The sequence below is a fragment of the Rattus norvegicus genome, chromosome 7 (genome assembly GCF_021556685.1).
Source record: "Rattus norvegicus strain SHRSP/BbbUtx chromosome 7, alternate assembly SHRSP_T2T, whole genome shotgun sequence".
Classification (NCBI taxonomy): Eukaryota; Metazoa; Chordata; class Mammalia; order Rodentia; family Muridae; genus Rattus; species Rattus norvegicus.
In genome coordinates this window covers 127996981-128069069 of record NC_141540.1, presented here as the reverse complement: position 1 = coordinate 128069069, position 72089 = coordinate 127996981, and the positions used below count along the sequence as shown (strand labels likewise).

Sequence of the window (72089 nt, the reverse complement as noted above, 5' to 3'; positions counted from 1 at the left end):
GCCATCCAAGTGAAAGGAGAAACAAGATGAGGTATGCCATGCTGTCCCCTAGAGTCTGAAACACAAAGCCTAATTCAGTTTCTATTCCTGCCTTCACTGACTCCCAAGAGGAATATGACGCTATTGAAGAACAGAGAAGAAAGTTTATTTGGGGCAGCTCTGCTGGGTGTCTGAATGCTGCCTTAAAAAGCATTTGGGATATTTGTAGTAAGCACCGGGGAACAGCCTGGGGCCAAGGATGCCTTTTTGCTTCTCCTTTAATATTAAGTCACTTTGATGAAGTTACAGGGTCTCTCTGAGCCCTGGCATTTCTAAAGAACAAACTAAGGTTCTTAGCTTAGGACTCTACCTTAAAGGTTGCTTTATTTAATGAATTATTATATTTGAAAGTGATTCTTAAATTGTCAAGCATTAGAAAAATGAGGGTATGAACAATTATATTATGTTTTCAATGGAAGCTCGGTATGTGCATGAGGTGAGGGTTTGGAGGAGGGAGCACAGAGGATGATGGAAACACACCGAGGAGGACTGAAGGGTTGGCTGGGCACCATGGTTCCATAGTATATTTTCTGATGCCTGAGGGATATCTCACTACCCCTGAGCCTGAAACATGAGGTCCAGGAGAGGTGAGGGAAAGACAAGAGTCCGGCGGAGATGGGCCAGTGTGCTGCTGCAGAACCAGTGGGAATCCAGGTGGAGTCACCCATGTGTCAAATCCTAACAAGGGGATGAATGAAGAAGCCAGGCACCTCACACACATGTGGTAATAAGTGCCTTCAGAGCAGACTCTGCCAGAACCACAGCCTTTCACAATGAACACAGGGATGTTCCACAGAAAATACTTTTGCAAAGTCATCCATTCTGAAACCGCCTTGCTACGGAAGGTGGAGTCCAGGGTCACTGTGGCGAAGCTGAAGTCCCCTTCGCTTCGGCTTTCAGTTTTTCCCTCTACTCCACCCACCAATGAAATTACACCAGATAAACACCACTGTTCTTTGAGAGCTTTGTCTCATTGAAGGTCCACATAACACCCTGCCCTGCTCAGGAGAACAGCATGGTCAGGCCCCTGCAACTGCAGGCTTGCTGTTTGGAAAGCATAGGAAGGAGTCTAGACCTCTGCCTCAGGTGCCAGGTTTTAGGGTGAGAGCACGAGAGAAGATGAGGAGTGAAGGCCTGAGGAGTGAAGGCCACTGGGCTGGGATTGGTACCCACACACTCCATAGTCAACTGCTGAAAATCTGGTTCTATGTAGCCCCCACCCTCAGACAGTTCTGCAATGGAACCCAACCCAGAAGCCAGTGTCCGATTACTTCTGCCAATGGTAAGTCAGCCTCAACCTGAACCCTAGTATTCCCCTTACATAGTACTCAATTCTATCTCCAAAGCTGAGCTGTTCTAAGGTCTCTGGGGAAAAAAACATGCCAGTTTGTCTCTAGGTCTTTCCCATGACTTCTCCTAGCTTTTAAAGAGCCCAAGACAGGCATCCCAGGTAATCGCCTCAGCAGGAAACAGGTGGTGAAGTTCTGAGTCCTCCTCCTGGGATGACAAGCGCATTTAGCAGAGCAGTGCTCCTGTGTGGAGGGTGAGCAGTCCGGTGCAGTTGTTACCCACAGAACCAGAGCAGGCAGCTAGGAAGTTTAAGCTGGTTCTGCAGAGGGGTAACACAGGGGCTTCCTGGACTCCGTGTCCCAGTCCTACTGCTTTGCCCCCTACCAGTTTCTTCCCATTGCCACTTCCTGTAACCAGAGATGTTCAGGCATGAAGGCACCTGGGAGCTTCCTGACACATGCACTGGTTTTGCAGAGGACCATGACCCACAGTATGAGGACCAGAAGAGTGGGAGTCAAGCAGAGTGTACACCAATTGTAGCCTAGTCAACTGGGGCAGCAGATGATTCCACACTACTGCTGGGGGCCTGGTAAGGGATGCCAGTGGTCCCTGTGCTGTCTCCTCGGGTCCTGACTTAGGTGAGCTTTTCTTCTACAATGTGATTTATCCTAGTGGCCTCCTTTGCCCTGATCATGGCTTTACAGCTTCCAGATCTATGAGAATTAACTTTCTGATGCTTGTAATCCACTAAGTCTGGTGTCTTGTTATAGTGGCCAAGGACTGAGACAGCATTGGAAGACTCTATGCCTAGCATACTGAGGGGCTGTGCTCAAGTGATTGGAATTAATTGGAATGGAAAAGTAGAGAAAGGACCAGAAGAGCCTGGCTTCCCTCTTCTTGCCTCAGGCTTTCTTCCACTGAGCCATACACACTAGGAACATGTGAGGCTGGCATAGGGTTGGGGTCACTGTTCCAATATGGTGTACTCAAGGATCCATGGAGATACCTGTACAGGACTGAGACTACCTAGCAGCCACGGATGTCAGACAGAAGAGCTCTTTAGCTGAAGGCCAGATTATAGACCTCCAGGGAGGCTTCAAGTCTTAAGACCTCAAGTCCCTCCAAGCAAGTTCTAGCTACCTTCCAAACCCCCCTTTTGCTAACAGATTCAGGACCAGAAGGTTGAACCTGGATCATGGTGCACACAATAGACATGAAGGTGCCTGGGATCCCGAGGTGGTCTCACCGGGTGCCTGGACAGTGCTCTGCACCCAAGCTGTGAGACTGTGTTAGGTCAGGACCCTTTGAGTCAGCTTGAACTTATTACTGAGTCTTTCCATCCCTGAATGTGAGCTATGGTCCTGCAAGGAAGCCTCCCATTGTGATTAGATCCCTGTGGTACTTGGGAAGGAAAGGCCTCCCATGCAATGCTGAGGAAGGGTCTCCAAGGCTTGGAAGTTCAGGGAAGCTAACAAGGAGTGAGCAAGATAGAGAAGCTGTCCCTCATTACCAAACACAGTGGAACTGCGACACTTCTACATGGGGAGCGTACCCCCTCCTCATGGAGAGATAAGACACTGCGATGGGATAAGAGCAGCAGGTACAGTAGCTGGGGGTGCAGCTTCTGTGACCAGCCAGTTGTCCTACTACCTTAGTACCCAGCATGACAAGAATGCCTGTTTCTATCCAATGCCTGGGCAGGCAGGCAAATAAGACTCTGTCTAGTATGGCAGTGAGTATAATCAAGATCTGGGCTGACATAGTGATACCAGGCTGGGTGTCAGACTCCTGTGTACCCAAACCACAGGGACCAATGTGCCCTACAGCTTAGTGTGTTGGAATTCCCAAAGGAAACCTGCTCTTCCAGTTATTCCCAAGCACAGAGGATTCTGTGTTAATCTACAGAGCTTTGGTTCCCAATCATTCACAGTTGCCGTCCCATTCACAGGTGTTGCATATCAGACATGCTGCATATCAGATACTTATATTACAATTTGTAACATCAGCAGAAATTATGGTTATGAAGTAGCAACTAGGTAATGTTATGACTGGGGTCACCACAGCATGGGGGAACTGTATTAAAGAGTCTCGGCATTGGGAAGGTTGAGAACCACTTCTATAGGTGAAAACGTCTCACAGTGAGAGCAGAGCTGTCTCTGATTCTCTTGCTGAATTTTGGGTCCCTTCTACTCCCATTGCATTATCATGTCCAGCTTTAATACAAAGGGAGGCAACTCATCTTACTGTAACTTGATATGCCATGTTTGGTCGAGATCCATGGGACCCATGAAGAAAAATGGAGGAGTAGGGGTGGATCTTAGGAGTTCTAGAGGAGGGACTGGGGGGGAGCGGAAACTGCGGTGGGGACATGAAAGTATAAAATAAAAAAAGAAAACTCAAGGTTTTTCGTCCCATGGGTGGTGAAGCTACACATCCGAGGTCACAGGCACTCTCCCTCCTGGTCCATCCAGTTGAAGTGTGATCCCAACTGATCTTATGACAAACATATCCAGCACACTGTGCCTTCAGTCCACAATGGCGCCTTGCTCCCTACATCCCCTCCCCACCCCACAGCATTCCGCTCCTCTGCCAAAGGATGGCTTCCCACCTTCCTACTAGTTAAGGGGCCCAATTTCCCCGTCTCCTTCATTATCTCTCCTCTGAAATTAAACTGTCATTTAATCCTGGGCTGATTTTATGGTTTAATTTCCAAGGGCAGTTATTTCAAGGTTCAGTCTGTGTCATTGTCGCCTCTGTGAGCTTCAGTGGTATTGATTCTGTAACTGAGACGGGGGTTTGGATGTATTCTGTTCCACCATCCCCACCAGGTAACAGGACCAAGGTCACTCTGGGAGAAAAACATCTAAGGATTTTCTCAGAGGTTTGGGGCATACCTGTAATCCTTCCTTTCAGGAAACTGAGGCAGGAGGATGGGGAGTTTGAAGCCACCTTGGGTCATATAAGAAGACTGTTTTAAAATTAAAACAAAATATAGTATAAAACCACCCCTCCTTGGCAAAGTGTGAATTGGTTTGCATTCTCCACATTCTGACAGGTCTGCACACCACAGGAGTCTAGGGACACTTCACCCCACGGAAGGCAGAGAACTTGTAAAACCTGCGTAATTCTGGAAGTGTCTCTTTAAAATTTTTACTATAAATTTTTGTATGTATGTATGTAAATGTTTGTATTCCCACATGTGCATGTTTGTCTGTTTGCATGTGCACATGCCATGTATATCTGTATGTGGAACAGGGAGGCTGTGTTCTTTGAAGGATATCAAACTCATATTTCAGACAGCATCCTCCACTGGCTCACGGGCTCACTAATTCTGCTAGACTGATCCCCCTGAGTCATCTTGCCTGAATATCCCTAGTTCTGGAATTCCAAGAACCATCCACCATGCCTGGGTCCTGTGGCCCACACTTAGGTCCTCAAGCTATAAGGCAAAGAGTTCCCCAAGAGCTCTTGGAAATGTTTATTCCAGTGTCCCAGCTCCATCAACCATTGGTCACTTAGTTTTATTGTCATTGTAGCTAGATACTTAATGAAACACTTCCAAAGGGAAAGACTTTGGTTCATAGTTCAAGGGGGTTCAGTAGATCATCCTTAGTTCCACCGAGGCAGAGCCTTGTATTGATGGGGGTGTATGACTGCAGCTCCTCACCCCATGCCAGACAGGAAATAGAAAGGAAGGGACCAGGGACCAGGGACCAGGGACCAGGGACCAGGGACCGGAGACCAGGGAATAGGTCTAAAGCTCCTAGAACCAACTGAAAATGACTTTAGTAGCTGGGGACCAAGCTTGTAAGATGAAAGCCATTTGGGGACACTTCCTGCTTTAAGTGCCACTGGCCTCTTCCAGTTCCTTCCTTCCTAAAGCCATGGGGCTGACTGGTACTTCCTCTGAGTTCCATGTCAGGGACATGGTTAAAGCCACACTGTGTCCACATGCTAATTCTCCTATATTTCAAAAATATTTGTGGGCATAGTCCTTCCTCTTCCTCATATGTTTTTCTTGTGCTTAGTTGTTTGTTTGTTTGCTTGCTTTGTTATCTTGGAGTAGGCAGAAGTTTGTCTACTTTATGCAAGGATTCTTTTCATGTCCTCGGAAACGCATCGTCAATGATTTATTGATCTCTCATTTTTAACAATTCTAATTAATTAGTTTGTGTGTTTGGACCTTAATTTACCAGATATAATTCTCTGAGCACTTGACCTGTACAGACAGCCATGCTCTTCATTGGCTGACATTCGTGAATAAAGCAGGGGTAGGCTCTCAGTGGTCATTCAGGCTTCAGGGCATGCTGGTAGTAACACTAGGCTCTAGCAAGGTCTATAGATGGCTTCAGTTGACATCAATTAAGACAGTCAGAGCCCTGAGATAAGAAAGCAGTCCCCAAAGACACCAAGTATGCATGATTTAGAAGGCTTGTGAGTCTGCAGAGATGCTGGTCCTATAGGACCAGGAAAAGGTGCAAATTGCACACATGTGAAGGACACATGAAACTGTGAAGAAATAGGGCAGAGGGTCAGAGTGGGTAGACTGCCAAAAAGAGGTCTAGCATGGAATAGGGCCACATAGTGACCAATACATCTTGCTGTCCTTTATTTCTAGTGTCCTTGAGGCAGGCACAGAGCACTTCGCTCTCCTTTCTATTGGCTTCCCTCCCTCCTTGTCTCTTTTCCACTCCCTTCCTTCCTTTAGTGTCCTTCTTCTCTTTCCCTCCCCTCACTCTTTTCTCTCCCCTCTTTCCCTTTTCCTTCTCTTTCTCCTTACTCCTTCCTGTCTCTCTGTACTCCTTTATGTTCCTCATTCCTCCTCTCTTCTCTCCCTTTTTCTTCCTTCTTCATGAAGAAATTAAGAACGTGCCTCTGTGGACACAGGACAAGCTTTGTCCCAGTGTTGAACAGAAGACTGTACGTTGTGCTTGCTCTTGTTACAAATCCTACTCTGGGCGTTAGGATGAGTTCTACACAAACCTACTTCTGTTTTCGAGAACGCACGGGAATGTACGAGCCACGAAGGAATATACACTCCTGTGCAGTTAATTCACATCTTATTAAAGATGATGCTAAGTCTCTGTCTTCCTCTCTGATGTTTTGCTTCGCGAGTGCATCACTCTAATGGACTAAAGTTGTGCCCCTGCTCTTGACATCCCACTAAGGATTGAGAGGACTTGGGAAGTACAGTAGGAATTTTGTAACACCTAACTCACTTCTTTCATGCTCTAGGACTTTCCAATAATGTTAGATTATTTTCAGACCTGCAGGACGGAGGGTGGTTAGAGCAAAGACATTAGTTACTTGCTATGACACCTTATTCTACTCTGGTCACAAGTGGGGAAACATGGTGCCTGGTGCTAAGTCACTTAATTCCTTCTTGTACAACATTTTATTTGTAGCATTTGTACATTATTTTGTGTTGTTTGTACATGTGACTGTAACTCCAAAAATCTTTGTGGGGCCATACTCCAGGGCTTGGGGATACCATCCTTTGTAAATGTCAGATACAGCCTACTCACACAGAGATTTCCATACAACCCTACTTTTACTAGCTGGCTACAAATTTCAGTGCCCATGGACTCCCTGGCTCTGTTTTCCATCAGTCACTATGACAAAAGTTAAGAAAATATTAAGCTCTACCCCTATTTTTTCATTTTGTAGAGCCAAAGGGCACGAGTTAGACCCAGCAACAGAGAGACAGATGAAGGGTCTTGAAACTCCCAATTTTAGCCCCAAATCCCAACCTGCCACATCTAGAAGCTTCTGTGTCTGTGATTTTGGGGTACACAGTGTGGCCAGGTTGACTAAATAGATGGGCAGAGAGTGGAACTGAGTCTCTGCCAGCACCTCCTTACTGCAGTGGGAAATAGGTTAGATTCAGAGTCCATTGCACAGCTGGTGTTAGAGATGATCCAGAGCCAGCTGCTTAGCACATAGGAGTCAACCAATCGTACAATGTCAGGTATGCTCTACCCACTCTTAGTGATGGACAGTCTAATCACCGGGGAAAGGCCAAGGACTGAGAGATCCCCTTACTCACAAGAAAGATGGAGAAAGGAATATGTTTCTTCTGTGTTGTACAAATAGTCAGAATGTTGGTCTGACTTTGTTTGGGAATGTGAAGCATTTAGTGCTAGGAAGAAGAGTCTAGATTCCACATATACCTGTCTTGTGTGTCCCTTGGCAAGGCTGAGTCTGTCTAGCAGGCAGGGGATGTGAAGTTCTTGTTGTCTCTCTGACTGTGATGTGGAAGGAGTTTCTCTTGCTCAGATATCTAGAATACCAAAAGCTCCCTTCCCAAATCCTGCTCCCAGAACTTGACTTCTATGTCAGACTATTCTCAGTTTGTTGGCTTAGTCTGGAAATTTCCATCTTGACCTTTACATATCATTGCGGTCTGTGATGGTCAGTGAGAATTCTGACCATCAGTCAATCTTGTACATATGTGCAGCAGCAAACATACATGTGTGTGCCTTAGCTAGGGCAAAATGCAGTCCAAGCTGGCTCCTGATTTCCTGTCAGAACAACATTGTGCACAAGTCACTCACTCTTTGTTCCCAGGCAACAATCTCTGGTCCCTCTTAGCTTCCTACAAAGTGGGTCTTTGTACAACCCTGCACACCTTCCTGGATTTCTAAAGTTTTTGTCCAGAGAGCTCAGGGGAAAGGGTATGAACAGCCCCTCAAGCCCCACCCCACCCAATGATTTCTGGAGTTCTTCCCGAAAGGAAGCTAGTCTCCTGGCTGTCTCCCCCCTCACTCCTTGTGCTCTGAAAACCAAGTGTGTTTTGGTAGGAGTCCATCCTTCCCTCCTCTTGGTATGCCTGAGCCATGCTGGAATTTTCCAAAAGAGCATCGCTGAGATCTGAGGGTGAGTGAGAAAGAAAAAAAAACCACAGAGACAGTGCACAGCCCAGAAATAAACCCACTCCCGACAGGCAGATTCTGCTCTCAGCCTGCCAGGGAAGGCACAGGGCGACCTTGGAGACTCTATGTGCTGATCTGCTACATCCCCAGCCCCCAGCCTGGGTTGGTTGCCTGATTCTACTTGACTGCTTGAATTTCAGCTTCAGAGCCTGGCTTTGGGTAAGACAGTGACACTCACTTTTCAGGAAAGTGGGCTCAAATCCCTTTAGGTGATAGTCACCAAGTTACATATCCCCTCCCTTCCCATGAAAGGCCTGTTCTGGCCACTGCTTTCATATCCATTCCATGTTTTGACTTTTCCAAATGCTTGCAACTGTCATGAGCAAAGACCTCCAGGCTCCTTCCCAGATGATTCCTACAGTGTGGGGGATGCTAAGCCGGACACCCAGGGTCCTTGAATGGGAAGCCCAGGCTGCTTGAGCTCTCCTGAACTCGTGGGCATATGTAACCTTGAATAGGCAGCCTTTTTCTGAGATGCTTTGGTCCTTCAGTCTTTCTCTGGGAGCCATCTAGTCTGACACCTGCCATGGAGATGATGAAGGGTCAATTGAAATTCTGTGACAAGTGAAGGGTCCTCATTGGTGGAGTCAAAGGAAGTGCAAGTGGGCAGAAAAGGTCACTCCAGAGATCACTGCTGTCCACCCACCTGCTTAGCATGACAAAGGAACAGGCACTTTGCCAGCCCTCGCTCCCCTGCTGGGAACCGTGCACAGATAACTCCAGATCAGACCAAGACAGTGAATGCCAAGTCTTGGCAGTCTACTGAGGTGGCTTTCAAAACCCATGCATTAGCACTGGAATTCAGAAAAACTGCAAGCATTTTATAGATGGTTGTCCTAAAATAACTTGCCTTTATTCACCCACCCACCTACCTATCCACTTATCCATCTATCCATCTTTCTATCCATTTTTCCACCCACCTACTAGTTCACCCATTTATGCATCCATCTGCCTACATAACTACCTGTCCATCTATCTGTCCATCCATCATCCATTCATTTATACAGTCATCTATCCACCCACCTCCTTATTCACTTACTCATCTACCCATCCTGCCACACACCCACCCTTTTACCTGCTTGTTCATCTACCCACCCGCCTATCCATCTGTCCATATATCCACGCATACATTCACCTACTCACTTATCTATCCACCCATCTGTCCATCCATGCATCCATCACCCACCAATCCTTTTTCTATCCACCTACCCATCCATCCACCCACTCGTCCACTCACAAATCTGTCTACTCATTATCCACGTCTCCATGAATCCTGTCCTCTCTTTCCCTCATATATTCATACTCATACATATTCATATACTCATATGTATAACATGTCCTCATCTGCCACTCTACAGGTCATCATGACCTCCTGTTATGTGACACCTGACATTCTCGTGTTTTGTGGTTATAATTTTTAAGTGCGTGTGCACATGGGAGTTTGTGGTGTATATGTGTGTGTGTGTGCACATGTACACATGAATTAGCATTCCAAGCATACATCTTTGGAGTGTAGAGATCAATATCAGATATTCTCCTTTATTTTTATGTGTTTTATTTACTAGATAAGGTCTCTTATTGGGCCTGGAGCTCACCATTTTAGCTCCAGTGACTGTCCAATAAGACCTAGGCTTCAGCCTGCTCCTCTAGCACTGGGGTTGGGGACATGTGCTACTGTATTTGTCTCTCTGAGTAGATTCTAGTGATCTTAACTCAGATCCTCATATTTGCACAGTAAGCATTCAACCTAATAAGTGACCTCCCCTGCTCTTACAGTAAAAATCTTCAGATTCATAGGCCCTCTTGTTTCAGACTGATTACATTTAAAAGTAAGCCAGCATCTTCTTGGTTCCTAAATAGCTAGTATATACATGCCTACTTTGTCACATAGAAGATGTAGGATGATGTAATTATAAAGGCAAAGGCAGGTACAAGATAGAATGAGGCCTGTCATTGGATGAAAAGGAAGGATGGGATGGAGAAAAGTTTTAGAGAGGGGAGGAGACTGGAGGGAAGGGAGAAGCAGCGATGAGAACATGGAGGCAAATGTTAAGATTCCTCTCTACACATTTACAGGTTGTTATAAATATTTTTAAGGGATGAATGTGTATAGGGCTTTGTATGTCTAGATGAGCAAGTTATATATTATCAATTGGATTGGAGGTTATTGTGTGTGCGTTCTTTCATGTGGCAGTTTAAGTTTAAGAGAGTGTGTGGTGGCTAGACACTCTAGTCCACCATGAAATTGGGATGTGTATGTTTGGCATGGTGGCAACCTGTCTTGAGAATTAGATGGGTAGAGAGACTGTTGCCAGGCTCAGAGAGTGGCCATCAGCAGTGTGAAATGGGATGGAGCAAAGCGGGTGAGAGGCTTTACTGAATGAGACAAAAACATCCAACAGATGTCTTGAGGCACCAAGGTGCCAGACCTAGAGCAGCATAAAAGACAGCATTTTTTCTTTTTCATAATTTTACAGCAACAAGAAGTCACAAGGTAGCTGTTAGTAGTGTGGTCCAGGTAGGATCCTGTCCCTCTCACTCAGAGACACAATTGGTCTCAGTCAACCACATTCATTTCCCTATGTTCTGAGTGGCTGACTCTCTTCCAGCATGCCGACCTTCAGGAAGAATGGAGAGAGGCAGAGACTTTGCCAAAGGCTGCAGAGTCTTCTGATGCCACAAGAAAATAAAGCACGGGTGTGCATTCCTCCCACCTCTCAGCAGGGCCACTCAAAATGCTCTCTGCAGACCTGCTGTCACTGAGAACACAGGGATTGAATGTAGCTGCAGATAGTGGGAAAGGGAACAAAAAGAGCTTGGGATTCTAAGACGGTGGTTTCTCGGCCCTGCACTGCTCCTGGACCACTTATCTGGACCACAGAATAACCCTGTTTAGGATGTTGTATCAGACTTCTGTCATGTCACCCAGACTCGTTCCAAGTGGATACAATTTGAGTGGAAAGACCTACCCGAGGCAGGTATGAGAGGTGCCTATGAGACTAGGACTAATGGGACAGCCATGTAAAACTGGACTGAATGTGGAGGAGACTGACGAGGCAGCCTTTAGAGCTATGTGGAACAAGGTTTTGGTTGTCTGCATGATCCTGGGTAAGCCTAAACTCTGAGTCATGGTCTCTTTACCTCCAAATGACCTCCTCCAGACTCGGCTAACAAAGATGTCCCCCACCTTGTCCTCTGGTCCCTGCAGCAGCTCTCACCTCCTGTGGTTAAGGTCTGGTGGGCAGGCAGAAAGGAGCTGGGAGCTATTTTCAAATGCCAAGGATAGGTCTCCTTTCTTGATGAAGAAACAGATTTGTTCTGTGTGACTGTCTGAAGGGGACAGATGCAGCGATGGCAGATGGAGCTTGAGGACAATGGGTTCTGAGTGTGTAAGACAGGGGGCTGTCACTGTGGGAGCAGCTCACAGGCAAAGGGCTGTGAGTCCCAGGAAGGCTAGGAATCCAACGATTTGTGGGAGGCTTTAGGGGTGGGGCTGGGGTCCATAAGAGGCTTTAAAGTGGCTTCAAATGGAGTTTTAGGGATCCTAGGATTTCATGGAACTGTGGGAAGTCTTGAAGGAAGGAGTTGTCTATATGTTCTTGCCTAGGTAATGTGACTTGACGGTGCTTTCAACTTTGAGATTTGGGACACCTAGAGCAGGGGCTATTAACTAATACTACACCACACTGCTCTCCTTGAACATGCTGTGAGTGAAGCTGGAGGCCAGACCTTGGCCCTCCTTGATGAGATCATGTAGCAGGAGGTAGGAACCCTGTCTTCACTCTCTGCATTGTGGATAGATGTCCAGGACCCACCTGGGAACCTAGGTTTGTCATCTGTCAGCGACTCAGACACTGGGGAATGGGGCTCTTGGAAAGCCTGAGAGAAAGCAGGTGAGTTCTGTTTCCACCTCGGGTCTTTCAATTGATTCACTTTACATCCCACTCACTGCCCTCCTCCTGGTCAGCTCCTCCCACGATCCTTCCCCTCTTCCCCCTTCCCCTTAAGGAAGTTGTTTAGCTACATTGAACCTACACAGCATGTGATCTTAGTTTCTTTTTATTAATAACTGTTTACTTAGCTGTCATAGAAGGTAGACATTTGGGTTTCAACAATCTTAAGAAAATTTCTGCTTCTCCATGAATTTGGAGTTATTCAGAAGGATTTATTACTGGGAGTCATTTTGTGGAGTTTGAGGGAAGAGGGGAGAGGGGAGATGGAAAGGTGGTAATGTGGTCAGACCTGAATTCCCACTGCTCGGATCTTCCTATTAGAGTCTGAGGACAAAAGCCATGGTAGGGACTGAAAGGAGATCAAAGAAGCGGCCAGGGAAAGTCAGCTGGTGTGTGGCTTTGAACTTCAGATCCAGGAAGGCAAATTCTACAAGAAAGGCTGGGTGGGACATCTGTCTTGTCTGCTGCATCCCCAGGAATGAAGATTGGTATCAGTAGGGTAACATGCAGCCCCAGAGGCAGCAGGCTGCATAGGACCTTGGGGTTAAGTCTTCTGTCTTGAATTGTTTGTATCACTGTGGTTTTTGAGATTGATCTGGGCATAGAGGAAAGGCAAGATGGGTCTCAGCTCCCTGGAGCCATGTTGGCTACCCAAGGAAATGTCATGAGTAAGGCTGTGTGACAGCATGGTATTGGAACACCACAAGATCAGAGGACAGCCCCTGTCAAGGGTTGACTACAGAGGCTGCACTTCCTGCACCCCCCCCCACTGTCCTGGGGTTTCACCCTGATACTGCATCCCCCTAGCAGAAGGGAGCATGATGCTCAGAGGCCTAGAACAGAGGATGCCATTGTGGCTAGAGTTCTGCTGGCTGTGCCTGCTGGGCTAACTTTACAAGCTTAAAGCAAAAATGCCTACCAAGTTGACCTGGCAGTCTTCATCTCTCCAATCATTTTAATGTTTTGGAAACAGTGGTTGAAAGAACAGACTAGAGTTAGACCACTGTTAGTGTATGGGGACTTAGGGCTGAGAAGCAGCATGGCCTCTGTGGTAATGACCAGGGATAAGTACATCTTGCCCAGCCTACCCAGCAGTATGCTTGGCAAAGGTAGCCAGGGCCCAGAGTCATCTATAGGTAGTAGGAGAAGAACGTACCATCTAGTGAAGATGATCAGAGACCGATCCTAGTAGGATTCTTGCTGAAAGTGGGGTACACAAGGACAAAGATCAGGATCCAAGAACCCTGACTGATGTTGGACTACAGAGGGAATCTTTATCACCCAACTTCAGCTTGTATAGAAAGTCCTCATCTCTACCTGTGGGTCATCCTGCAATGGCAGAGAGGACCTGGTCTTTCTCTAGACACTAGGGTTTTGAGACCTCTGCATATATTAGCAGAAAGGTCCCCTTCTGAACTCCATTTAGGTAAGGATGCCTTCACATTTTGGTCCCAAGGTACTGTAAGGATGCTCTTGCCACAAACAAATACAAAAAAAAGCCAATTCCCCCAATAAAACAGACAAATAAAAAATACAATACATTTTTTCTTTCTATCCCTTTCTCTGTCATCCTTACTCCTCCCCTACCTATCAACCCAGATATAACTTCTTCACCAGAATCCATTACCCACTGCCTTCTACTTAACATTGATCTTAATAACTTCCAGCCTCTTTGTAGTCTTCATAATTAACATTTAATGGTTGCAAAAGTATTCACCAAGGCCACCAACTAGCAAAAAATGTGAATGTAGATGCCGACCTTACACCTTTCATAAAAATTAACTCAAAGTGGATCACAGACCTGAATGTACTATGCAGAACTGAACCTCCTAGCCGGTGACACAGAGGAAGCTATAAGTGACCTTGGACTCTGCCTCAAGGATTTAGAAAGACTACAAAAGGCATGGTTCATGAAAGAAGAAAGAAAAGAGGAGAATGATAAGCTAGGCCTCATTAAAATTAAAGCTCGCTCAGTGGAACGCTGTTCAGAGGACATAAAAAACAGAATAGAGACTTGAGAAGTGCTTGCAAGGCACACGTCTGACAAATAGCTCATGACTAGAACCCTCAAAACCAACAATAAGAAAACAACTCAGTTAGGAAGCAGGCACTTCCCAAGTGAAGCGGTGTACTATATCCATTCCTCCAAGGCTTGCAAAACTTCAAGCAAGAAGGGACAGGAAGATTGTAGAAGTCAGAGTGGTGGATGATAATAAGGAAACAGTTTCTCTGGACTCAGCAAGGCAACTGCATACAAACTTAGGGATCATGACCCCGTGCATAAGACCTGCTAAAAATCCAGCCAGACAAAACCCCAACATGGCGAACGGGAGAGGGGAACAAAACCCCAATCCCTAGATGAGGGGCTATTGACATGTGATTGATGCTGAGAGAGAGAAAGAGACAGAGACAGAGAGAGACAAAGAGAGATAAAGAGAAGAGAAGAGAAGGGAAGAGAAGAGAAGAGAAGGAGAGAGACTGGGTTTTAAATGCTGATCCTTTGTAGGTAGACCTCATACCAGAACATATCCTGCTCCCAAGACTAGTTGGAAACACAAACTAGGCTTGAGAAGGAGAAATAAAAACCCTCCAAGTTGGGTGTTAGGGTGGGGAGAGAAAAGAGGGTGGGGAGAGTGGATATGGGAGAAATTAGAGGAGTGAGAGTGATCAAAATGCATTGCTGGAAATCCTCAATGAGTTAATAGACTATTGTTGTAAAAAGAAGTGAGCAGGTTTGTAGGTACACCTCACAAAAGGAGCTATGTGGATGCAGAGACATAGTGACACAAGACACTTGCAAGCAATAGAACTAAATGATTATCAGGCAGTTAGTAGAGTTAGGAGACTCTCGTGGCTTGTTCTTGGCTAAGCCTCTTCTGTTTCCCCAGGCACAAGATATTCACATTTCACTTCAGGCACTAGCCTGGAATCCATTAATTTCAGTTGCTCATTTCCTGCTCCAGCACCATGGATAGCCACCAATAGGCAATGCAAACCTACAATCCTTTGCAGAAGAGTCCTAAGGGCCTGTGCTCCCCAGTGATGCTTCAAAGTTGTCCAGAACTCAAAGCTGACCAGCATGCAGCTAGGTAATTTTTTGCCCTGCTCCACACTCCACACTGTGTTGACTCAATCATAGTCTGGAACTCTCTTTACGGTGGAAGTTTTCCACTGGATCCCAACTCCTCTGTCCTGGAGGGAAGCCTAGCGTAGCAGGCGCTCGAGCAAAGAACTGGTCCTGGACGTGTTATGTTGTGGTGGCTCCAGCACACGTTCTTGCAAGTCCTTCCGTCTTTTGAAGGTATGCGCTTCCTTTCTTCAGTATAGTTCCAGCTACCTCTTCTCCAGCAGGGCAGAGAGAGAGGGTGGGAAGAGACTGATGTTGGAGTGGACACAGCAGACACCACACAAGCTACAGGTATACTTCATACTCCCTTCCACGTTTCATCATGTCTTGCCCTAGACCTTGAACCTTCTGTTCACTGTCAGCCTTTGTGTTATAATTCACGATTTGAAACCTAGTGGTCCCGCTTCCTAAGTGTCCCCATCTTCCACTTTCTTATTTTCTTAAGGGCATCAGGCACTCTCAGTTTCTCTCTCCTTTCCTTACTCCGTGTCCATTTCCTTTTCCTCTGACCTGTGTGGGAGTCTCTGCCTGGATCCTGGAAGAGGAAGACAGGATTGTTCCTGAAATCGGGGCTTGGAGAATTGCCCGAATCTATGGTGCAGAAGGGGTGACCAGGACATCCCCCTTCTAGGATTCTGGACTGGGGTCTCTACATAGCTGAGTTCTTATCTAAAAAGCCAGAATCTTACCCTGTTGCTCCCAATAGTCCCCTGCTGCAGTGTGAGAGGCCATATGGACAGAAGAGTTATTTTTGGAAAGTAGGACTGTGTTTAATACGTTCTCTATGTTAGCGCGTTGGAATGCCAGACTGCCTAAAAATACCCCAGTTGAGACGTGCTCTCAATAAATAGAGGAATTAGCTTGCTTTCCATCGAGTTGCTTCCCCCTGGTCACTGGGCTTTCAAGTGTTCTTTGAACTGGCAAGCATACAACTGAACCCTGAGGACACCTAGCAGGGCACCTAAGACTTTGAGCTACAGTGACAAAGTATCTGGGTCCAAGCCCTGTTCTTGAAGTTCATCTGTGTGATTTCAGGCAGGTTCTGAAGTTCTTGACACCTCGGGCTTCTCTCTTGTTTTTGCTTCAACTGCAGGTGTGTGGCTGACTTTGACGTTCTTATTTACATGCTATTTACATATTTACTATGAAGGCCCATGTCCTCAGCCACCTTTTGTGTGTGCATGCACTATTCTGGCAAGAGCATTTAAAATCCTCCCTGTTAAAGAAAATTTCAGCCTACAATAGGATATTAATCACCATAGTCTCATATTGTGCATAAAAGCTGTGCACCCTTTCACCTTCCTTATGAGTGACTTTGTAATGGTGAACGTGTATCTCCACCCATTGTACCCCACTGCTTCTTATTTCTGATTGTTTCTCTGTCTTTTGTCTTTTTCTTTCAGAGTCTGTGTAAAGACAGCTCACGTAGTGCTTTGGACTTTGCATCTAGAATCTCTCGCTTAACATGATATTCTCTAGGTTGATCCATGCTGTCGTGAGTAGCAAGATCCCGTTTAAGAGCTGAACAATAAGGCCCATGTCCTCCCTCCTTTACCTGCCCACCTGTAGATGGATAGCTTGGGGTTTGTGTGTCTCCGTTCTCACACCCAAGGGCTGCAGTAATCATGTAAATATGGGCATCTCCACAAGAGGCTGGCATAATTTCTGTTGAGAGTACCCACAGAATAGGATTGTGGGGCTATATGAAGATTCTCCATTAGAATTCTTGAGGAGCCTCCAAGCTCTCCTTCCTGACAGTGGTGATGACCTCATCCTCTTTATCTGTACTGTGCAGCTGACTCCGTAGCTGCCAGAGGGACCATTTGTCCAGTATCTGAAGCAAAGTTAGCGTTCACCATGCATGTGTTCACAGGTTAAGAGTAATCATCTCTGCAAGTGGAGATTTCTGCTTCTACATGACTATGCTAACTACATGGAGGCAGTCTAGTTACCACTACCCCAACATACACCCAGACCAGCACTGGAATGGACTAGCTGGGAGGGTCACACAGTTTACTTATTGCACTCCTGTATGTATGGTAAACTGTACAGGCATTGTCGTGCCTTCCTGTCCAGCCCAGGTAGATATTGGTGGAGTCTTTTCCCATCTTAATTATTTGCTCCTCAGGTATGCCTGAGGTCACATGAATATTGTATAGAAGGCAGGCTTTCTGGTGTGACTGTCGTCTGGTGTGCAGAAGCCTTGTCTGTTAATGAGGGATGGACTCCTAGGGAGTCTGGAAGAGCCCACACTTGCTTATCACACACCACCTTAGGAGATTAAGACAGTCACACATTGGAAAGACACTCAGTTTAGAGCAAGGAGTTGGGGTGCACGGAGCAAGGGAGGTTGGGGTAAGTGATGTGAAAGGATCTGGAGGAACAAAGTGACCCATTCAGATGCCTCAGTCCCCTGGAAATTAGGACCTCTGGAAGTCACAGAGACAGGCCTCATTGTTCCTGGTCAGGGAGGGGAACCAGGGCTTTGCTCTGCAGTTCCATTGGCTCAGCTGTCTGCCAACATGACAGACAGGTTGGGACTTCTGTCCAGACCAGAGGTGGAGTTGGTTCTGTCCACACAAGCTTACAGAGAGTGGGTGCTGCCCAACGAGATCCAGCTTGTGAGTGCAGTTTACTAAGTACCTGAGCAGGGGGAATCTCAGGCCAGCTCTGCAAAGGCAAGTAGGGAGGTTGACAGAGCACATATGGGCACAGTCTCTGAGTTGGGGAACAGAGAATAAGAATGTCAGCCTGCCTGGGCCTCTTGGAAGTTAACTTCATCAGCACCACAGATTCTGAGGACCGACAGCATTCAAACGGTTCTGGAAGCCATACCCACTCAAGCTCATAATCTGTGTCTTGTTAATGTGCACCAGGGTAGATTCACCATGCCCCAGGCCAGAGATGCCTATTGAAGGGTCTAGGCAGACTGATTTTGTTTGCTCTGGAGTTTTGGGATGGCAGAGTGGTTTCTGCTCTGGAGCTCAGAGGCATGAGGTTAGCCTGGTTTATAGCCCAGAACACAAGGCATTGCTGTGGCTGGCTGACACCTCTCCCTCTTATTCCCAGGTCAATTTTTTGTGACCTCGGAACGTTAGTAGATAATAGGTACTCAATGGATACCCAGCAAGGGGTGGCTGTGAGTGTGCCTAATGACAAAACTCAGGCCTTGGACCTTTCTGCAGCCTCTGCATGCATCCATGACCCAAATGTAGAGAACACACTCCCTCAAGACAGGGTGCATACCTACCTTAGGAGCTCAGGGCCCAGAGCTGCAGCTCAAGGCTCAGGGTTGGGGCTCAGGACACTGGATTGCGACTAAGAGCCTAGCTAATCTCAGACTCAGAGTTCTGGCTGGCACTCAGGGCCTAGAGTCAGGACCTAAGGGTGGGGACTCTGGCCTTTGGTTCAGGCTAGCAGCAAGCACATTGTCCCTTCCAAGCCTCTGAACTCCTCTCTCCTTCCAACTCCCTTTCTTGGCAATCAGATTCTTTAGTATCTCCCTGTCCTTAGCTCCTGGCATTGAAATCCTCTAAGATTCTACTGTGTGAACCAAGGCTTTCTTTCTAGCTGTTCTTTACCTCCCAGCTCTCGTGGTCCAATAGCTGTGTGCTCAAAGCTATAAACCAGGCTATCTATACACCATGCCCACTTGTGTGTGTGTGTGTGTGTGTGTGTGTGTGTGTATGTGCGCACATGTGCGCACGCTGGGGTGTGTGTGTACCACACCAAGGACACTCCTGTATCCCTGGCTCTGGCCTTTGCAGTTTCCAAGGACCATGTAGCTCATTCAGTGGTAGCTGCTGTTTTGAAGGACCAGAGAGTCAGGGATGAGTTTCACTTGTCCTCCAGTGGGGAGCTGATCTAGGCTAGTTCCTCACTGATGGAGCACCTGGCTGTAGAACTTTGAGAACCAGAAGCCACAGAACACATGATGCTGGAAACACCAGGGACTCCAGAGCTTCTGAGAGGCCATGACGACCTGAGCCAGTGTGACTCAGCAGTTAACCTGGGGCATCTTCCATTCTTATCCTCTTACTTCTAGGCTGGAGTTTCTATTTTCACTGAGTCACTGGTATCTCTTGTTTTAATGCCACTTATGCACAGGTCCTTGGCCTATGGCTACTCTCCCCGTCATTAACATTTCAGAACAAACAATTGTCTTCCCTACTTTCCCTTTCTCATGGGACCACCCAAGTCCCTTCACCCACAGGTGGGAGCCTTCAGAGGCATCTGGAAGTTTTTCCTATGCTCTGGGCACAGGAAATGACCTCAATGTCAAGACCCCCACTTTGCCAGGTGATAGGACAAATCCAGGGGATGTCATGGTGTTTGTTCTATGTGTCTAGTAGGAGTGTGTGTGTGTGTGTGTGTGTGTGTGTGTGTGTGTGTGTGTGTGATTGTGGCAGTCTGACCAACCCATTATTATAGCAATTAGAGTGGCTATTCAAGACCCCCAGCTGCCTTCATTCATATCCCCAACCTTCATGACTGTGCAGATATATTTGAGACTAAGCCATCTCCCCATTTTTTTCTTTCCATGCCACATTCAAGTTTTTAGAAAGAAAACTTGGCCTCGAACACAATCCTGTTTGCAGGCTTGCTATTTTTACCAAGTTCATCCTATTCTTAGTTACTTTTAAAAATAAAGTTGTCAACGGCTTTTTCTTCCCCGGTAACATTTCCGCCACTACCAAGGATGTTAATGAACTGTGCATTCAACCCAGGAAGGAAGAAGCAAGGCGAATGAGGGACCCGCAGCCCTCTCCCAGAGGAGAGTTCCAAAGAGAGATCTGTCTGTCCGTGGGAGTCGCTGTCAGGGGAGAAGCTGCCTGTGACTTGGGAAGGTATGGAACACTTCCAGCTTGTCAACTCTGAGGATTTTAGTGAAAGTGGGTTTGAAGGATAAAAGACCTACTCCAGGCTGGGGGGGGGGGGGAGTGGAGGAGTGGAGGACTGGAGGAGTGGAGGGGGAAGTAGTGATTCTTATTGCAGCTTTCTGGAGGCAATACTGAGGTTCCGTGTATGTGAGGGAGGATGAACCTAGTTTAGCCTAACTCCTTGGAAAGAAGTTTGGAGAGCCCAGCTACAGACGCTCACCTGGCACAGTCACCCTACAGTCCCCATCTTGGCCAATTTTTCATCATGTGTGCTGGAGTCATCCTGTAATTAGGAGGACAGCTTCTAACGACTTCCTTTAATCGGTGAGGTGATTCTTTGACCAAATGAATTATCTTTTCTGAGTCTCATTTTTATTCTATTTAGTCAAAAAGTGACAAGTCTTTCCTCACCTACTCTATTTCCATTCACCAGTTCTCTCATTCATTCATTTATCCATGCATACATTCATCCTGGTTGCAGCCCCTAGACTCTGAAAAGTAATTCAGCACACATGTACAGGCAAGACTCTGGGTGCCACTTAGGTGGGAGAGAAGGAAGGGAACCAGGTTTTTCAAGGAGGAAGAGCAAACCGGGGTACAGTCCCAAAGGTGGACCTGAAGGCAGCTGGCATCACTCAACCAGGCCACCTTTATTTAATTCTATTTATTTTTGAGTCAGGATCTCTCACTGTCCTGGGCTCACCAAGTAGGTTAAAAAATGACCAGTGAGCCCTAGAAGCCACCTATCTTCACCGTATCAGGGCTAGTATTACCTACCATGGCTGCTTTTCCTAAGTATGTTCTGGAGATCAAACTTGAAAGGCAAACGCTTACTTGATTCAGCCCTTTCCCTACCCCCACGTAACGAAGTTTAACCAGAGTCAGCTGTGCACCCGACACTCTTCATTCCCAATCTCTCAAACAGGCCAAGAGATACAGAGCTCCCATGATGCTTCCCCAGGGCATAGACCCAGAATTTCCTGAAGCAGAGACAAAAGATGCTGACCCCTGGTGCCTCACTGTCCTCTACCCTTAAACTGGTTCTCAGACCTGCTGTGTGTCACTGAATCCATGTGCAGGAGGCCCTGGCAATTGAGGATATGGTTCTGAAGGCATATCTGTTCTGAAAGGACTCCCATGACAAGTCAGGAGATCTAGACAGCTTAGCCGTCTTGTATGACAAGGCCACTGACAGCCACCTGTCACCTCTCAAGGCTCTCTGGCACAGTGTTTGATGGCTGAGGAAGAGGAGATTGACGTTGTCAGACAGGTCACATGAGACCTTCTTACTGTCAAGCACAAGCCTGCTGGGGCAAAATAAGTCTAGATAGAAGGAATATGGACAGCCAGCAATTTTGAACTCACTTCTCTGGACTTAGCTGTGCTCCAGAAAGTCTCTTGGACAAAGCTATTAGTATTCAGGGCTCTGAGATCATAGTGAGCCATGGGACTTTGACTTAGTGTGGATGGTCACTCCTGTGGGAACATGCAGATCAGCAATACTGCAGGACTCCTTTGAGGGTCAGGCCAGGTCATCTTTGGTGGCCACCATGCTGGTAAAGAATGACTGAGTTCTAATATTATGGTTTTGTCTTGAGATGAACTGTCAATAATGCTTCTGCCCTCTCAAACTGCCTCATTCTGCAAGGGGCCTCAGAACGTGGGCGCTCCATCCTTAGGGGATCTGGATCAGGACAGATTGGCCATAGGGCAGTAAGAACAGAGCCTGGGAGAGATGGCCCATGCCCCACAAAAGAGTAAAGGTGAGAATTTTGGGCATAGGTTTCCATATGCCCAGAGAACAGAAGGGCACAGGATGTGTCTAAGTCTGTGGGGTCACTCTGCCCTGAGAGCTGTGGCTCTCCCCCTTCCTGGTTGAGCTCCTTTGACTCTGCAGCTGGTTCTTGGTGATCTTCCTGGGACAGGGGTAGGATTAGAGGTAGGTGGGTGGGTTCCATCTATGAAACAACAGGTTAGCTTCTTTGCCAGCTTCATAGGTTAGCCCCAGAGGTCACCCAGTCCCGGGTCTTCAGGTCACTAATGGGACCTGGAGATTGGTGGCAGCCAGTGAATTGTCATGGGGCCTAAGAAATGATAGGTATAAGAATGTAGGGTCTGTACCAAGTGTCAGGAGTCATTTCCAAAATGATTTATATAGGCAATGCCAGCCCTTCCCCATGCCGAGCTCATCTATTCATTCACAGGATAGAGAAACTATAAGGGCTAAAATCAGCCTGTAAGACCCAATTGCTCAAGGACAGATAACTTCCCAGAATGCTGGAGGTTGTTGACCTGTAAGATAAGCCACATGTTTTTATTTCAATAAACAGGTTGGTTGCCCCAGTCACACAGGATGTGTTTGATCACATATCAGCGGGAGGTACTGAGGCAGGAAGTCCATGAGGATGTATGCTTGCCCTCATTGGACACCAGCAGGAAGTGCCATAGCCTTGTCTGTTCTACCTTTATGAGCACCTGACTAATATAATTCAGTGTTATGCTCTGGGAATCCCAGGTATGGATCTGTCCAGTGTCCATCTTCCTGGATGATTTAATACAGCTAGTATTATATAATAAAGTTAGTTTTAATGGAACAATGGTAGATTTGGTCTTACTCCTCTCAAATTTTAGATTTAACAAAACTCCTTAGCTCTCTGCCCTAGTCTAACAATCTACAATCCCCGGCCCTATTCTAGGTGCTGTCTTATGATTCCTGTTCTGGAATATTCTGATCCTCACCCTCTCCTTTTTAACCCACCCACCACCAGTTCTCCTTGTACCATCTCCACGGCAACCTCTCTCAAGAGTCAGAGTATGTGAACGAGACAGGTAGAAATCTTCTGGAGGTTTGGCTACAAATTGGGGGTTAGGGGGCAGCCCTGAGCTTATGGACAGTGATTTTTTTCCCTTCCTCTAAGAAAGGACATTGAGGTCCCTTTTTCTTTGGCAAAAATAAGCCCATATCCTATCCTGGAGGATGTGCTGATCTACCTGGATTGCAGCCTGCTTCCTGCTGGGACCTGTACTGTAGAACATAGCAGACAGCTATGGAGACTCCCGGGGCAGGCAGACTACACAGGAAGCTATTCCCAGCCTGCCTTCTGGTAGGGACAGTTCCTGTGGTCATTTGCACCAGGGGCTCCTCTGGACGCCCTCCATACCTCTAACCAAGGCTTGGAGCTATTCCTGCTTTGCCCAAGTCCAGGGAAGCTTTTGCCTGGTCCTAACTTTAGCATCTCCCAGCCTTTACTCTGCACAATGCCTGTGAAATTCTAGATGGCAAGGGTGCAAGAGTGAGGTCCTGAGTAATGAGGGCTGGGGTCCATAGTCATGTGAACACAAGGGTGCAATCCAGGGTGGTGGGGTGGGTCCTTGGTTGTTGGGGATAGAGGTAGTGTTGGTGAGTTTGGCTTTCCCCCTCTGTTGCTGTTGAGGAAAATGCCCCTTCAGTGTGCTATCTCCTCTCTCTAGACCCCCTTGCCGTCTTCCTAGAATCTCTCAATCATTTCTGACATCTGTCTGTCTGTCTGTCTCTGCATCTTCTGTGTGTCTCTCTGTCTCTGTATCTGTCCCTGTCTCTGTCCCTGTCCCTCTCTGCCTTTCTGCCTCTTCCTACATAGCATGCACACATATATATATTCACATGGACAAATCCACTGCCACTCTTACAGCCATCCTCACCAGACACAACTGCTATCATAACTTGAAGCTACCCCTGGCTTAACCAAGTGACTGGAACCAAAAGGACTTTGAGGCATTTCATGATCTGCATGATGGCTCAGAACTGACTCCTTCTGTGTCCCCACTCACAGCACCCTTCTCCACAGCTCAACACCCTGACCTCCCAGTGAGAGGAAGGTCAGTATTCCTGATGCAAGGCAGTGAGGTGGGTGAGGAGAAAGGGGCCCAAGTGTGCTGCAAGGAAGTGTCAGACACCCATGAGGGCTTGGCAGACATCTGTGTTTGACAAATGGGACCACTTAACTGACTGTGCCTCCCTTGCTGGCCCAGTCACCTACCCATAGAGTCTGGAAAATGGAAGTCCTACTTTCCTGACTGATATGTACCTTTCACAGGCTTTGAGGCGACAGAGTCAAACAGGAGATGTTTAATACTCTTCTGCCCAGCTCGAGGGGGGAAATCAAAGCTTCAAGGCAGCCAAAGTTCACTCAGGCTGCCCAGAGGTTGGCTGCCAAGTTACAGAGGGAATGGTACTGGATTGGAGGAAACCCCACTCAGGGCAGAGCCTGCCATGTTGATGATCCAGTGAGAATGCCCAGTCTTGGAAAATGGAACCAAGCCCCCCTGGGCCTTGGTGACTCCACCTTAACCTCTGGTCTCCCAGCCAGGCTGTGTCATTGGCCTGAACTGAAGGAGACCAATTAAGAGAGCTGTCATCTCCCCTGGCTTCTCTGATGGATTTGTCTAGGCCAGAACACGAGGCCATAAGGAGGTTTCCTCACAGAGTCTGTGTGGCGACATCCTTCGCGCCCTGCTTCTCCAAGGCTGCAGGCAAGCACATTTTATTATTTCATGCTTGCCTCTTCTATGAGAGAAAAATTCTCAGAAAAGTGTGATCCAACAGCACTGCTATGTATCTGGGGAATTCTGAGGACCTCGGGTCCCTGCTGAGCTCATGGGGTAAACTGAGGAAGTCAGGGCTTGGGGTAGGGCAGTAGGTGGGAAGCAGGAGCCAGAGCAATACTTCTGAAATGTGTGTGTGTGTGTGTGTGTGTGTGTGTGTGTGTGTGTGTGTGTGTGCTTGCGCACGCACTCACATGCATGCACATGCACATATGCATGTATACTTGTCTGTATAGAGAGATGCAGAGACACAGTTACTACAACACAGTTCCTCCAGGGCTGCAGCATTCAGTGAACTTGCTCCGTGGTCTCCTGGTTTGACCCTAAAGATATTGGATCTCAGAATCCTCTGCAGGAGTGAAAGGCTGAGCCTAAAACATAAGGCTTGGCTGAGAGCATGCCTGCAGTTTGCACAGTGAACACTGACCCATGCCTCTGTTGGCAGAAACCCCTTCTCATATCTTATGCTTTGAGTCCTGGGCCTAGCATGCTTCTGGCATGGTGCCATCACACACTGGGAACAAGACATAACCAGGCCTGTGTGGGGTGGGGTGAATGGGGAATGCTTGACACCGGCTCTAAACTGACATAGTCTAGAAGCCTCAGAGCATCCCTGAGGCCTCCTGCGAATTTGGGCTTGCAAAGGTCATTGGAGATGGTAGGGTACAGGCATGGTCCCTCCTATGCTACTACAACTCATAGGCTGGCCTTTCTTTGGCTCTGCAGTATAACCCAAAGTAATGGGGTTAGGGCAGGAGAGAAAAAGGCAGACCCACCAGAGTCTTCGGACTCTACAGGGCCTTTCCTGAGGGCTTCAGGTACTCCATGCTGCCACAGGGAAAAGATTGTCTTGGCTAAAGTCAATTGCACTGAGGAGCAAAGACGGAGCCTGGAGCTTCAGTTGCACTTCAGTACACCTGAGGAACCTTTTACAAAGGAGGCAAGCTCTAGGGAGGAACACAGTACTGTTGCCGTCTCCTACCCAGGTAAAAGAGAACCTAGTGTTTCTCTGTTCTATTCCATTCCAAGTGGCAAAGGATAACAGGGTCCCCCTGGGACTTCTGAGCCCCTCTATACCTGGCCAGCAGCTAAGAGGGCCAAGTGAAGACTCCTTCCCATGTGAGAGCCCAGCAGAGCAAAGCATAGATCCAGAAGGTGAGTCTGGCTGAAAAGACAGCAGCCAGCATCCCTCAGTGAAGGTTTAAATAAGTGAATGGGTGGCAGATGCAAGACTGGTTACCAAGGGCAACCAGGATATTTTGGGGACATCTTTGCTTGGCAAGGGTGACTTCTAAGAGAGTGAGCGTGTTGTCAGGGCCCTGCACCAAAGCACTGGTGACAGAATGGAATACATTGCTCCTCCAACTCCTCCTTAGCCACGCCCCACTCTGGGTCCTTCTCAGAGTGGGCTCAGCAGGAGCCAAAGCTAACCATAGAGGTGGACAGTGGGTGCTGGTCAGAAGGATGTGGTCGACAATCCTGATCTTAGACAAGGCCTGCCTAAGTTCACTGCTTGCTCCGGGACACAGGATCTAATGAACTCCATTTCTGGACCAGGACTATGGATTGTACCGCCTGGGCTGGCATCACACCTACACCCTGGGGGAGGCACAGCGGCAACCTCAGAACTCATACCTCTGTGGACATCTCCTAACTTGCTCATCTCTGTGAGGAGTGCGGAGTGATGTTCAAAGTGGGAACACTGTCAGATTCATTCTCCCTATGAAGGCAGGCTGAGTGCGGACTGTATTCCTCCTGCTTCCTGTGGGGTCATCTGTGAAAGAGGTGCTTCACAAGCCAACCACTTCAGAGGGACAGCAGGATCCCGAGGGCATATTATGAGGAGAACAGCCATCTGAAGGATAGCATCCTGTACCAGGGCACTGACTAAGCCTGTGGAGTCAGGGTAGGCTCTGGGAGCTGACCCATCCCCTACCTTCTCAAGCCTCTGGCCAATTGAGCCTCTTCTGTGCTGATCTTCAGCTTTGTCTGGCCCCAGACCTCTTCCTTGATGAAGGTCAGGCCCAAGTCATAAAGGTGTTTACACATAAACAATAGTTCCTCCTGTCCCAAGGATGAAGCACACTCTGGGGTGTAATACTCAGCTCCCTGAGATGACCAATGTGGAGCTAGCCTGTGGAGAGCTTTGTTCTGCTGAAAGATAAGAAGAGACACCACAATGGACCCAGTCACTTCTGTGGGAGTCAGAACTGTTCTGTGATGGGTTCTTGTCTTTTCCTCACTGACCCCTGATTCAGGGTTATTACTGCTCTACCTCTCCACAAGTGTTAGAGCATTCGTCTCATCATGGCTGTTCTGTAGTTACCCTCTGTCAAGGTCAGATGTGGTAGGAAAGGGTTAGTAGATGTGCCCAACTGCCGGATGTGTCTACAACTTGTGGCCCATTTGCCCTTTGATTCAATGATCCCACAACCGAGCTCATGATCTTCTCATTGGCTGTTGACTTTGCTGCCTATCTGCTGACATCACCATGGCCAGGTCCTATGATCATTAAGTGCCCATCTACTCTTCAGCTACCTATGAACTCTGCCACTGGCCACATTCCTTGCAGAGATCTCTGTAGAGAGGGTATGACAATGTCAAGCTCTCCCCTTACTGCTGGGTAGTCCCCTGTCCCCAGTCTTGTAAGAGACTGGACCCACAGACCTGAACCTGCACCTCAACCTGTCCTTTTCCTCCCGTATCAACATGGCTGCCTCATCTGCACTTGCTTATCCATCTGAGATGTTCCTGCTGCCCTGAGTAGCCAATGTGCATCAGCCTCAGAGGGATGGGAATCAAAGTCCCTTGGAGGTGAAAACAGGAAGAAATGGGTGCCAAGGCTTTCCAGCCAGGGCACTGGATGAAGATAGAGAAAAACTGAACTGTGTCATGTGACAGCCATAGCTGTCACCCTGAGCTGTCACATCCTGGGTGTCTCCAAGATAGCTGGAGGTGGAAGTCAGAGTGTGTGGAAGACACCAGAGGCAGGTGATTGAGGGAGGGAAGAGTTGGTTGAAGGCAGAGGCCTGGGTGAGATTACAAGGTGGGGCACAGACACAACCTGACATGCAGGAGGGGAAAGGCCATGATGTCTGGAGGCTCAGAGCTTCTGCTTAGGTGTTTGGAGTTTGCCAAGTCCTATCTAGTGTATTCCTGTGTTAGCTTAGCCCCTCTGGGTAGCAAAGGGCAGCCATGGCATAGATGTGAGCTGTCATCAGATAGGTATGAGAGCAGAATGGAGAAGGCCTCAGCCACCTGCTTTGAGACCTCACATGCCCTCTCCTGACTTCAGAAGAAGAGTCATGTGGACAATCTCCAAGCCAGGTCTCCACTGGCTGCATCCTCTCCTTAGTGCTTGTAGCCCTACATCCCTTATAACCCCCACGTTCCTGGGATTTGAGTTCAAGCCCTCCCTTTGTCCACTGCAAGTGGAAGAGTTCCTTTGATGCAACAGTTATTTTGTCACCAACCGTGAAAACTGAATGTTTTAAAGAAGAATGCAGGTCATCCTGGGGGACTCCTGAAGGCTTTGGACTTAGAGCATATGCTGTGGTGTGTAACGGAGAGGCATCAGTCTCAAAAGCAAGGCTGCTTACTTTCCTGGGATGTGAGATGCACCGCTCACTCTGGACAGCCACTTGGTATGGGGCAATGAGCAGTGTTCAGTGTTTCTCCTTGTTCTTAGAGAGTCTGTAACTGGCCAGGCCTGTGGAATTGCTCCCAGTGATGGGTTAGGGAGGCCTATAGTCAGCAGAGGGAACTTCTCAGGCTAAGATTAAAAGGACAAGTTGGCAGAGTGCAGGAGTCACTCAAGGTATCCCATACTCCACTGCCTTGGCCTTCCATTCTGTTTTACGTGCAGGGACCTTATCCAGAATTGGAGTTTCTCATAGCCCTGGTTGGCATGATGGTACAGTGAGAGATGGTCCCCTAGGAAGTCTGGTTCCTCACCTTGGAAAAACTCCACTCAAGAAGCTCAAGTCAGTCAATGTATAGGCCACTTCATACGGTGTGGGGACTGAGCCACCACATAGGAACTGTGCCCAGCCCCTCCGAGAAGTTGATGCTTAGCAGAGCTCCATTCTCAGGGTGGACACCCATCTGGTCTGTCATCCTGGACATGGAGAGTGGACACGCAGCACCTGTCACCTGGCTAATAACCCAAAATAAAGCAGAAGAGGGTTCCTCTTTGACCTTCTTCTCTCATATTTAAAACATCAAGGGAGACTTCATCAACGAAATCCTAGCTTCTGTCAAGTTCATTTTGTCCGACAGTTGCTCAGGGGAACCAAGTGTGGCTTCGCCGTCAGAGCCTGGCGGGTTTTACAGCAACGCGGCCCATTAACACTTGGGAGTCTTCAGACATTAAGCTAATGAGACACTTGGCTGAGCTAATACCACTTCTGAGTGAGAATCAGCCCCAGGCATGAGCTGGTGATGGACAGAGCCTGGACTCTACCCTGGCATCAAGGGCGGCCTGGCTGGGGATTAGTAAAAAGAGCGGGGAGAGCCGGAGTCTTTGAATGTTTATTAACATGAGCAAAAGGACTCAGATCCCTTTGGGCTTTAATGTCTTTGAACTTTTCCTTGCAAGGAGATCTTATCTTTAGAATGAGCTCTTCCCTGGCATGCTCCTTATTGTAGAAGGTTTGCATTCCTGTGCCGTGGCTCTGTAGGCCTGTAGCATTCTATTATGAAATTCCGTTGAGTCTCTGTCGCACTTTGCTACGGAAATATCTGCACATCGTCTGTACTTTTCTTTACAGAGCCAAAGAGGGGTAGTCACAGATGAATCAGCAGGGTGGCAGAGAGTAGTATGGACTTGCCACTCTGTCACATAGGGTCCCAGCCCACATGGGCCTTCATGGCTGTACTGGCTGGTTTTGTGTAACAACTTGGCATGGGCTAGAGTCATCAGAAAGGAAGGAGCCTTCGTTGAGAAAATACACCCATGAGATCCAATTGAAGAGCACTTTATCAATTATTAATCAATAGGGGGAGGGGTCAGCCCATTGTGTGCAGTGCCATCCCTGGCCTGGTGGTCCTGGGTTTTATAAGAACGCAGACTGAGCAAGCCATGGGAGGCAATCTGGTGAGCACCACCTTCCATGGCCTCTGTATCAGCTCTTGCCTCCAGGTCCCTGCCTTGTTTGAGTTCTGTCCCAACTTCTTCCGATGATGGATCTAGAATTGTAAGCCAAATTAACCCTTTTCTTTCCTGCTTGCTTTTTGGTCATGCTGTTTTGTCAAAGCAATAAAACCCTGTATAACAATGATCTAACAGTGTCTGAGGGATGGACGCAGGTGACTACTATGCATCCTCTGGCTCAAGGTCCCTAAGGACGTTCCAGCAGTGATTCTACTGCAGTGTCTACTACAGCTTCTGTGTCATGTGACAACCAGACTAAGAAGCTTACTCATGTAAGTTTCTTCAGGGTTGGTCATTGGATAACCTAAGTTCCTTATTGGGTGTTTGGCAACATACCCCTCAGCTCCACCACACACTAGACTCTCTGCAGGCTTTGAGTGTGGCTCCTTAATGAACAAAGAGGAGACAAACACACAAGTCCAAGATGGAGTATGTAGTGTCTTTGAAACTTGACTTCCAGAGGGTCATCCTCTCATATTCACAGGATTCTAATGATTAGATAAAGCTACTTTGCCCAAATCACTCTTTTCTGAGGACATTACAGGACAACGACAAAAACCAGAAAGCAGGGTATCATATAATTATCTGCCCAGCAACAATTAGAAACACACTGTGTGCACTTTGTATTAATCTAGTTTAATTGATTGTATCTTGGATGTTTCAGATCTTCTGGGGACAAAGTCACTTTCTAGAATCCTTTGTGGTATCAAGAAATGACATCATCTTGTGTGCATGAATAATAGTAGTAGTAGTAGTAGTAGTAGTAGTAGTAGTAGTATGATCTCAGGGGTCACTTTGCTGATAGGAAGTTGACTGCTATGGTGGTTTGAATATGCTTGGCCTAGGGAGGGTCACTATTAGGAGATGTGGCCTTGTTGGAGTAAGTGTGGCCTTTGGAGTCAGTGTGGCCTTATTGAGGTAGGTGTGGCCTTGTTGGAGAAAGTGTATTACTGTGGTAGTAGGCTTTGAGACCCTCCTCCTAGCTGTCTGACAAGATCTAACACTTTTGGCTCCTTCTTCAGCACCATGTCTGCCTGGATGCTGCCATATTTCCTCACATGGTGATAATGGACTGAACCTTTGAAACTGTAAGCCAGCACCAATTAAATGTCCTCTATAAGGGTTGCCTTGCTCATGGGATATTTTCTTAGCAATAAAACCCTAACTGAGAAAACTTCTGTCTCTAACAGGGGCATGAACTGGAAAGCTGAGATTCGGGGTTCTTGTCTGTTGTCTTTCTGGATCTTTCTCTCCAATTGCTTCTCATTGGAGGTCTGCCTAATGGGGGAGTTGGAAAGGAAACTACAGGAATGCTCTCAGTTATTGGTGCAGTAAACTTCTTGTCCTGTTGGCTAAATGCTTGACAAGCAGCAGCTGAAGGAGGCGATGTTGGTTTGGGCTGATGACTTGAGGATACAGTTCATCAAGATGACAGAAATGGCTTGAGACTATGGTGGTTGGAGCCTGGTTGCATCTCAGAAAACCAGGAAGCAGAGAGAAGGGTATTTAGCTGGTTTTCTCTTCTTTTAGTTGTTATTTTTAGCCTGGTACAGTAGCAGTTTGGAAGGTACCTCCTGTTTTCAGGGATAATCTTCCCTACTCAGTGAATTCTCTCTAGAAGCACATGTGCACGCACACAGCTCACTAGTGTCCTGAGTGCTTCAAACAAGTTGGAAATAAAAACTAGCTCTCACTCTCTCATTATCCAGCATAGTCACCCAACATCTATTCCCTTCCATGATCTTCTCTGCCCAGTGCTTTGGGAGGGCTGAGCTGACAAGCCTTTCCTGTAGACTCCCAGGGAGAGGACTTCAGGAGTCACTGGGAGCTGCCTTATCTCATGGCTGGCCGGGAGCTGGAAGGTTCACTGTTTAGTTTATGCTGCCCTGTGGGAAATTCTCAATGAGTTCTAGGACATAGGTTGAGTGTCAATTGGAACATCTCAACAGCACTGGAGTCTGGGTAGAACAGAGGAGGACCCCTGACTCCCAAAGTCCATTGCTTCATGGGCAAGGGGGCAATAATCCTAAATGGATATGAAATATAACTAACAATTGTGCCTCCAAGAACTCCTGTGATGATATCTGTGTATGCATGTGTAGGTTACATACATATGTGTGAGTGTGCGTATGTGTTCACGAGAATGAGTGATCATGTATACATGTGTGTGTAAAAATTTGTCTGTCTACACAGAACTCTGTTTCTTCATGGGGTAATCAGAAGGAGCTTTTAAAATAATGTGATACTGGGGGATGGAAATATTTCTGTGGTTAGAGCACTGGCTGCTTTTGCAGAGGACATGGGTTCAATACCCAGAACCAACTTGGTGGCTCACAACTGCTGTAACTTCAGGTCCAGGGGACCCAATTCCTTCTTCTGGCCTCCTCTGGCACTGTACGCATAGCATGCATACCACATACATGCAGGTGTGCATAGACATGCATACAATAAGTAAGTCTTAAAATAATGTACTGAAATTAACACCTGGACATGAGGAGTTACTCATGAAATTCCCATGTGACCTAAAAGGAGTTCCAGGAGTGAGGAGTGTGCAAAAAGAATGTCCTTGGGCATAGCATACTTCTTATCTAGGAGCTGGGCTTTGCATGGAGGTACTGCGGTCATTGACTTTACTGATTTCAAGAGCTGGGGAAAACTGTGTAGATTTTAAGTCTGAGAGAGAGAGGGAGGTCTAGAGGGAAAATATAGTTGGTGAAATCCCAATAGAGTGGCCCCCATATGGAAGTTTCTGGTATTTCCAGACCCAGGATGGCCATCTCTGCAGGTTGTACGGTGCAGGGGTACACCCAGTGAAGGCAGGCAAAAGGGCTAGCCTGGGATCAGCTCTGTGTACAACAGCTTCGAGTTGCCAGAGGAAAAGCAGGAGCTGGCATGGAGAGGAAGCCACCTCCTGCACTGGGGGACGCGTCTTTCTAGGCTGGGTTTTGGGGCAGTGTGTCCTACTGTGTGAAAGATAACAGTCATTGAGATCAAATTCTGCCTCGAGTAAATGGACATGGGGAAAGTGGAGACTTTCCCTTATTAGGGGTGACAGCAGGAAGTGATTGCTGCCTTGGACCTTAGAGGTCAGGCTTCTTAACTGGCTCTGCCCCACCTACAAACAGAGTCAGGATTCTTTATGTAAATAGGAAGAGTAAGCTGGGCAAGTGAAGAAACCAGGAGCTCATTATCCACTTTGCAGGTATGGGGGTCAAAGTGCACATTCCTAAAGTAGAGATCTTTTCTACGGGCTCCCCTCAGCTTTGCTTTGTAGGGATGAAGATACTCAGGCAGACCCTGAGCCCTCTCTTCCAGAGCCACCAGCTTAGGGCCTATGACCTTGAAAGAGTGGGTGTAGTTTCCTTTTAAGGAACTCTCCCCTGAGATTTCCCATCTACACTTAAATCCCCATGGGCATGGACTTGTACCCAAAGAGAAACCTGATTTTTTTTTTATGGCAGATGTGACCACAAGGTCAACTTAAACCTGAGTGTCTAACCCCACAGGAGCATACCAAAGGATTAAAAAAAGAAGTTGCATAAAGGGAGCTAAATCTGAAGTTCCAAACAGGAGACTCAAACTGTTTCATCTACAACAAGGAAGAAAGAGACAAGTTACCCAAGGGAAGGCTAGGGCCCTGGGGAGAGTCAGGTCACTGGTTGATGTGTCTTGGATGCCGGACCAGGTGATGGCCAGGCTGGCGCTCTTTATGAACAATTCTCCACTCAGGAGAAAGTGGGCTGCCAATGGGGTTTGCTTCCCTGCAGAGTGCTTACCTATTTCAGCCTTCTCTAAAGTCCACCACTTTCTTCTCTGGAGGAAAAGCATTTGTAAATTAAAGATGGCTACCGGGTACAGCAAGGTAATGACAAAGTCCACAGGCTGATGGAGTGCCACACACAAAGGAGTCCTTAAAGACACAAATCTGAGATCATGGTGTCAGCGAGGCTGTGCTTCCTCTCCAAACACATTCTAACAGGAAGCTCCCGCCCAAATCTCCCTGTTCATGGCCTAAGAAACTGTCTTAGTTGCTTTCTTGTTGCTGTGAGGAGACACCATGATCAAGGCACCAATAGAAGAAAGCATTTAATTGGGGGTCCTGCTTACAGTTTCTGAGAGTGAGTCCATGACGATCATGGTGGGCAGCACAACAGCAGGCAGGCAGGCCCAGAACTGGGGTAGTAGTTGAGAGCAGAGAGCTTACATGTTTAGAGGACACGCATGACACGGACTTTTTAAACCTCAAAGCCGACCCCAGTGACATCACTCCTCCAAAAGTAGAGCACAGCCTTTAATCCTTCTGAAACAGTTCTACTACCAATCATTGAACAAGCATTGGGGCCATTGCTATTCAGACCACTGCAGGCCTTGGCACGCCCTTTTTTGCTTGTCTGTAAGTTGTGCTGTATTTTCTGTTTCTCTCTTCTCTGTGTTTCATACATATGTGAGCTGTTGTGCTGAGGACACCTCGATGTCTCAAGAGGGTCTCACTTCAATATCTGTTCTACTTTTTAAAAACTTTCATACATGTATATAATTGTACACTAAGCGTATTTCCTCTCTCCTTCTTGATTTCCCTTTTCCTGCTTCCCTTTCCTGTGAGTTCTTTTGTCCTACCAGTTTTTCTTCTTTTTGGTGTCAGATAGATGATAGATAGATATGATTTTATGTATCTATAAAATCTAGTGTCTTAGTCACTATTTCTCTGAAAAGACACCATGACCAAGGCAAATGTTGTGAAAGAAAGCATTTAATTGGGGCTGGCTTACAGTTTCAGAGATTCAGTCCATGATTTTCATGGTGAAGAACATGGCGGCATGTGGGCAGACATGGTAGCTGAGAGTTCTAGGACCAGATCCAAATGCAGTAGGGGGAGAGAGAGAAGAGAGAGAGAGAGAGAAAGAAAGAGAGAGAGACAGACAGACAGAGACAGAGAGACAGAGAGAGACAGAGAGACAGAGACAGAGGCAGAGACAGACAGAGAGACAGAGACAGAGACACAGAGAGAGACAGAGACAGAGAGACAGAGACAGAGAGACAGACAGAGACAGACAGAGACAGACAGAGACAGACAGAGAAAGGGAGAGGAGAAAGGGAGAGTAGGAGAGGCAGAGCCACTGGACCTAGCTTAGGCTTCTGAAACGGCAAAGCCCACTCTCAGTGATGTGTCTCCTCCAACAAGGCCACACCTCTTAATCCTTTCAAATAGTGTCACTCCCTGGTAACTAAGCATTCAAATATATGAGCCTATGGGGGGCATTCTCACTCAACCCCACCTCCAGGAACCACAATGAGAGACACTGGCTTAATGCGCATATCTCAGAGTCATATCCTCTTTCCTGCAAATGACACAACTTCATTTTTCTTTGTGGCTGAAAAAAAATCCACTGTGCATGTATACCACATTTTCTTTATTTATGTCTCTGTTAATAGACACCTGGGTTGGTCTGGTCCCATAAGACAGCTATTGTGAATAGCGTCTCAATAAACACTGGCATGCAGGTGTCTTACGGAGATGCTGGCTTGGAGGCATTTGGGTGGATACCCAGATATAGTGTGACTGGGTCATGTGTTAGAACTATTTTCAGTTTTTTTTAGAAACATCCATACCAATTTTGGCTGGGATATTTCACCAGTTTATTTTGATATTTTTAAAGTATATATTTTATGTGTATGAGTGCTTTGTCTGCTCTGTGTAAGTGCCCCATGTGTATGCAAGAGAGTGTTGAAGTCCCTAGAACTGTAATTAGGGACAGTTCTGAGTCACCATTTGGATGCTGGGAACCAGACCCATGTCCTCTTCAAGAACAATAAGCATTCTTAAGTACTAAGCCATCTCTCTAGGTGTGTGTGTGTGTGTGTGTGTGTGTGTGTGTGTGTGTGTGTGTGTGTGTGTGTGTGTAAGGGTGCCAGATCCTCTGGAACTGGTTACAGACAGCTCTGAGCTGCCATGTCAGGAGATAAACCTGGATCCCTAGAAGAGAAACCAGTTCTCTTAACCACTGAGCTGCCTCTCCAGCCCCCTAATCACAGTCATAAAGATCTCTTCAAAGTTCACATAGTTTATGAAGTCAGGACCCTCTGCTTATAGTGAGAACCATTCAATCCACTGTGTCTGGGAACAGCTAGGGGCCGAATGATATCCTATAACACAAACCCAGTACCTGGGCACCAAATGCCTTGTATCTTTCATTAAAATGGCACTGGATGGGAGAAGCCCTTCTGTGTGGTCAGGGTGAGCGGGTGTGTTAAGCATCAGATCCTTCATCTGCTTTGGACGATGTACTTGATCAGCTCAGTGCCCACGATCTCCACGCCCACTCTACAGCCTAAGCCCCTTGGCGCTTAGCTACTGACCGGTACGGCTGGGTGCCAGCTTTTCCTTCTCTACCTCAGCAGGTAGCTCATTCTCAGGTGAGGGAACGTTGAGCATCAGAGGCAGGAGCTTCTCTATCCAGATTCCCAGAGCTCATGCTTCCAGTTCACATGCTGGGTATTGGTCAACAGCGACCGGTGTACAGTGCTGCTGTTGGGTGTTTGCTCAGAGGACCGTGCTATGAACAGGTACAGCATAAGCTAAGAGTGGAATTTATCCAGAGCAAAGGTTAACTATTTAGGGGGAAGAATCAGACTTTTTAAGAAAGAAGAAAAAATGATTATTTTCCTTGTTACTTATTTAAGTACACTAACTTAGTTAAGTCTTTCTGATATCCCCTTGAAGGGTACCTGTATGTTTTATGCACGGGGGGTGGGTCTGACCCACAGGAAAAGACTGCAATCTTCTTACCAAGCCTCTCTTCTGCACCACCGTGGAATACATGCCCTGTCGCTGTCGCTGCCTGTACCCTCAGTGGCTGTGTGTGTGTTTGTTTATGTGTGCATGCATTTGTCTATATCTATGTATATATGTGTGTATGCATACGTGTGTGTGTGTGTGTGTGTGTGTGTGTGTGTGTGTGTGTGTGTGCATCTGGAATTTCAGGGCTCAGTAGTCATTTCCCAGTAAATTACCACAGTGAAAGAGTATTTCGTTGTTGTAATAAAATAGATTGGAGTTACATGTGCTCATCATGGAATTTAGCATCAGCAGCTCTGAAAGCTGCCACAACACAGAAAATATCCAGAGGCTTAGAAATAGAAATTAAATTTTAAAAATCATCCTGCTTGATGGAAAGGGGGCTCTTTTCATATGAAGCTTCAGGTGATCTCACGATTAAGATCATTTGTAAATTACATCTATTCTCCCAGATCAAGGTACCGATTTGAGATGCAGACAGACATAGGTATTGGAATTGTGCAAAAGCCACAAAGCCAGGTTAGAATTCTTGCGAAATTCCACCAGTTATAAGGTAAGCCAGGGGAGACAGTGGTTCACCTTTATAAGATTTTCATTTGAAGGAGTTTTGTTTTGTTTTTTGTTTTGTTTTGTTTTGTTTTGTTTTGCCATGCTTTGGAGGGAGAAGAAGCCAGCAGCCATGTGTGAGGTCTCAGGAGGAGCTGTGGCCACTGCTACTACAGGTGGGTGGTCAGGGATGTTTGGCAGGGGCTAGGTGACACTATCCACCGAGGTTTAGGACAGGTGGGAGGAGATACAATATTGTTAAGAGCACACTTTTCCAGGCGGGAGATAGTAGTGCCCAGCAATTGTGTCCTAAGGCAAGTTGAAAAGGAACAAACTATGTGTGTGTTTTGTCCCAGGATTCAAGGGAAGCCGGGTAGGGCTGGCAGTATGGTCACTTCCCAGAGCTAAAGGTGAGTAGAGTGTAAAACTACACGCAACAGTTCCCAGTCTTCCTGATACCGTGACCCTTAAATGCAGTTCCTCATGTTGTGGTGACCATTAATCATAAAGTTATTTTCCTTGCTACTTCTTATAACTTCAATTTTGCTACTGTTATGAATCAGAATGTAAGTATCTGATGTGCAGGATATCTGATAGGTGACCTTTGTGAAGGGGTCATATGACCCCCAAAGGATCACAACCCACAGGTCAAAAACTTCTACTTTAAAGCAAACTATTTAAGACACACTTGTAATCCCAGCATATAGGGCGGGAGCAGGAAGATCTCACATTTGAGGGCCACTTGGGTTACATTGTGAATCCTAGGCCATCCATGTTTCCATAACAAGACCCTGTCTTAAAAACTAAACTAAATAGGGATGGAGAAATGGTCAGTGGTTAAGAGCACTGACTGCTCTTCTGGAGGTCCTGAGTTAAATTCCCAGTAACCACATGGTGGCTCACAACCATCTGTATGAGATCTGGTGCCCCCTTCTAGTGTGTCTGAAGACAGCTACAGTGAACTCATATAGAAAAACAAAACAAAACAAAACAAAACAACAATAACAAAAACCCCAGTAAACCAAATAAGACAACCCCTTCACTAAAGCCCTTTAGTGTCCAAAGGAAATTGTATCCTTACTCTAAACAGAAGACCAGCTTTATGTAACCTAGATCATGACTGTGACTAAGTTGATAAATTACTTGCTTAGTATGTCCAAAGCCCTGAGTTTGAATTCAGAACCAAATAAACTGGGCATGATGGCACAAAACTAAACTTTCAGTCTTTAGGAGGTAAGGTAGGAGGATCAGAAGTTTAAGTTTATTCTTTTCTATAGATGATTTGAAAGCTAGCCTGGCGTGCTGGCTAGTCTTATGTTAACTTGACACAAGAACTAGAGTTATCTGAAGGAAGGAACCTCAACTGAGAAGATGCCTCCACAAGATCTAGGTGTAAGACATTTTTTTTAAATTAGTGATTGATGGGGGAGGGCCCAGCCCACTGTGGGTGGTGCCATCCCTGGGCTGATTCTGGGTCCTATAAGAAAGGTTAAGCAAGCCAATAAGCAGCACAGTTCTCTAGCCTCTGCATCAATTCCCGCCTTCAGGTTCTGGGCTGCTTGAATGCCCTGTTTGAATTCCTATCCTGATTTCCTTCAGTGATGAACAGTGATGTGGAAGTGTAAGACAATTAACCCTTTCCTCTCTTAAAAAAGTTACATTTGAAATCAATCTGTGATTTCACAAGGTCATCACACTGCACTAAACAAGCCAGATTTTGGAGAACAACCACACACATAGATGCACGCGCGCACACACACACACACACACACACACACACACACACACAGAGATCCATTCACACACAGTCACATGCACACACATAAATCCATGCACACATATAAACACATGTGCACACACATACACATAGTTCCATGCACATGTGGGCATACACACACATCTAAAGATGCATCATTCACCAATGCACACATAGACACATGTGCATAGGCATATATGTGCACACACATATGACATACAGTGGAAGGGAAACTTTTTGGGACAGGAAGAGTCCTATAGAAAGCAAGGAACAGGAGATGGGGTGGGAAAGACCGTGGCCAAAGTTCACTATACCTTTGGATAGCTGAAACCCACCATTTTTGAACAATAATTATACAGTGATACAAAAAGTATTTTTAAAATGATCAAGCATCCACAACTGTTGATATGCTCAGACTGGGGACCAGAGATATGTCCTAGGGCTCACAGACTGGAGGAGGAGTGCTTGGTGACATCACATCAACAGGGAGATCTTCTTCATAGCAAAAATGGGCAAGAAAAAAGTTAAGCCTTCCAGGAGCAACTGGCATCATTTTCAATTGAAGTGGGGGTGCTCAAAGTATGGATTTCATTGACTTAATGATGAATTTGCAGTCAGAAACTGGTACAACAGCCAAGATGCTACTAATAAGGCCTTGCTCATTATTACCTACAGGAAAAAAATACCATTCCACAAATACCAGTTTGCAATGTGCTAGTTCCTGCTGCCAACTCCGTGTCACTCTTGTTCCATGACATAGAAGGAAACACTTTCAAAAGAGGGCTTTATGAGAAATGTTGGCACTCTCTGCTTTTGAATGAAAGAGCCTCTCATTTGCCCTTTTCATAGGCCTGGTAAAATACACATTGGACCTGAACTTGGGGTTCCTTAAAAGTAAGATTCCTGGATGCTCTGCAAAGAAATAGAGGAATAGCATTTTAACAAGAAGTACAGTAAGAAGGAGTTTGGCAAAGGTGGGGGGGGAGATAGAGAGATGGTCCAGTGGTTAAGAGTGTGCACTGGAGTGATTCTGGATTAATATTTTTGAGGTGTGTGGGTGTCCCCATCCCTCAACTGGGGCTGTGCCTATCCACTAGATATGGTCTTTACACGTTCTGTCTTCCCTTCATTAAGTATTTCAGCTAATGCCCTCCCTGTTGGATCTTGGGAACCTTCTGGGTCCCTGGCATCTGGGACTTTCTAGTGGCTACCCCCAGTTCCCCTTACCCCACTGATACTCTCCTCCTTTCAAATTCCTAACCCTCTGTACTTCTCCCCCATCTCCTCCAAAATCTGAACCTCCCCCCTTTTTCCTCCTCTCTCCCTCGAAGATCTTTCTCTCCCTCTACTTCCCAAGATTATTTTCTTCCCCCTCTGAGTAGGACTGTAGCATCTACATAGGCTTTGGTGTGGTCTTCTCTCTTCTTGGGTTTCATATGGTCTGTGAGTTGTATCGTGGGTATTCCGAGCTTCCTTTCTGCTAATATCCACTTATCACTGAGTACATACCTTATGTGGTTTTTGTGACTGGGTTACCTCACTCAGGATGATATTTTCAAGTTCCACTTATTTGACTGCAATTTTTCATGAAGCCATTGTTTTTAATAGCTGAGTAGCACTCCATTGTTTAAATGTACCACATTTTCTGTATCCACTCCTCTGTTAAGGGACATCTGGGTTGTGCTGCCTCACCTGGAGAATCCATCCCATCTGCAGACACCAAACTCAGACACTATTGCTGATGCCAAGAAGTGCTTGCTGACAGGAGCCTGGTATAGCTGTTCCCTGAGAGGCTCTGCCAAAGCCTGACCAATACAGATGTGGATGCATAGAGCCAAATATCAGACTGAGCATGGGAACCCCAATGGAGAAGTTGGGCAAGGACTAAAGGAGCTGAAAGGTTTTGCCACCCCATAGGAAGAACAACAATATTAACCAACCAGACACCCAAAGCTCCCAGGGACTAAACCACCAACCAGAGTTGCACATGGGGGAACCCATGGCTCCAGCTGATTATGTAGCAGTGATGCCTTATCAAGCATCACTGGGAGGGAAGCCCTTGGTCCTGTGGAGGTTCAATGGTCCAGGGTAGGGGAATGCTAGGGCACTGAGGCAGGAGTGGGTGCACGGGGTGGGGGGGCACCCTCATAAAGGCAGGGGGAGGGGAGGAGATAAGGGTTTGTGGAGGGGAAACTGGGAAGAGGGATAACATTTGAAATGTCAATAAATAAAATAACCAATTTTAAAAGAAAATTACCACAACTCAGAAGACAAGAAGAAGAAGAAGAAGAAGAAGAAGAAGAAGAAGAAGAAGAAGAAGAAGAAGAAGAAGAAGAGAGGAGGAGGAGGAGGAGGAGGAGGAGGAGGAGGAGGAGGAGGAGGAGGAGGAGGAGGAGGAAGAGGAGGAGGAGGAGGAAGAGGAGGAGGAGGAGGAGGAGGAGGAAGAGGAGGAGGAGGAGGAGGAAGAGGAGGAAGAGGAGGAAGAGGAAGAGGAAGAGGAAGAGGAAGAGGAAGGAGAAGGAGAAGGAGAAGAAGAAGAAGAAGAAGAAAAATACTGCTCTAACACGCATATTAGGTGGCTCACTACCACCTGCAACTCCAATGTTCTCTTGTCTCTATGGTCATCTATATTCAAATACGCACACGTATTTATTTTTTTTAATTTACAGAACAAAGACAGTGCATGCCTTTTACATTCTGAACACTTTGGGCATCTGTATTCAATGTGCACTCCCATAATTACTTTGTTAATTTACATTCTGGACACTTTGTTTATGAGCCTGGAGACCCAGCTACCTGAGAGTCTCCTGACACCCCGCCTCAGGATCCTTCTTCCATCCTTTGAAATAAGGATTAAGAGATCCTGCGCAGAGCTGTCTCCATCTGTGTCCTGGAAAACTCCGGGCCCTGTGTGCTTTCCTTCATATGCAGCTACTCTTCAAAACCGCGTGGGCTCGGTGTGGGTGGGCTTAGAAGACGTGAAGCCATCTTGATGCATGAGGGTCTCAATCACCCTCACAAAGATAGAAGGAGACACAGCACAGAGACGGTCCCTCTGAGGATGCCTCTGGCTTTCACTGCTGCAAGCACGGTGTGTGACCCACAGCTGGGTATTGTTTGTTCTATTCCTTATATAAGTCCATAACAGCTTTCAAGGGGTAAGATCTGCGGGATGCATCAAAGATCCATTTTTAATTCGGAGTAGGTTGGAGAAATAAAACTTACTTTTTATTTTTAAGAGAGAGAGAGAGAGAGAGAGAGAGAGAGAGAGAGAAATCTATGAGGAGGTTTTGGAAGGAGACCAGTTTAATAAACATAGTTCTAAGTAAATAGCATAAAGAATTCATGAAACTGGTGCTCGGTATTTATGGACGCCTTGCTGTGTGGGGTCCGGGAAGAGAACCATTCCCTGCTTTGCATTCTTTCCAGGACCCGCAGATCGAGTTTTTCCCTGCGTGGCCTGAAGTGGCCCAGCTGAGAGAAAGCCACTGTGAGAAATTATGTTTGTTTAATGTGGAGTGTGGCCCAGCGCATTAGGCTGTCGGCAACCTGAGCCCCTGGGGAGTGGAAGCAGGGAGAGTACAAGAACTCGGCCAGGGCTGCTGCTCCCTGTGGGTAGGAATGCATTCACACTCTTTGTGGGCAGAACGCATTCACGATCCCACATGGGTACAGACATTGTAGTTGAGCCGTGTGGCCTGTCACAAACTTAGGAGCACCCCCACCATATGCCTGGTTCCCATCTTTGCCTGAAGCTGGCTGACTATACCTGGATCCTCATGAATTTGCTTGAGGTCTGAGTATGAAGGGTTTGGGAGGGAGAGGAACAGTATGATATGTAGGCACTATTAATCCCTCTCTTCTCTGTGATGCCCCCAAGGGGACTAGATTACAAGTACTCCTGGACACAGCTCTTTGAAGGCCTTTTCTGAAGCCTCCTCAGTGGCCTCTAGTGACTTGGTTTGCCTGCACAGTTCTGCTTAGAATCCAAGAATACTGCATGAGACAACTTGGAAGCTGGGCTCTGGACAACAGGTATGAAGATCCCACTTGCAAAGAATTCAGGGAGAGGAACTTGGGACAGCTAGAATATAGGTCCCTAGCCCAACAGTTGCTTAGAGAAACCATAGAATCAGGCACTTACAATTTTCATGTATTGTGGTGACATGTACAGAGAAAACCTTCATCATCTGAAATGGGAGAGACCAGTGACCAGACAGAAGTCAGGGTCTCTGGCCTTTTACCACCTATCTCTCAGCCCCAGCATAGCCAACCAGCACTGCACACGGTGCCTATGAGTCATTGGGAGAACTGATGAACAAACCTGTGCTCTTGTAAGGCCAGACACCCTCAGAGTGAGTCTACACCAGTCTAGTGCCATGGAGGACTGAGCTTATGTGTGCCTTTGTGCAACATAGTCACAATGTGGCTTTCCTTGTCTGAGTGCTATGACCTATCTACCATGATGACTTCCATTAACCCCAAAGCTGTTATCTGAGCTGGAGGAAGCAAGATAGATGGCCAGGAATGGTTTGGTTCCCAGCATGCAGAGTAAAGGGGATGGCATAGGCTAGGGTCTGCTTTCAACTTAGGGTTTGACCCCTGATCCACGACCATGCCTAAGGACATTTCTATCCCAGGGGAAAACATAATGGCCCATCACTTGGCCAGATTTAGAAGGAAAGCTTGTGCCCATCTCGACCCTATGTGAACTGTTTTAATGTGGAAATCTCTCTACAGATTCATGGTTCCAGCATATAGGATGTGCGGCTAAACAGGGACCTAGCTGGGTCAGTGAATTAGCTCTCCTTTTTTGCCAGGATGACACATAGGATTGTCTTTGGGGCTCTTGATAAGGCGGTCCTGTTTCACTGAGGCCAACAACTCAGCCAATATGATGATGTTACTATCTGACCTGGCTACTGGAGGGCTGGGTGACTTCAGAGACAGACAGGGAGGCCAGGTAACTAGACACATAGGCTTTCTAGATATTTGTACAATCTCTATCAGTTCATTGTACAAGCAATCCATATAACTGTGTGTGAACAGTGGGTTTGACTCAAAGTCTAGACACTCCCTGGGGGCTATGGGCATCTCCCAGGCTCAATGTGAGACTCAACTGCTAACTGGAAACTGAAAGGCTGGTTTGGGGACCTTTGTTGCTAAGAAGAACCAGCTTCAGCACTTGGCTAAGTGCAAAAGCTATGGGCAGTTAGGCAACACTGCATAATTTGATTGTAGGGAATGGAAAGATTTGGGCAGTGGTGCATGACTAGCTTGAACTCTATACTGTTTTGGGGCATAGGTTCTGTAGTAGTTTGAATAGGTATGTCCCCATAGATTCATGTGTTTGAATGCTTGACCCATAGGGAGTGGCACCATTAGGACATGAGGCCTTGTTAGAGAAAGTATGTCACTGTGGGGGCGGGGTTTGAAGTCTTCAATACTCAAGTTATAGCCAGTGTGGATTTCCCTGAGGCCATGGACTAAGATGTACAACTCTCAGATCCTTTTCCAGCACCATGTTTGATGCATGCCACTATGCTCCCCACTATGATGATAATGAACTGAACCTCTGAAACTGTGAGCCAGCCCCAATTAAATGTTTTCCTTTATAAGAGTTGTCATGGTCATAGTGTCTCTTCATAGCAATAAGACAATAAGACCGGCTCCATAGAGGCTTGAAGAGAAATATAGACATATAGGGTAGGGGGGCAGGAATAAGCAAATGACCATGACCACAGAAATGTAAACTTACAATAGTCTGGGGCCAGAGTGGTTGGTTTTCTTACAGATCTTAGGAGAAGGGGTGTTGAACAACAGAACTGAGAGACCCATTGGGTCAAGAACCTCCTTCTGGGTATAATCCTAAGGAGATGCTTTTGTAACTTAGCTCAGACTAGCACTATCATTGATAGCCAGAGGAGGGATCAACTCAAGTGTCCATCAGTGGGTGGGTAGATGGACAAAATATAGTGCATCTAGTATAGGACATATAGCCTAGATGAAGAAAGAGATTCTGGTGTCTGTTCCAATGTGGCTGAATCTTACAGACATGATGTGTAGCATGACCAGTCACAGAAGGGCTACCCTGCTTGAGACTAACAGGTGTCTCTCCAAAGTCACAGGACTGATATCCATAAAGACAGAAGGAATGGAGTTGCGAGGGGCAGTTTGTATTCAAGGTGGTGGAGTTTCCATTATGAGGGATAAGCAAAGTTCTGTGAGTGATGGTGGTGATGGCTACATATGCTTAATCCTACTAAGGGACACACTTGAAATGGTCTTGATGCAAAGTTTATGTGTATTGTGTTGATTTCCAAAGAAGAAGCATGGAGTACTTTTGCCATGCCCTGGGAAGAAGAGCCAGGGAAGGTCAAGAATCCCAGGCAAAATTAAATTTAGTGAATGGAACACAAACCTAGAACAGTTGTGTAAGACCTGGAACTCCACCCACTTGATTGGAGATAGACCATGTACATGTTGTGTAGCAATTTCCTCAAAATTGAAAAATCTATCATGAAAGGAGGCTTCATAAGACTTAGGAAGTTAACAACATGCAAGTCTCAGAAGTCCCTAAAACTTATGAGATTCACAAAGCCCTCCTTCCCAAGATTACACAAGGACAGGAGTTTCTTGGATTGCTGAGCTGTAAGTCATGCAGAGACCTCCATGGTTCCAGCTCTCACAAGGTATCACTCAAGCTTGAGGGGACTTTCCACAATGCAGCTGCCATTGAGCCATCAGTGTCACCTCTCATCCATACTACTAGTATAGCCCCAATAAATCCAAGTAAACTCATTGGTTCACCAAGTTTAACTTCAATGGTAGCATTACTCTGGACTGGTGTTGGAATAAGAGTGTGATCTGGGAATAATGCTACACAAGAGCCTACAAGAAGCTGAACACAGACAGGGCTAGCAGGTGGGTGATGTGTGCTACCAGATCTCAAGTGAGGAAGGTCCATAGAGCTTCTGAGACTCTGTCCTTGGCCAGAACAGGTGATTTCTTCAGCTTGGGGCTTGGCTAGAACAATGGTGACTCAAATATCCTCAGATACCCTCTGGACCTAGACTCCAATTGGATATCATGTGCAAGAAGCCCCAGTTGAGGAGATACGAAGTTCATAGAGATAAAGAAGGAGGGTGGGTTGGAGAAGAACCAAAGGCACATGGCAGCCACTGTCCATTTGTTCTCATCCCACTGATCATATACAAAGTCCTCTTGTGGGGGCAGGTGTGGCTCCAGATTCCCCGAGTCACAGGGGACATCATGCCTGCTAGCAACTGACAGCACATTCAAGGATCAAGGTACAAGAACATTTCGGGGAAAAAAATCAATTTCCCAATACTTCTTCAAGCAATGTCCTGAAGCTGATTCAAAAATAATATTGTCTGACATTCAGAGAGGGCAGTTCAACATTTCCAAAGCTCTTCACATGATGACTTCTAAGCCTCGTGAAACTCCTGATGAAGAGCATCCTTGTTTGGCAGAGGAAGAATTAAAAATGAGAGGTTGAGAGCTCACTCAGGATCGTGTCTTACAGAAGGGCCCAGAATTGTGAGTGGCCACTGCATGGCTTGGGTGGATATCTCCCCCTAGGCAGCCTTACAGAGGGAGGTGGCCTTGTCCTGTTCCAGTTAGACATGTTGCTTTAGTCAACAAAGTTTCTGGGTGATCTCTGACCTGAGTCTGGTGCTGGGAATAGACAGGATATAGCCAGGGATTATCAATGCACAGTCTCTGGTTCTCACTTGCTCTCTGAAGTGAGATGAAGCCCCAGGTTTCCTAGAAGTATCCTTGCTCCTGATCTGGCCATTCCACCCTGAAAGACCTTCAGCCCTGTCTTCTGTCTCCAAACCCAGTATTGTTGTTGCTCCAGCTCCTCTGAGGTACCCGGAGGCATGACAGAGGCCACAGGAAGGCTTTGTCATTACATTGCTGCCTGCCCTAGAGGGCCATGGGTACACAGGGACGACTGAGGTCTGTTTGACCCTGTTTTCCACCTAGAGTCTGTTTCTACACGTTGTGCTGTACTGGACTCCTGGAAGTGCTTGAGCCCAGACCCCTGCACTACTGTGGCTCTCTCTCTCTCTATGCCCTAGATCATTGGAGCTGCCTGCGTTCCCTGTAGAGTGGCCCTGCCTCCTTCAGACTGTACCTCTTCTATCCAACTCCCTGACTTGTCCTGCCTTCTCTCATCCTCAGGGCTTGGGTGTTCCAGAGGCTGGTCTGAGTAAAGGAGTTTGAATCATCCTGTAGTTGCTACACAGTAAAAGTTACCATGTATCAAGGATTGATACCACGGAAAATGTGGTCTCTTATAGTCCTTTCTGCATGGAGGAAAGATGGCAGAAGTCTACCTTGGCCTTTGTAACTTCTGACTGATGCTTGATCCAGCCAACCTCCCATAGTCTGAGTGTCCAACCTGACCCCTGGACTCACAGGCCTGTGTCCACCTTGGTCTCCTTGACTAGTTACATCCTGGTGTATCAAAGAACAAAGGATATAGGCTTTCCAAAGAGACACTAGGACCACCTCCCTGTCCCTTCAGCAGCCTGCCCCCACTGTCCAGGCCACCTGCTCCATATTCTTTTCCAAATGGGGCATGTCCACCGCTTGTTCTAGAATATGCAGAGAGGAAAAGCTATCTGTTTAGCCATGTGGACCAAGCTCAGACAATATGGAATCTGCCTGAAAAACGGGCTCTGCTGGGCTTGGCAGAAAGAGCAGAAGGTGGTGTTAGCAGGAACTGAGCCAGATTCTCACTTCGGGGCCCTGTCACCCCAGCCCCGTCTGTTCTTGCCAATTAGTCAATGAACTACAACCCACAGAATGAGGGATGCCTCAGGCCGTGGGCACAGTGAGGGATGTCCTAGGTAAGGGAAGGAAATCCCTGCCAGCTTGGAGGGTCGTGTGCCTGCTCAGCCATCAGACCATTTGGAGAGTCAGTGGCCTGCTCTGCATACCAAGCCTCATGCCAGCAGCTCCAAATGACCACATGAGGCCTGGTAGCTTGTATAGCTTGTGTTTGCTGTGCCCACTCTGCTGGGCTCAACTGATAATAGTGGCGTCCGTGTACCATGGTCCCTGTGAGAGGGAAACAGCTGTGAAGCTGGGACAAAGGTGAACCAGTATAAAGCGGGGGCAGGACAGGCGTTAGGAAGGATGTGTTACATTATAAGGAGAAAGAACGTGTTGCATTATAAGGAGAGATCTCTCCCCATGTGGTCCCAGCAATGAGTAGGTGAACAGGTAAGGCAGGCTTAGAGTGTGGTTTCAAGAAGTGCCTTTGGGGACTGTGGAGCTCCACTTGACACCTAGCACTGTTTTCATAGCTGGCACACTTTGGTGATGTAGAAGCCAGATCAGCTTCCTGTCTGCCTAGGTGCTCTGTGCTCTGAGTGGCCTCGTGGAAGTCTCTGTGTGCAGCCCTTCCTGGTGCATCTACATTGAATGTGACTTTTGTGTCAGGACTGTTCCACTCGGTCCTGCGATAACGCACTCTGCAGAAATCACAGACTGTGCAGTCCTGCTGGGAAGGCAGAGGGAACAGCCTGGTGGAGCACAGTATGACAGACCCTCCAGAAGTTCAATGCAGAGAACTGGGGAGAGGTCCCATTGGTAAAAGACCTGCTGTGTAGGCCTGGAGATCTAAGTTTAGTAAGTGGCACCCACATAAAAGGAGCCATTTGTCTGTAGCTCTAGAGCTGGGGGTCTGGATGGGGAGTGGAAAGATCAATTCACTGAGTTTGCCGGCAAATCTAGCCAATTGATGAGCCCCAGGTCCAACAAAAGACTATATCTCCAAAAAGAATGAAGGGGAAGGCATGATGGCTCAAGAGATAGAGGCACTTGCAGCTAAGCCTGAGGATCCGAGTCTGATCCCAGAGACCCAGCTGGTAGAAAGAGAGAAGGGACCCTTGGCACACTCAAGTGATGGCATGTGTGTGCCACCACCACCATCCCGAAAAACCGAGGTAGAAGTGCCTGAGGAAGACACCTGGTGCTGCCCTCTGGCCTCTACATACATATGCACAACACATGCGTGTCCAGTGTCCCCACATGTGTGAACCTCACAAGCGTATGTGAATGTGTGCACACACATTTAGCACTCATCTTTTGGGTGTTTTCTGTGGTGTTCAAAGCAGGAACTCAGGACTCATTTATCCATGTTCACACCAATGTAGTCAGCTAAAAAGTAGGAGCTATCCACTGGCCCATCAATGGAAGAACGTATGAACACCATGGTGAGTTCGCAAATGGGATATCAGTCACCCTTACAGGGAAGGGGATTCGGAAGCAGGCTAACACAGGGGTGTGCCTTGACGACCTGTGCTTGATGACATAGTCAGCCACACAAGGACAGCAGGATTTCCCTAGAGTAGTCAAATCTACAGAAGTGTAAAATTGGATGGAAGCTTCCAGGCCTTAGGGAAGAGAGGACAGGAAATTTAATGAAGATGGAGGTTTGGTTCTGCAGGGTCAACAGTTTTCTGGGGGTGGATAGTAGCTGTCCTGGCTTGAGTCTCATGTTCTGCGCATTTGCCCTCACCCCAGTTTTGGCAGCATTTTGAAGGCCGTGGATTCTTCAAAATCCACAGGGAAAGGTCCCAACTGACAAAGGGTGGTGACCAGGGCCAGGCCTTTGAAGGTTATACACAACTGGCTGTGGGTGTGACCTCTACTTGATTCTCTAAGATACGAGCAGGCTTGGTTTCAGGTTCCCTTCACCCTGGAATGGAGCCCCTAACACCGCCACATCTCATCTGCTACAATGGGCTAGGATTTCTGAATTTGGAGTTGAAAGCAGAAACTCCACTGGAACTTGTTCAGCTGTGTTCACACCAACATTGTTCAGTAGCTAAAAATCGGGAGCTAATCAAGTGCCTGTCAACAGAAGAACATACAAACACACCATGGCGAGTCCATGATGAGCCAAAAGCAATCTTCCTCCATTACATTGTCTCTGGCAGGCATGTCCTCAGAGCACCAGAAAGAGCCACAGGCATGGTAATGGTGGGCGTGTGGATCATCTGATGGTGTTCCTGAGCTGTAAGCTTAAAGGGCTTAAAATATTTTGTGAATGTATATGTGTGTGTGTGTGTGTGTGTGTGTGTGTGTGTGTGTGTGTGTGTAGCTACAATGCAAACAATAGCAAAGTGCGCCCTATAACACCCCAGCCCCATGCTCAAATACAGACATGATTGGTTCTGTGGCTGCTTCATGGAGGCGAGCCAGTTTAGCTCATATTCACCCCCAGACTTGGAGCTCCTAATAGTGTCAGAGCCACTCAGTGACAGATCTACACGACACGCCTATTAGTAAAATTATAAAATGGAAAGATGTTTACAGGTGTAATCCCCGCTGTCCAAATTACATTTTCATCTACAATTAGGGGAAATACATTATTTAAACACTTGGTATTCTTAAAAGTAACACATCTCCTTTCCTTGCTCATGAGCTCTGTGTTTATGGCTTTTAACAGATGGCCTGGCTCAAATCCTTCACCCCCTCCCTTTGATATATGAGCATCCTTTTTTGGGATGTCCCCTGCCGTGAAAATGGTTGAGCAAAGCCAGAACAAAAGCCATGCCATTGGCCAGGCTGTCATCTCAGAGGCAGGTATCTGTAAATGAGATCTAATTCGTCCTTTCCCACCCAATAAAATTTAAAATAAAAAGACAGGGATTGATTTTGTAAAAGGCCTGTTAAGTCTAGCATTGAAACTGGAGTCCTTTGGAAGTCTGCAGAGTTAAATGTGACAAACGAGGGCCAATAGTGAACAATCACTCCAGACACCTCACCCAAGGCTGCCGGGCCAGCAGCAGAAGGCAGAGATAATTAATCAGCCCAACAAACGGGGCAGTGGGGTTTAGATAGCCCTCGGGAACACATTGTGGGGGACAATGGGTGAATTATAGGTCATTGGAGATAAGAGGAAGAAGTCTCTGAGGGTCCCAAGTGAGATCCAGAAACAGCAAAAGGAGATAGATAAGTCTCTAACGAGGCCGGAATAAAAGGGATTGGACAGTCATATGGACCAGGGATTGACCAGATGGTGGCTAGAATCTGAAAATGTCTCCCCCTTCCACGTATGGTCACCAGTCATATCCACCAAGGTGGGAGCCAGGGAGGTGACTTTCCTCCAGATTGTGTCATTAGCGTGTTGAGTTGATCAGTCTGATCCATGGGCCATTTCCTGGCATGCTGTGAATGGTGTCTGCTGTACCATGAAGTCAAAGACACCCATGTCACTTATAGGCCTCACACTGCCTCTGCTCTCTGACTTCAACAGATTGAGATTGGAGTACCCTGCTTGCACCGTTCTAGAGACTTGCTGCCTGTTCCCCTGGCCTCTTTCTCCTGGTAGTAGGGGAAGTTCCACTTGGAGTGTGAAAAAGAGCATCCTTTTCAGCCCAGACTAAATCCTGGCTACTTGTTTTGTCTTGTTTTGTCTGTGAGAGAAATAGAGCACTTACTCATGCATTTATTTATCTATTCTTTTATTCAGTCATCGTTTCCTATGTCCCCTGTCCTGTGTATAGGACAGTTCTTGACCCAACCACTCAATCCACAAACTATGTATGAAAGGGTAGCACACAGGGATCTCACAGTTGCCGAGTTTACACACTAGCCCCATTTGTCCTGTGACAATCTGATTTAATAAATTCCAGTACCCACAGTGTAGTGAGCTTCACATCAGGAGCCCAAGGAATAATGAGAATTAAGTAAGGCACACTCAGAGGGTGATGCTGTGCAAAGCAAGGGGGTACACCATGCACCCAGAGTGAACCAAGCTCCTGGAGGACTGAGCATGAACTATTCACAAAGCTGGGAGGTCTTAAGACCTGACCCTGCACCCAAGGCTTGGGAGTGATCTTTATGTTTCTCAGATTGTAAGTGGCAGACCCAAGACACAGCTCTACCAGGGGCCACTTTCCAGGTTTCATTTCTCTTCCACACAGAGATTAGATTGGGAGAACCTGCCATAGAGGTCACCATTGAAGGTCAGCTTTCAGGTAAAAAAAAGGCATGGCATGGCGTCCAGGAGGAGCATAGGATGTCATGAAGGAATCTTAAATTAAATATATGTGGAACAGAGGCCCACATGCATGATGGGTGCTCTTGGAAGAGAGGAGATGGCAGAGAGCATGGTCATTCACCTCTAGGCCTGTCTCCATTGTGTGTACTCACATGGGATTGCTTGGAATCTTCTGAGCTAGCCAGTGTGAAGATATAAAAGTAGGCTGGACCTCAGCTAACTCCACACAAACACCATCTTTGCACCAGCAGGCCTGTCTATTCACTTTTTCCTCTTCTGGAAAGTGGTTGGAGCCAATGTGTCCCTGATGGGGGACAATATACCCTGGGATCCTGCTTTTATGCCCTCATCCTGGACCCTGTATGTAAAAGACACATACAACACCCAGCACAGAATTGGCTATGCTCTACTGCAAGACCACACATTCAGCCCTCCACCCAGCTGACTCTCTGGGACCACTGCTCCTTTCTAGTCCACAGAATAGCCTGGAGCTCTGCTATGTGCACTATTGGAAGATCTGGGAGCTCTATCATCAGTCACAGACTAGAGGACATATCTCTCCTGGTTGATGTACTTGGGGATCCTAAGAAGTTCCCAGGGAATATGGAAAGAGCAGATGAAGTCCTGAATAAATTCATATTACTTGACAGGAGCGCAGCCATATCATGAATCCAGTGCCTCAGACATAGAAGAATGGCAAAGCCTTCCTCTGGTCAGAATATGAAAGAATGTTGACAGTGTGTAGAACAAGTCTTTACAAACGATTGACCAGTCTGTGCAAAAACCAGCAACCGCAACCTCCTCCTGTATGTTTGCAGCCTGAGGCGGCCACCAGAGACCTCTCGCAGAGACCAGCTAACTACCTCTGCCTGCCTGTGTTATGTGTAACAAACATACCAAGACTTAAGGTTGTTGTGGTAGTAGTGGTAGTAGGTGGCACTCCATCAGAGTGTGCACGGTCGACGTGACCATGGATTTTCTCTGTGTTTGTCCCTTCTCACTCCCTTGCAGCCTCTAGCCAGGTTTCTGAGACCCAAGCTTGCAGTGTAATGTATGAGGCCATCACAGAGAGTTAGGGTTAGAGCATAGTTTAGTGGAGAAGTGAACTCTGGGCAGAGGATGGGTCCTGGAGGAGAAGTCATTTCTCTCACACCAGCCTGTATATCAAATGTAGCAGATCTGGGAAAAAGGGTACCAGAAGAGGAGGGACATGTCCATTGTATACATTTGTGATCAAATATGGGATGCCATTGCTACCTAACCCCTTCCCAGGGTCACTTTGAGCTTGGTCAGTATGCCAGGTCTCCAGAGAACTGGGGTAAAGAGTTGTAGGAATGGTGGGGTGGGCACAGGGTGGGATCAGCTCAACCTGTCATTGATACAGTTGGAAGAGTCTGCCATCTTCTGGATTTCCTCCTGCTGGCCTAGTTGTTTCTGGGTCATACCCTGTGGGTGAATATTTTGTTTGGTCAAGAGGCATGAGGGTTCTGTGGTGACCTCTGCTCCTGGGGACTAGCTGCTACACTATTGTGTCCCTCTCTGCATCTTTCTAGTTTCAAAGCCTTGGCTCTTTCTGAATTGATTCACTGCCTAGAGGGTGATAAGAAAATTGGTTTATTACATGACCTTATCTAAGATGAACCTGAACCCTCCGGGGCTATGGCTGGCACTGCCTCTGAAGAGTGACTCTCTTGGAAAAGAGAGTCCTTTAGCAAGACTGTGGATGACAGGGAAAGAGGATGCCAGAGTGACCCAACATCAGGAGGGGCACAGGCCATGCCTGTATGGGTTTAAGGTGAGGGATATAAATGCTTCATGATCTTCAGGACAAAGCTTTGTATTCTGGTCAATGACTCTCTCAGCCTCATGAATGCTAATACATTTATTTCTTCAAACTTCTAAGAGGCCTCATGGAGGACAGAGAGTGTGGTCATATGTGTTCATTCAACATGCTGAGATGGGACCATACTGATCTTGGTGTGCCAAACTCTGAAGGCCACAATAGCTGGGCACAGGTTATCTGTCTGGGACCTGCAAGCACATAGCTTCTTTAAGTTCTCTGGGTGTTTACAAGAAGGTCTACAGATTCAAATAAACTGGAATCATGGGGGCTCACAGAGACTGAACCACCAACCAAAGAACTTGCAGGGACTGGATCTAGGCCTCCTACACATTTGTAGCAGATGTGAAGCTTGGTCTTCACATGTGTCCCCTAACAATTGAACTGGAGCCTGTCTCTGACTCTGTTGCCTGACACTGGACCCCTTTTCCATAGCTGGAATGTCCAGTTAGACCTCAATAGAAGAGGATGTGCTTACTTCTGCCTCACTTGATGTCAGGGTAGAGTGGTACCCAAGGGAAGCCTCTCCTTCTTTGAGAGGGAGAAGAGATAGTAGGAGGAGAGATTTGTGAAGGTGGGACTGGGAGGGGAGGGTGTTTCCAATTGGGATGTAAAGTGAATAGGTTTATTAACTAATGAAAAAAACAATTCCTTGAGTGTTCAAAATCTAGGTTCCAGCTGAGTTGAAACCTGAAGGCTGTAGCTTCTGACATGGGGCAGTGGCTCCTGACCTGGCTTTGTGAACTAGTTCAGGGGCCCATCAGGAGAATGATGGACAGGAATATCAACAGGCTGTTGGGGCAATGGAGCAAGTGACACACAGCCCGGAGCTCCTACCTGAGGAGGACCCACCATGTAGTCTCATGGGAAGGAGGTGTAAACTGAGGGCAGAGACTTCAAGATGCACCCCAGCCTTTGTGGAACACCTTCATCAGCCAACCCAAAGCAATTCTTACAGGATGGAGACTGGATATTTTCTGTCTATTCCAGCACTAAGCTCCCTGAGGTGACCCTGGATCCACAATGCAATATGGGAGCTGCCTCTGCTCAATCCTACTTCCTGATTCACATCCCAAATATCTATATAAGCTCTCTACCCTGAGATCCTCCTGAAGAACAAAATATGCCCTGACATCTCTTTTTTGGATGCCCAAATGTCCAGTTGATATACCTATTGAGCATGAACCCTGGTGGTTTTCCCACTGTCAATGGAGAAATAATGGGTGTGGGAAAGGTGTCATGGCAGGAGGTTAGGCAAGGAGGTAGCTGTGGTGATCCATTCAACATAATAAAACCCTGAGTTAGGACGTTGTCCATCAGGTGCTAGGAAGCAAGGAGAGGGCCACAGTGCATCTGGGACTTTCATTCTGTCCCTGGTGGGTGCTGAAAAGAAGACAGGTCTTATGATATTAGAGAACAAAGTGGAGACTGATATAGTCCAGGGTCCAAACCCAAGGATGCTGCCACTCCCAGTGGGTGGGTCTTTCCATCTTAGTTAATATAATCATGACAGTCACCCCCTTGACCTATTTAACCTAGATAATCACTTACTGAGACTCTTTTTCCAGATGGTTCCAGAGTATGTCAAGTTGTCAGCTAAAACTAAACACAGAAACCCTCACAGCCAGTGGCAAAATGGCTGCACTCATGTGTAGACACAGCAGCAATGGCTTGCAGTGAGAATCTGTGTTCCTGGCTTATGATGTGACAGTGCTGACCGCTCCTCATTTGGTACTAGTCCCTTGGTAGATAATTTTATGCAATCTATTTCTACCATATCTCTTTCTTTTCCCCACTCTGCCCTGATTCAACCACAGCTCTCTACACAACCTGGTTTTGTTTTGTTTTTATGCCATCATGTTTGATTTATTTTGCTCACATTCTCTTGGATATGTGGGCCACTGGGGCATAGTCATCCTACACATGGCCTGCACCCCTGAAGAAAACTGCTTCTCCATCTCCCAACAACTATCAGATGCTAATAGCTCCTCGGCTAGAGGTGGGACCTTATGACCTCCTTCCCTCTTTACGCTGGGATTTTGCTTATTGCCATGACCACTGTGAGTTCATACATGCAGCTACCCTGTTATGTGCAGAAAAACATTGTTTCCTTGTAGTCACCCATCACCTCTGGCTCTTAACTGCCCCCCTTCTGCAATGATCTATGAGTCTTGGTTTGAGGGTGTGTGGCGAAGATGTCCTATTTAGGGTTAAGTATCTCTAAATATCCTAGTCTCTGTGTCAATCACCATCAACATCTGGGGGGAGAGAGAGAGAGAGAGAGAGAGAGAGAGAGAGAGAGAGAGAGAGAGAGAGAGAGAGAGAGAGAAGCTTATCTGAAGATATCACATACTTTAGTCACAGAGCACAAAGAATCAAATGGGTACTCACTTGGAAGCTGTGTCTCTCTGGGCTCATTCTCATCGGTTTTTAACGTGTTCCTTTCACTTATAGGATGTACTCCCTGAGCTCAGCCTGTTACTGTGGCAGCAGCTCCACGCCATTCAAGTCCACCAGATCTCTTGATTGTATCCTTCCTTCTTTGCTGGACTCAGTCTTCTGTCGCTTCACTCATCACAACTCTGGAAGCAACAGGTTTTGTCCCACATAACCAACATAGACCAGGTATGCAGCACTCTGCCATGTAGATATAAGGGATTTACTCTACAAACAACCTCACAAAAATTAACCAAGAATATTCTTTCCAGATACTATTACCCCATCATTAAGGGTCAATGTCTTCATGAGGAAGGTTTTGAGAGGGTAGGCTCAGGCCCCAGGAGCATTTATCTCCTTCTTTGTCACTCAGGTGGGGCACCAGACACAATGTACAGCACAAGATACACCAGAAAACATAACAACTACACCAAGTAACCAGGAAGGCTCAAGGCGGTGGTGGGGATGTGGGAATCTCACTGAGAAAGGGAAATAGAATAGACACCATGGGTGGATGGGGGAGGGGACAGGATGGAGACATGGGTGGGGATGGGAACAGAAGGAATCAAGTAGGGGGGTGACAGGGGGGAGAATACTGAGAGAAATGGAAGGGAGGGGCAATCTCTGGGATAAGCTAGAAACCCAAGGCAATGAAAGCTCCTAGGAATCTGTGAGGGTGACCCTAGCTAAGGCTCCTAGCAATGGGGAATATGGAGTCTGAACCAACCATTTCCTGTAACCAGGCAAGACTTCCAGTGGAGGAACTGGGGCACCAATCCAGCCACAAAATCTTTGTACTACCTACAAGATGTGCAATGCTAAAAATGATGCAGACACTGAGGGAATGGCCAATCAATGAGTGCTCTAGTCAAGAGAGGGAACCCATTCCTGACACTATTAATGATATTCTGCAATACCTACAGACAGGAGCCTAGCATAGCCTTTATCAGCAAGGCTTCACCTAGCAACTGATGGAAACAGATGCAGAGACCCCCAGCCAAACATTAGGCAGAGCTTGGGGAATCTTGTAGGAGAATGGGAGGAAGAATTTTAGGACTCAGATGGCTCAAGGATACTACAAGAAAACCTACAGAATTATTAACCTGGACCCATAGGGCCTCACAGAGAGTGAACTGCTAGCCAGGGAGAATGCACAACACTGACCTAGGTCTTCTGTGCATATTTAATAATCGTGTAGCTTGGCCTTCATGTGGTACTCATAACAGTGGGAGCAGGGGCTATCTCTTACACTGCTGCCTGCATTTTGGACCCTTTCTCCCTATGAGGCTCTCTTGTCTAGCCTCAATAGGAAAAGATGTACCTAGTCTCACTGCAACCTGGTAAGCCCAGGCTGGTTGGTATCCATGGGTGGTCTCCCCATTTCTGAAGAGAAATGGAGGGGTGGATAGGATGGGAGGTAGCGGGGGAAGGACTGGGAGAAGAGATGGGAAGGGAAACTGTGGTCAGGATGTGAATTTAATTAATTAATTAAAATAACAACTTCAAGAAAATTTTAATAAATTATTGTCAGAAAGGACCTTTGGACAGTATTTCCGGTGGTCAAAAACTAGATTAACGGGGCTAGGGACCTGATATCTTAGTGGCTAAGAGCATGAGTTGATCATACAAAAGACTTGAACTCCATTCCCAGCACTCACAGGATAACTCATCACCACGTGTAACTCCAGTTCCAGGGGATCTAATGGTCTCTTCTGGTTCCTTACGGGTACTGCATACACGTGGAACAGAGACAAACATGCAGAACACACACACACACACACACACACACACACACACACACACACACACTAAATACTTTTTGTAAAACCATTCAAAACATAACACATTCTCAAATTTCATATTGCTCCCTTTTTAACGGCTTTTTAAAACATAAGAATGAAGCTAAATGCCACAAGTAACACTATTTTTTTCATAGTTATTGCAATTGTTTCTCGGTCTATTAATCTCTGCCTCGCTCCCTCTTTATTATTATATGTCTATCAGGAGATATCTGGGATTCTTCATGCAATAATGTTTCTGAGTGCAAGTGTTACACTGTCATCTTTCTCTTCGTATCTTGGGATAGCCTTGTTTCTGTGGAACTCACATGTCGTAGCTGTACTCAGAGAACACATATAAATTGGTGTTCCTTTTAGGTCTGTCTGGGGAAGGAAGCCTATGCCTGAATCCTGCTCAACACTTGGACGGCATCCATGGGAGCTTTTGATAGAGGTTAAGGAGGCTTTAAATATAGTAACAGCTGATTGAAGAAATGCTCCCCCAACCTTTTCTTCACCTACCAGAGCTTTAACAGAAAGACGTGATATTGGGTCTTGGACATGAGGTAGGTGGGGTTCCCTATGGTTAGTGTGCACCTGTGCACACCACAGTCCTCCTTTAGAGGGTCCCCAGTTCTCCTGAGTGTGACCAGTAAGGTGGGAGGTGAGAAAAAGCCACGCAATGTTCAGGGCGGGGTGTGTATCCAGGGAGGCGTGGCCAAGGAGGTGTGGCTAAGGAGGCGTGGCCAAGGGGAAAGGAGTGTCCCTTGACATGGAGCGCCTCATCTAACTCCTCCAACCTTGTATTTATCTCATGCCTGCTGATTGTCTATCCTGCTCCTCCCTACCCCTGTTCCTAGGCGTCAACAGGCTTTTGCCTGTTTGCTATCTTTGAAAGCTTCTCAGTGGCCCAAGGCCAGGGGAAGGTTTGGTGCTCAGCACATGATCCTAGCTTGTATGAATGGACTTAATTTGGTGACATTTATCAATAAGGACCCTCTCAAGTCCCCTCTCCAATATACAATGCCCCTGAGCCTATGCACTTGTCGCAAAGCTTGGCCCCTCGCAGGTAATTTGCTTTCATTTCTCCTTTATGAACTGCGGCGTGGTTAAGTGGTCTGAATTGCCGTGTATTTAAAGGTAGGGTTAATTTTTTTTCTTCTGGGGGTCAGGGGACTTTCTCTACATTTTTCTTCTTCTGGGTTAAAGGAGACATCAGTAAATGAACACCTTCAATCGTATTTACTGTTCAGAACAAGTCTGGCTGCCTTGGAAAGGGGGAAAATGGGAGCGTCCAGAGATCTCGCTCCCAATAAAACTGCTGAAGCAAGGTCAAACAGTTCCAGGAGGAGATAAAATGTTAATAAACGGTGGCCATTGTCCCACATGCCCAAATTTATGCAGTACATCTCCATGGCATCTCTCTCTCCTTGGTTAAATTCAGTGAGTAATTTCTGACTGTATTCATTGCTGGAGGATATATTTCTTTAGCGTTAAATATCACTGGCTGTGCATTTTGATATGAGAAATGCAGGCTGCAATTTATAACCAACATGATCGTAAGTGAATCTCGGCTGTGTTGAGAAGCAGGGCACAGCAAATGCGTGCCAGCTCCGGAGTGTTTATTTTAGAATCCGTTTGCAGGGAAACATCATTTCCAATTCCATTGTCGGGTTTTAATCCAGGGCTGCTCATTCCTCCTGCAGACATCCTCGGCCTTCAGGTGCCCACGTGGCCCTTGGGGAATCCATCCTGCTTCGTCTCCTTCAGCGTACACTCCTCGCTCAAGGACCCCGAGGGAGCAGAGAGGTCATGAGATGCTCCTAGACAAAGAGACCACTGTGCTCACCCTGCTGAGGGTCACCCCGGAGTTGCCCATAGGTGGTGGGGGTTTGGGGTGCTGTGAGACTTGTGATCTGCCCAGATGCAGCCTATTGCCTCACTGTGCCTGTCCCTGCTCGTCATCAGCCCTGAAGCTACAGAATGCTTGGGTAGCAAGGACCCAGAGCAGGAGGAGATGCCAATAGAGTGAAGGGGCTGTGTCATCAGCTCTGCATCACCATGGGCTGACACCAGACCCTAGAAGGAGTACCAGGTAGGGGAACTGGGTCTGTGGGATAGTACCCTCACAAGGGGTTCCTTCCTTTCCCTTCACCTCTTGCCTCCAGTGGCGGTAGTGATAGACTCTAGGACCATCCAGGATGGTCTCCTGGATGGGGCACTAGGATACAGTAGTTCTTGGCCAAGTGTCTGTGCTCAGGAACGCAGCACCCTACACAGATCCCTTCATTTTGACCTATGTTCTTTTGTGTTATCTGTGCTTTCTTGGGATACAAGAAAAAAAACTAATAAAGCCCAGCCGTCAATGAGAATCTGGTTCTATGCTGGGCAGGTACATGTGGCCCCACAGTAAAGCTGAGCATCTGTGCAGTGTAACTAGGGTGGCCTTTAGTGGCTTCAGAGGAACTGGGCACCTGCTGTGTGATCCTTGGCAGGTGTTCCAGCATCTCTCAGCCTCTACACCTCAGCTCTAGCAATGGCTGAGCCTTTCAGCTTCAGAACTGTCGGCCCTGGGAGTCAGGCCTCTGTCAGATTGACAGGTGCTGATCAACGCCAGTGTCTGACCCTCTGTGTCTCAGTTTACCTATTCTTAAAATGAGTTTCTGTTGCCTACCTGTGACACAGTAGCCATGGGAGGCTCTCAGGGTACTGCTGGTCATCCCTGCTAGCTCCCCAGTATTTGTTGGTGTAGGAGGAGAGATGAGGCCCTGGCCTTCCTGGGATTGCCCACTTTGATCTCCAAGTTCATCTGACCAGAGAGCCAATGCCTAGGGTAATGGGGTTGAGACTCCTATGGCCTGTTGCAGTGCCCTCTGTAGGGACAGATTGCTTAGACTTAGGCTAGGTGAAGTTCTCCAGCCTCCCTGAGCCTCAGTTTCCCTCTTTGTTTAAACATAGCATCTGCCTGTTTTTTTTTTAAATCAGGGCAGTAATAGCCCTGGGGATCCAGGTGAGGCTCTCAACATCTGACTTTCCCCCTGTGTGTCTATGTGCTTGAGATTAGGAGTTGAGCTCACGGCACCGAGAGAGCATGGGCTTTGAGCAGACTCCAGTGGTAGCCATTTGCAAAGAGCACCATTCTGAAGCCTGCTGACAAAGACTATGTGGGTTTTCTCTCTTGCTAAGTTATGAAAAATAGTTCTTATCCACTATCCACAAAAGAACTACCTGAGCCCTGGAGGTCACAATATCCCCTGACAGGGCATTTTCAACACAAAAGATAAGAGTTTCTAAACCATGTACCTTTAGCACTATGGTGCCTTGTTAGAAAATCTCTCAGAACCTCTCTCAGAGAAGCTAAGTCACTGCAGGCTGGGCAGAGGTGAGACTCGCTCATTTCCTTGCTTCTGAGCTTGGTCCCACGATCCCTCACCCAAGTACTCTGTGTTCTCTGGTGTTAGTGGCATCTGTCTGAGGCGCCATCACCATCAGTAACATCTGCCAGTGTCGGAGCGCTCCATATCCTTCCTAGCGCTGGGCTTACATGGAAGGACGCTGACTTCAAACCAAGTGTCATAGCAGTTACAGGAACCTGGAGAGACTCACTGGAGATTATCTCCCCTCAGGTGGTCCAGCTCCTGTCTCACTATCGTTTCCTTTTGGATGGCATCACTCCATTTGATTGACACATCAGGTAGTGATAGTTATCCCCGAGGCCTACAGCATTTAGTAAGATAAATGATCTCAATGGGTGCTTCCCCTTCTAATGCAAGTCCCAGCAAAGTCCCTCAGCTTAGTTTGTCTTTACCTTTCAGTCTTGCATAATGGGGCCAAGTCATGCACAGGGAACTGGACAGAACTGCCCAGAGAGGGTGGACCTGGCCATTAGTGGAGGTGAGGCAACAGAGTGGTACCTGGAGGAGACTTGGTGGAGAAGCTGAAGGGACAGCACTTGGAACAGAGAGGACTAGATCCCCACTACAGTACACTGAACAGGTGCCTACAGGGTAGTGCATGGTCCCCAGGAGGGACTGGACTAGGCAGTCAGAAGCACTCAGGGGTGAGGCACCGAAGCAGGACACCACACTTAGTAAGTCAGAGGAAGGCATCATGAAACAGTTCTTCCTATCTGGGGGCTGTCATCAGAGGAGTGCTGCAAATGTCTTCCTTGGAGTGCAGGAGGGAGGATCACACAGCTGAACCTGGCACTGGATCCTCCATGTTTGTACCAAGCCTACAAGATAATGGAGATGTGCAATGAGGGGAATAGAGAAGCAAGTTCCAGGCTGTTTCCTGTTGGGACACTTGGGAAAGTTAGTGCTGTCAAATCGGCAGGGTCTAGAATCATGTCATTTAGGAGACAAGGCTCTGGGAAGTCCCAGGTTGGGCTAATTGAGTTGGAAAAACACGCTTTAGCAGTGAATGGCACTGGGGTCTTGGATCTAGTCAAAGGAAGAAACTGAGGTGAGCATGCACAGTAATCCCCCTCTGCCTTCTGGCTATGACACAAAGTGGCAGACTGCCTCAGGGCCCTGCCGCCATGACTTCCCTGCCATTCCCTGCCATGATGCACCCCACCCTCAAACTGTGAACCATGATGCAATTTTTTTCTTAGATTGCTTTCCTTAGATTGCTTAGATTTGCTTTTGCTATTTCAGCCCAGCAAGAAGCAAAGTGACCACCCTCACCCCTGGTCTCGTGTGCCTGATTCCAACTAGAATCTAAACTGTAACATTCGTATGGCCCTCCAAATCACACACTCACAGATAATAGCAATGAACAAAACATTGTGCAAAGAATAAGGGGGTACTCTGTGTTCCGTGTAAACCCTACAAAGCTCTGCAAAAAGGACTTGAGGTTACAGTGTTTTCATGTTCCCAGAGGCTCTGAAGCCAGTGCCCACTGGACACTGAGGTACACTTGTCAGGATGTTCTCAGCAGACCTGTGACGACCAGGGACTATGAGACAGAAGAGGAGCTAAACCTTAGGTGGGTTCTGAGAAGGAGATAGCTCGCTTAACAAGGCGAAGCCCCAGTAACTCCAGAGAGCAGTGACCAGAGCACAGGCTGCAGAAAGCAGTCTCGTTAAGCTTACTAAAGAAGAAAAAGAGCCACAGACATCAGGAGGGAGAGCCCGTCAGACAAGCGGCTCCTGGATCCAAACCGAGGTGTATTTGTTCTAAAGGGCGTTGGAGGAGCTGACAAGTGCTCAGCGCTCCGTCTACCCTGCAATCAGTTCTCAAGGACAAGGTTGGAGTGGCTTGGAGTGGATTTAACTGAAGAAGAGGGGTGCTCACTCCTCCAGATGACCACAGGCCTGCAGGCTTCCACATAAGAAAGAAGGAAGGAGAAAGAAGCCATGCATACTGAGTATATCTTCCTCGGGGCTCAAGGCTGTTTTCTGTCAGGAAGGCTGCCGCGGGCTGGTCCTGGCTAGCTTCTTCTTATCTCTGAGCACTGTGTCTCTAACTATAAGAACAGCACATGCACATCATAGAAAATAGAGGCATGTTGAAAATTAAGAAATACTTGAGTGATTGAATCAAAAACTATCAGAATGTAGCTTTTCACACAGTTCCTCTACAGTATTTCTCCTCTGTGAGAAACTAGGAATTGCTGACCCCGCACAGGCCAAGCAGCTTCTGCAAGCTTGGGCAGAGGCTGCCCTGTTCCCACCAGTGACTCCAATAAGCAGGGACTTCTAAAGCCTGGGGACAGGATTGGGACCCGAGAAGGGGCCTGCGTAGTCAAAGCCACAGGATGTGAAGCATCGGGCTGAGGAAAGAGATCCTGCTTCAGAGGAATTCACTGCACAGCCACACTGTGTGGCTTGAGCCAGGAAATCCCTGTGCTGTAAGTTACATGCAAAGCAAGGCCATCTTGGAGATTTCCTTTTTGCCTTCTCATCTGCTGTAATGTGGGCTCCACCTTCAAACACATATGTTAGCTAATGAAGGTCCTGAGTCTAGTAGGAAGAACTTAGGATGAAGGTTCGGGTGTCTGCTCTTGTGCTGTTCAGGGTGTTCCTTGAAGTGACGGTGTCCAGCAGACGCGGAGAGCTGCACCTCAGTTCATCCTCATGCACCATAGCACCCGGGTAGCAACTGTCTGGGCTTTCTCATCCTCACCTTCCAGAAACCCCTGGAGTCAAGCAAAGTTTAACTTTGAACCGGAAGCACTCACTCTAGTACAGCCATTCTACCAGTAAGGAAGCTTCAAGATCATGGCTGTACACCTGCCCGGCCAGGGTTTATGGCAGACACCGCTGTTCCCAGAACCACAGTGACGTCATGGATTTTGATTCCAAGTTCAATCTTTCTGCAAAAAAAATGGGTGTAGGGGTGACATTGCCACGGATGCCAGCCTGAGCCCAGTGCTCACAGAGTCTGTCGTATATGACTATGAAGGAAGTCTCTTAGGGAGGAAGGGGGAAGGACATCAGCTAAGGGCTCACATTAGCGTCTGGACAGTGCCTGAACTACAGCAGCTACCTCAGGGCACAGAGGGCCTATCTCTCTCCCATGCCACCCATGGAGGCTGATTCCCAGGGATGCTGGCATTCTTCTGGAGGCCCATCTGCTGATGGCAGCCAGCCCACAGAAAGGTGGCTGTGACTGCCAGCATACTCCAAACGAAGGCTGGCAGGTGGAAGCCAGTTGGGTGGCTGCACTGAGGGGTCCTGGCTCAAGTTAGCTGTGACACAGCATTGCCCAGACACTGAAGCACACATGCAAAGGGGCCACTGGGACAGCTCACTTGCCATTTGACGACAGAGTCCCTGGGAACACTCAGGCCTCCAGTTATCATTGCTCCCCAGAGACAGACTTCCATGGAAAACTGATGGCTCACAAACTCTCGAATCCCTTAAACAAACTCTCTGTGAACAGCCGGGTTCCCTGGAAATCACTGCTTCTCGGAAACCAACCATAAGCCCCTTACCTACTACCATCTCGTGGAGATGGTCTGCCCACAAACATCGAGAATCCCATAATAGCTACTAGATTGATACATGTGCCCAGATATGAACCCACAGCTGTGGTTGTGGGAAATGCTTCCCGGGAGACTCCTCCCACAGGAGCTCCTCCTCTCCTCTGTCCCTTCCTTGCCCAGCCCAGGAGGACACTTATAAGTGGCAACCAGTCTGTCACCAGGATGCTCCAGGATCTTCCCCATACCCAATCCACACTGGCCATCTTGTCTCAGTGTGGACTGTGTGGCTATAATCTGTGTTTTCCATGAATGGCCCACAGAGATTGTACCTGGAATCCTCTTAGTTCATCGTCATTTTTTGACTGCTTGGCAGGTCTGGGTAATCATGCTAAAGAGGACAGATCACCATGAGACCACAGTGACCCTCTGTCAGGACAGTCCCTTGAGCACAGGTATGACCTGGAGTACAGAACTACTTGGAGTCTCAAGGTCCTTGGTCTCACTTTGTGGACATCATGTTCCCTATACCTGCATTCTTTCTAGGCTCTATTGAGTTTCAGCAACCTACCACAGGTCTCAGAATTTTTACGGACAAACTATCTTTCCATCTGCCCCTAGTGGCAGTCAGCCTCCAGGTCATGCGATTCCCCTCAGACCATCGACAACCTCCATGTCCAGCCCTCTGCCTCCAGTCCAGACCAGTATTATTTCTTCTGCTTCCTGTAGCAATCAGCCTAAACAGTTCACCCTCCCCTCAATATCTAGTGCTTCCCGTTGTTAGGAGAAAGTCCAGGAATGCTAACACAAGCCTGCCAGCTGAGGAGGCTTTGTCCTCTGCCTCACCTGCTTCTCTTGCTTGGCCAGGGAGATGTCTCATAATCTGTGCTGTAGCTTTCTGGTCAACTTTCACGTTTGGGTCATAGCTCTGTGTGGTCTCAGGGCCTTGGAACATGCAGCCTTCTCTGAAGCGTGCTTCTCTTGAAGGCCTCTCAGAGTTCAGAGTGACGCCTTGCTCTTTGCCACCACCTCAGCCTCCCCCACGCTCCATCTCTCTAATGCAAACTTCAAATGAGATCTGTAACACGGAGAGCAATTTCTAACACACAACCAGAGATAAATACGTGAAGAGACAGGAGGACGACATGGGGCAAAAACTACAAGAGGAAACTGAAACAAGATGAAACTGAAACAAAAGTGGATGCACTGGAACGCCCGAGAGGAGCTTTGTAAACGTGAATCTTTTGATTATGTGTTCTGACTTTTTTTTTTTTTTTGCAGGCGGAGAAGTCACACCTCTGTTTTCTGCAGGGAACTGGAAGTAGTAAAAAACCAGGGCAAAGAACTAAATCAGCAAGCAGAAACCTCAAAACATAAAAATGCAACAAGCAGCTATGAGCTCACTTGATGCGTTTGCCAGTGGCTTGCGCAAAGGGGAGGGGTGAGATATTCTAGGGACCAAAAGGAAGGTCACCCAGGAAACCCAGAAAATGCAAACGGTGGGAATACAGAAGCTGTTTTAAAAGACATGTGGCAAGAATACGAAGGTCAAAAGGCTCTTATCTGGAACAGGAAAGATGGCTCAGCAGTTAAGAGCACTGGCTGCCCTTGCAAAGGACCTAGGTTTTCTCTTCAGCACCCACACAGCAGCTCACAATGGTCTGTAACTCCAGTCCCAGGGAATCCAGCGCCACCTTCTGGGCTCCATAGGTACTGCATGGACATGATATACAAATAGGCATGTAGGCAAGATACCCATACACATAAAATGAAAATAACTTTTAAAAGACTTGTGTCTGAAGTCCTGAAAAAATTAATAAATAATATGAATGTGCAGTAGCGGCTACCAGAGTTACTGTGAGAAAATTTCCACAATGCTGATGAAGATAGACTCACGAAGTCTAGAAATTGCAATGCAAACAATTAAAGGGAAAATAGTTACTTAAATCTCTTATCAATCCATCTATCTATCTATCTATCTATCTATCTATCTATCTATCTATCTATCTATCTATCTATCTATCTATCTATCTATCTATCTATCCATCCATCCATCCATCCATCTATCTATCTATCTATCTATCCACCCATCTTTCTATCTATCGATCTATCTATTGATCTATTGATCGATCTATCTATTGATCTATCTATCTATCCATCTATCATATATATCATCTATGTATGTATCTATATATCATTTATGTATGTATGTATTTATCTACTATCTTCCATCTATGTATCTATCTCTATGATCTATCTATTTATCTATAATCATCACCATCTAACAATCTGCATGTATGTTATGTATGTATATTTTTATCATTGTTTATTAGGTCTTTGAGAATATTGTAACAAAAATTCATGAAACAAGGGAGAAAAGCTTCAGGGGAAAATATATAGTGACACTAGATACCTTGGCATCTAGATGGATACCAACTATGGAAGTCAAAAGATAAATGAGATGTTTATAATCCAGGCAAAGAAAATAATTGCTAATTTGTTTCTACTCAGACAAGCAAACTTCAAAGACGGAAGGTAAAGTGCTTACATTTCCACAGAAAAATTGATGATATTTACAACAAATAGATTTTATCATTACAATAAAGTCATAGGCATCCTTCGAGCAAAAATAATAGTAGAAACAAAAAGTAGAATTGCTGGGAAACGGACAGTGGAAATAGGCGGACATTCATATGTGAATGAGTTACCCACTGAAGATTTATATACATTCATAGATTAGGATCACTGTGTGAATAGAGCCTATATGTAAGAAATAAAATAATTTTTATGAAATGTGTGTATTTGTAAAAGTCTGTACATGTAGTATGAATGATTGATAAATCACATTAATGTGTGTATGGCTAATATTGAGCGTCTCACAGCACAACATTTTGTGAGTTAAAATGTTAAGGAAATGAATTCTTAAATTTTCTATGAAGTGGAAGAAGTCAACAATTAGCAACTTTGTAACTGAATGTCATTTATTTATTTTGTATGTGCATGTGCTTCTCTGTGTGTGTGTGTGCACGTGTGAATGCTTGTGTGTGCATGTGTGTGTTTCTCTGTGTGTGTATGCGCATGTGTGTGTGAGCACTCATGTACCGCTGTGCTCACGCAGAGGCCAGAAAACAACCTGTGAGATTCTGTTCTCTTCTTCCGCCCTGTGGGGATGAGGAAAGGAACCTGGACAACAACCTTGGCAGCAAGTACCTTTTCCTACTGAGCCATCTCTCTGGGTCAGACTTGGTGAATGCAAACCTAATCACTGGATTACTGAAAGAGTAGCAGGTATCAGGAAGCATCCAATCAACCCAGGAGGTTAGGGCTCTCACAGACGAACTAAATGCATTTTGCGGTGTGAGGTGACCATGAGCCTTCACAGACAAGGCGGAATATTACAGTTTAAAAGGGATGCATTTGAGGCTGGCGAGATGCTACAGGGAGTGAGTGGCTCACAACCACCTGTGACACCTGCTCCAGGGATTCCAATGCCCTCTTCTGGCCTCTGCAGACACTGCATGGACATGGACTCCCTGCCCCCCCCCCCACACATACACTTAATTGAAAAATAATCAACCTCAAACTTTTTAAACATGCTCATTTAACTAAAACCTGCACAATCAAAACAGCTTACATGCAAACTTGGATGAGAAAAGTCTCACAAGGCCTCAGCCCTAGATGAGCTGCAGGCTCATAGTGGCCGCTGAGAGAGAGTCAGTCTTTCTTCGGGGATGTGCCCCCAACAGGTTATCCAATCCCAGTGATTGGACTTAAACACATAGACATTTGAACAACACTAAATGAACTCTGCAGGATATGTGTACATAGGCAATATATTAATAATATATACAATCATTATAGACAGTAATTTTAAAAGGTTATGAATCTGAGGGGGAGAGGGAGGGCTTGGGAAGAGCGTCAGGGTGGAGCAATGGGAGGTAATGATGTAAATCTACTACTCATACATACGAAATTCTCAACATTTTTGAATTAGCTTTAAAAAATGTAACGTGTTTGCATATCAGGTGGGCAAATGGTGGACTCATCATGATCTATCCTCACTGTCAATTCAGTTACAGTTAGCATCAATGAAAAAACCAGAAAGTTAGTCTCTCGCTCTGCTTCTTCACAATAGATACAATGTAGCCAGCTGCCTTCTGCTCCTGCTACTGTGTCTCCCCAGACACAGTGGACAGCGCCTTCAAACTGTGAGCCAAAAGAACTTCCTTTCCTTGAGTCGCATTTTGTCAGGAGTTTGTCACAGAGATGAAAAAAGCAATTAATATAGGAATAAGTTGTTATCAAAGATCGTGATATATATGCTTGTGTGAAAACATCTTTTCAAAACTTATCGCTGTATGCCATGGGTATATTACAAAAATATAGTAAACAAAAGCGGTTATGAATGACAGGTCAAATTAAGTCAGGGATACTATGGGTGACTATTATTCCTGGGTTGTTTTTTCAGTCTTTGGTTTTTACCACTCCTTGAAGTAGTTTATATGCCAAGAAGCAGCATCCTACACCATCTTATCTCAACTCCATGCTGAGCCCATCCACCAGCCTTGACCAGGGAAGGCTGCGATAACCACCATACTCACTTGCCAACAATGGAAACACTGGCCGCCACTCAACATGTGGAACTCTAGCCTCTTCAGAGACGAAGGTTAATAAATCAACTCCCCTCTGCCCATAGGCTTCTGTACCACATAATAAATGACAGCTCTACTCATACTTCTCTGGCCAGAGGTTGAGAGACTTGAACTCACAGACTCGCTTTCTATGCTGCCACCACAGTAGGCAAAACTCCCACCTGATATGAGAAGCTCATGAGTGTTCCAACGCACGAATCTTTGGTCTTTTTCTGGTCCAGGTCGTTCCCGTTCCACTCTCCACTCTTGTCACTTGGGGGAGATTGACACTGTTTCTAAAGCCACTGAGTGGCCATTTGTCTGAGTCCTGGCTCCTCAGAGATTCAGTGATGAGCACAGGTCAAATCTGGTCAAGGAAGGTAATATGAGAAGCATTGGTGAAAGAGCTGGGGCAGGGTGGTGTCTCTTCTACCTGGGCTTGGACCGCAGTGGGAGGGAGTCTTGTCATACGAGGAAATCTGTCTGTTACTGCCTATAATTCGTTGTGTGTCATCCTTATTATTATTGGCCCCGGGAAGTGTTTTTTAGAGATTTTCCTGCCCTAATCACTCCCACACATCTCATTAAATGTGAATATAGCTAATGTAATTTTTGTGTCTGTCTGTATACTGCATTTCCTAAGAGAGCCACAAATAATTACAATAGAAAAGGCTTTGGAAAGTCGTCGGTTTGTTTGCACATACTAAGAGCCAATTTCATTTACTTGAGGGAAATCGCCACTGTTAAAAAATGTGCTGCAGGGCTGGGGCGTAGCTCAGTGGGAGAGTGCTTGCTTAGCATGAACAAGGCTCTGGGTTCAATTCCCAGAACCGTAAAAAAAATAAAAAATTAAATAAAATAAAAGACAATGTAGTAAAAAAAAATCTGCTGTGAAAATGAAGTGGGAGTTCAACGCAGAACTGGAGACCCTGAAGGTATCATAGAACCCTTGGGTCTAACAGAACTCGGAAGTCAATACAGCCTGAAGGGACCTCAGTTATTGAAAACAGTAAATTCTAAGCTTTGCTTCATGTGGATGAGGGAGTTTGCGTCTGTAAAACAGAAAGAGTCCTCACGAATGACTTCCAGCAACCCAACTTTGGCTTCCGTGTGACTGGGAGACATCCCACCCATCGTGATCAATGCCTCCCGTTCTTTCGTATCACTCCTCCTATGTCATCATCAAGACAGCCCCCCACTGTCAGGCTATGACTTGCAGAAGCTAAGTCTGGTTCTTCCTCTCAGCCCCGTGCTCCTGGAAATAAGACTCGGACTCAAAATATATTTATAAATACTTTGGCCATATAGCTAGGGTCTTTGACTAGCTCATAAGTTAAGATAATCCATTTATTCTAATCTACATTCTGCCACGTGGCTGGCTACCTGAGCCCAGGTACCATGCGACTGTCTCCTCACGTATCTTGGGCGAATCTCTTACAACTGGCACTATCCCAGAACCCTGTCTCCTCCGGGATGTCCCATCTCCCATTTTCTGTCTAAGCTATAGGCTATCAGATTGATTACCAACAGGTGCCACCTCCATGCAGACACAAGGGATTCCCTGTACAATGGCTCAGTTACTTCTTCAGTTGTCCTTCCTTGTGGGCAGCGCCACCTCTGGGCAGGTAGCCCCAGGTTGTATAAGACAGTAGTCTGTTCTCTGTCTTCCGTCCCTGCAAACATCCCTCCATTCATTAATCTACCCATCGCTCCCTCCCTCTTCTTTCCTCCCTCTACCCACTCTATCCATTCCTGTACCTACACACCTTTCCCTCTGTAGTTGTTGTTGTTGTTGTTGTTGTTTTGTCAATTGACACAGACTGCAGTCATTTGAGAAGAGGAAACCTTAACTGAGAAAATGCCTTCATCGGATTTGCCTATAGTTAAGATTATGATTGATTGATTGATTGATTGATTGATTGATGAGGGAGAAGGCAACCCACTCTGGGCATTGCCATGCCTGTGCAGTGTTCCAGGGGTATAAGAAAGAAGGATGAGCAAGTCATGGGGAGCAAGGCAGTAAGCAGCACTCCTCCATGGCCTCTTCTTCAGTTCCCAACTTCAGGTCCCGGCCTTTAAGTTTCTGTGTTGGTGCCCTCAGTGGTGAAGTGTGATTGGACTGTGTAAGCCAAATAAATCCTTTCCTCCACAGTTTGCCTTTGGTCATAGTCTTATCACAATAATAGGAAGAATATGAGACCACCTTCCCTCCGTTCATTCAGCCATCCAATCTGCTATTTCACTTGTCAGTCTGCCTATTGATCCTTCCACCAAGTCTTCCCTCTTCTCCATTTACCCTCACTGCCATGTATTCTTCTATTCATGTATCATTTATCCATCTACCCATCATCCACCCACATATTCATCCACCTACACA

General features: G+C 46.8%; 1 long non-coding RNA gene across 1 annotated transcript; it reads left to right on the top strand.

The window, feature by feature from the left end:
- The first annotated feature begins 20030 nt into the window (after positions 1–20030).
- LOC108351522 (uncharacterized) lies at positions 20031–67874 on the top strand. The gene is made up of 7 exons (XR_015626164.1): positions 20031–20188; positions 37656–37709; positions 42936–43090; positions 56395–56565; positions 58533–58720; positions 59861–60249; positions 66363–67874. It is a non-coding gene; the product is annotated as an uncharacterized LOC108351522 (long non-coding RNA).
- Positions 67875–72089: the final 4215 nt, after the last annotated feature.